The following is a 72,089-nucleotide window of genomic DNA, read 5'->3' on the forward strand; positions in this document are numbered from 1 at the left end:
TAATAAAGTCCTCTTAGTAATCATTGTAGAGGGTTTTAAGAATGTAATAGAAAATAACACCGATGCTGTTTCGGTGAAGCAGGAGGAAAGACAATTTTCGGTGCCTGTTGGAAATCACGACGTCTTTCACCATGTGAAGTCAGTCATCGCTTATGGATATTTGCCGAATATTTATTCAGATTGTTTGAAAATTTCATGAGCAGAATCTATTAGGTCATTTTAGAATATCACAACTTCCTACTTTGTCAATGACACTCGAAAGGAAATTAAACGCAGAACAAATATGGGAAATGCCCGTTATTATTCGGTTGAGAAACTTTTATCATCAAGTCTGTTTTCAAAAAAACTGAAAATTAGAATTTATAAAACAGTTATATTACCGGTTGTTTTGTATGGTTGTAAAACTTGGATTCTTACTTTGAGAGAGGAAGAGAGATTATGAGTGTTCGAAAATAAGGTGTTTAGGAAAATACTGTATTTCAGTTTAAGAGGGATGAACTTACAGGAGAATATAAAAATTACACAACATAGAACTGCACGCATTGTAATCTTCACCTAACATAATAATGAAATTAAATCCAGACGTTTGAAATGGGCAGGGCATGTAGCACGTATGGGTGAATCCAAAAGTGCATATAGAATATTAGTTGGAAGACCTGAGGGAAAAAGACCTTAGGGATGGCCGAGACGTCGATGGAAGGGTAATATTAAAATGTATTTGAGGGAGGTGGAATATGATGCTAGGGATTGAATTAATCTTGCTCAGGACAGGGACCAATGGTGGGCTTATGTGAGGACGGCAATGAAACTCCGGGTTCTTTAAAAGCCATTTGAAGTTATTTCCGACGTGACTCCTCCTCGTCTTTGCTTACGCCTTAGGAAGTGAAGGCTCTATAAAGTATAGGTAAGTAGTATCGTTCGCCATTTTTGTTCTTTGGTTGTCGATCTACCAGACGAGTAATCTATTTGCCGCACCGTTAAACATTATCATGTCGTAGCTCCTATGATGATTAATCAAACGCACTATAATTGAAGAAATAATTGAGCGGCAAATAACGGCCTCGTGTGCTTTCTGCGAACGCCAACGAAAGAACTAAAATGGCGGGAGATTATGTAATTAGACCTCGGATTTTTAGGCTCGAATAGGATAGGTTGCAATAATTTTATGTCGAAATCCTAAAATATATGCAACACGAGAAACTCTCGAGCGGTGATATTGCCTAAAACTAGATGTATTAAAGAAAGTATGTTTCAGTCTACGCTAAACAAGCCTAAAAATCCGAGGTCTAGTAATTATTTATCGAGCCTCAGGAAGTGCATAACGTCATCAGCAGCGAATGATAAGACGCACACGTTTAAATGTAGCTTACCTGCAACGTGATTGGCTGCCGGAAATAAGAGCGACGGGACTATACTTATTGTAGCTATTTCCTATTATAAATTACTATAGACAACATACACTTGATCAATAATATCAGTCTCTAATCAGTAAAAATAGGTTAATCAAATATGATGAAAGATTGATTTCTGATCAAATACTGGTTTTTCTTTCTGCAACGAAAACATAATGGCCAATCGAATCCTCTTTGATTGTCTATATCTGATCGTTTCTTTCTGTAACCGAGTCTTACAATTGCAATTTATGAATCAAAACAATTGTGTGTTAGAAAATAACAAACGATACGCTTCACCGATACCTGCACTAAGACGGAATACCGCTGTAGAAAGTGAGTTTCATCACACCTCACTTTCCGCGACATTGATCTTGGCTCTCATATTTACAACAGCGCAATAAAAGGGGAAAAGAGCTAGAACCATTATTATTATTATTACTGTGGGAGCTAACAAGCAAACATTTCGAAACTCTTTTACTGTTTGTGAAAGTAATGTACATATTTACAGCAACAAGCTTAAAACTGTTATCCGTGTAATTACAGTCTATCCTCATCCCCTCGAAAATCATTTATAATGATGAAGTTGGCAGGATTGATATCCTGAGCATCCATTGTCAATATAGCTTTAGTGACAATCACAGAGCTATCGCGGTCGCGTATTATGTAGGGCCCGTGATACGATGATATTGAATGCCAGCATAAAATTAGATTAGCTATTGTCGATGTAATGTTGGACATGCATAAGCACTACAACGTACCTACCACTAAATGAACATGCGATTTCACTCAACGCTAGAATGCGACAGATTAAATATAACTTCGTGATAGGTCACTAATAATTATCCCCTTCCCATCGTCTCCTAATTAACTGCAATTATTACAAGTTATTATTGCAAATATGTAATCTGCCGATTGCTAAATTATATTGTTTGTACAGGTAGTTACAGCTCTTTATTTGTGCCGGTAAGCCAATAAATAGAACAGGAACTGTTCCTTGTGTTCCAAATGATAACACTGAAATGCATACAATAAAATAATACATTTGAGGAAAACGCATTTCGTTAGTTTTAACGCTTTGTGTTAATTATACAGGACAAGAGCGTGTTGCTACATCTCCTGTTGCAATTGCAAGAGAAGAAGTCATTGTTTATAAATTCTCCCTTCCTAAGCGGAATTTTCACTTGATTGATTAAGTCATATACAGTAACATGATTTACAATTAGACCCACACATATATTGCATATAATAAAATTGTATGACCACATCATCAAAATTATCCACTCATTATGTTCAGATTTACATGCATATAAATATAGAGTGTAAACATGGTATTTTACAAATTAAAACTAAAACTAAATAAACTTTTTGGACCTGCATGTATGTATGCCACTTCTTGCCCAATTTGAATTACGGTTTGAGTAACGTTAATTTTTTCGAAGTATTGTAGAGTTTCTAAGCTACAATATTTTCTGAGGTCATTCCAACTACGGATCTATAAACTATATTAATTAAAAGCTTAAAAAAAAATCATATGTTTTAAAGGCAAAGGGTATAAGCTATAAATCTTATTTTTCTCATGGCAGAAACAATACTCGAGAACAAAACCTTAGGGTGGGTCTCTGGCGTTTCGTCAGCCCACGCGAGTTATGTGGATATAAAAAAAAGGGTAAAGTTGAGACGGTGTCGGGTGGAGTTCCCGGGTAGCTCAGTTGGCAGAGCGCTGGTACGTTCAACCAGAGGTCCCGGGATCGATACCCGGCCCCGGAACAATTTTTCCCTTAAAATTATTCAAAACCTTAGTAGTTTTTCAGTAAATAATATTATATGTTATGTTATTTAAAGCGAAAAATATATTTTAATAAAAGTAATAGGCCTAATTCACGACAAACGTTTCAAATGAATGTATACGTTATGTATTCATCACGAAAAAATTCGTTCGGAAAACAAATTGCTGTACATAGAGAAGGGCGTATGAAGCACGGTCTCTGTATGTGTGTGTAAAAATTCTTAAGTAGGCCTGTCTGGAATTTATTTTTTGAACATCATGAAAGATTCATTTTTAAATTCGTGTAGCCTATACTGAATAAGTAAAATCATTCAGCCTAATGCAATTTTTGAAAATATACTCTTATTAAATTCTTTAATGCGAATCACGTTAAAAGACTGCTCTTTTTCGGCACACAAAATTATAGAATGACTTCAAATAATCCTTGGATAGCCTATACCTATATGGAAGTAAGAACAGAAGGGGAAAAACAATTAACTAGTCAAAATAAACCAGAAAAGACTAATCTGCGACGATTCTAACGAAATGTTTGAAGGTCAGTGAAACTTCTTAATGTGATATACAGTAGAACCTCTATTATCCGTGGTAATGACGGGGGTGGAGTGAACGGTTAATCGAAAAAATCGGATAATCCGTACCATAAAAAGTTTTCATAACTAACTACATAATATTTTCCTAATTTCCTCTATGGTCTTTTCTTTTAATACGCTAGGTATTGGATCAGAAGTTCGATAATGTAAGTCTGTTTTGTTTTTTACAATTCATATTTGATTTTCCGATAGGTCAGTTATTAAAACATTATTTATTGTAGGTACTGGTTTTCTGGTTTTCAACGACGGGTTTTTAAAGGCCAACTAAACTCCTTATGACGACTGTCTGTGGAAAGATAGGAATAGTAAAGGTGTCATGTTGTAGATTTACAAATTTTATACAGTTTATATTTTATTTTTCATTAGCCTAAATCGCGTACAGTTATAATTCCTATCTCGCATTGTGATGTGAAATGAACCACATTTTCTCTTTTCCCAAACCACTCAATTACTTGCACTTTCTGCCGTAGTACAACATGTTTTCTTCTGGCGCTTGTAGAAGATATTTTGCATAGAAGTTAAACAGTACGGCCATAATGCGTAAGGGCAAAGATTTATAAAAAAAACACTCTGTAGGAAAAATTCGTACTAATATAATGTACAGTAGTTCATATTTTTTTTTTCTACGAGCGAGAAAGACAGTCGGATAATCCATCAATCGGTTAAAAGGGTGACGGATAATCGGGGTATTACTGTATTGTAAAATCACATTTGAATGAATCACATTAATATTCGGAATCTAAGGATTTCTGTGTATCATCTCTACTTGTCCCACGAGGCTGCAAGTTTAAGTATTACTGGAGATTTTAAATGGACTACGCGCCTGCATAAGCAAGTGAAGTACGTGGCTGCCTGCTCACGCGGCACTTATTTGGTCAAGTTGAGGAGAACAAAACTTAGACAGCTTTAACAATTACACTAATATTTATAATTCAAATTATTTACACTAGAATACGTTATTTTTACTATTTACACTATCATAAAGAATGTAGGCCTACATTGATCATACATTATTTATACTATTATGTACAGTGTTGTCTATTGTAATGCAAGGTATTTTATTTCATAATATTATAGGCTACTCATTTTGTAAATAGTGTATAAAAGTGTAAATAAGTTTGATCAATGTAAGGCTACATTCTTTATAATAATTTAAAATATAGTAAAAATAGCGCATTCTAGTACATATATTGTAAAAAGGCTCTCAGACATTGACTACTTTCAAAATAAGCTTGTCAAAAACACTGCTTTTCGTCTCTGTAATCTTTCTTCAAATATTATTTTTGTAGAATAGAATTTTTATTTTTAATATAACAATTTTCCTTCATTATGTTATCATTCCTTTGGTCCAAATTAGCTTAACTCTAAATTGTAATTGTTTCACGCTTAGAATTACATATAATTAAGTACATCTACATTTTTCTGCTGCTATTATTATTATTATTATTATTATTATTATTATTATTATTATATTGTTTTCTGTATTGCTGTTATTTATATTTGTTATGCATTTGTATATTGGTTTAGTGGAACAGTAGGCCTTATGGCCTTAACTGTGCCAGTAAAAGTAAATCAATTGAATAAATTAATATAGGCCTATAATTTAAATTGTAAAAAAAGTCATCGTAGTGTCGGTCTTTATCACTACAATGCATTATGAAGAGTCTGTGAGGTGCAGTTTTGAATCATGAATAGACGTCAATTGCAACAGAAACAACATGCAAACGTTCCCTGATAGTTTATACCTGACGTTATGCCAATACATTCAATGAACTAACCTTGTCTACGTACGCCGTGGACCAGAATACGGACCCTAATCATCTGTATTAATACCAAAAACATTTCTTAATTATCTGAACTTTTTAAGGAATGGCGAAACATGTTATTAACCTATTGTTGTTAATACACAAATCTGCACAGCTATTCCAGTAAATGATAAACTACTTTATCCTGGTAAAACAATTAATTAGCAAACCGTTGATATGCGAACTATGGAAACAAGTTGTTCATATTTGCAATGCTTCTATTAACCATAATGTGTTGAAGTGATACACTAATTACCATTTTTAGATTCATGTTACATTAAAGTAATATCAAATGACTATGTTTGCCATATAGCAAACTTACTGGGAACATACAAAAATATGTAATGACAAAATACAAATATTTTGTACTCAATTCCCTTCCTGGAGATCAATATGCTATGTTGGTAACAGCGAGTTCAATGCAACCATGTGACTGCTGTAAAATAAACGTGATTCTGTCTGCAACGCCTACGATGAAGTATGACAATATAGCACATGCAATTGGGACAGACAATTTTCGCTTCAGGTAGTTGTAGAGAGTGATAAAGTGCGTTAACGTGACGTGTACACATCACTTTTGCATTAGGTAACAATGGGACATCACATATTACGAGCACATAATTTTGACTCGAAGGACAATTTGTTTCATTATGGCATACATCAATAACTTCACTGGCTATCAATTTTGTCAAACGTTCTAACGTTACACAAACCAGAGAAAGCAGAAATTTACATATATTTTATAATATTGTAAACAGTAGATAATCATCTATTTTATTCATTTAGTCTAATATATCAACTTAAATTTAATGAAATAATTTCTTTTCTGTACCCTTTTCAATTAATTCACCCGTGTCGTTACTTATTTTTCTACATATCAATACTAATAATTCAGTCTTTAATTTAATTATCCCCGTACTATAACTTATTACACGGATTACTATTTAATAACATACCGTTATATCGAAGGTGCTGAAAACAACCTCGTATATAAAAAATGTACAAAATGAGATTACACTTTACTTCTATTGAAGAAGGCTTTCCGAATCTTTTACAAACAGATATTAGGTAAAGACATTCATACAACCATTACCAGAAGATATTTAAATATCCTCTTATGTCAGATACTTGTTCGTTATCAAAATATTAAAATGTTTTTTCACTCTTCTATAAAATTGTTGTTTTTTTTTTACATCCGAGGTTGCTGTTCAACACCACTGATATTTTCTAAATTAATTATTGGTCTGATTATTCATAAAATTACCCATGCAAATATAAATTTAAATTATGGTTTATTTAACGACGCTCACAACTGCAGAGGTTATATCAGCATCGCCGGTGTGCCGGAATTTTGTCCCGCAGGAATTTTTACAAATAAATAAATCTATTGACATGAGCCTGTCGCATTTAAACACACTTAAATGCCACCGACCTGGGCCGGGATCAAACTCGCAACCTCGAGCACAGAAAGCCAGCGCTATACTGACCACGCTACCGAGGTCGACCCATGCAAATATATGCACTCATTTATTTTACATTATACTGTATATATTTTTTTACCTATTCATTCGTTACAATGAAATGAAATGAAATGATTAGCCTAAAAGTGTCCCGTTAAGGGCAAAGGCCTCCTCCTGTTTCGTTACAATATGGTACCATAAGTTAATCCATTCATAATGTTATTCATATTGTACTCAATATTTCCGCACGAAAATTGAATAATATTTATTAAGGAGTTTAAGCCACATAAAAAATATAAGTCACACTGGTACGTAACATAATTAAATCATAACTCCGTACCTATTAAAGCTATACAAACAAAGCCAATACCTAAACTAAAGAGTAAATATATTTCTATATACATGCAATTTAATTTATTTCACAAAGAATGTTTTACACATTGAGACCGAATCCAAAAGATTTGATGCCAAAGTTGACATTTTCGTAAATGTTCTTGATTCAATAAAGAGTCTTTTAGGTTACACAGGATGTATTTTGGTGAACCAAAAATTCCAATTTTAAACAGGTGTGCTGCTAAACAGTCATAGCCAGTTAGCATCCGAAATTTAACTACTGCATCATATCTAGGAGAATCAGGTACATTATATGTTCTTTTTCAGTAAGCAATACTGACCAAAATTTATTATTACTGTTTTCTTGCAATTTCTTTAGAATTTCGATTTGAAATTGTGTTTGTATAAAGAATTTGGCACTGTGATAAGATATCTTTTTCAAGGGTACTTGTAATATTTTACTTCCTTTCTTTGCCAAAAAATCTGCAATCTCATTGCCCATAATACAGAGTGATTTATATAGAACTGACACATTTCTTTCTTTCTTTATTTCAAAACGAATGATGCTAGCCACAATTTGTTATAAGTCAAATGTACAGTATCTTTGGGAGATTACTAACCTCTATACCAAATGTTGAAAATTGTCATTTATTCTGCTGGAAATTCATTTAATGACCAGTTTTTAACGTCAAATTAAGCAGGAGTTTTGATTCCCTGTCACGAGATGCGCAGATGTTTATTCTTTATTCCTTATTGTTGGCAGCTGTTTTCGACATTTTGTTTTAGTCACTAGAAATGCAGTACACATTAAATGAACGGCTCTTCCTTGTGAAGCAATACTGGATTACGAATTCAATTACAGCTACTCAAAGGGCATACCAGAGAGAATTTGGTGTTCGTAATCCCCCCAAAGAAACACAATAGTGGGACTGGTAAACAAATAGGAAACAACTGGATCTCTAAAATAATAATTATTATTTTGATGACAATAAATATACAGAATAAAGAATAAACATCTGCGCATCTCGTGACAGGGAATCAAAACTCCTGCTTAATTTGACGTTAAATCTGGTCATTAAGTGAATTTCCAGCCGAATAAATAAAGAATTTTCATCATTTCCTATAGAGGTTAGTAATCTCCCAAAGATACTCTACATTTGAGGTATAACAAATTGTGGCTAACATCATTCGTTTTGAAATAAAGAAAGAAAGAAATGTGTCAGTTCTATATAGATCACTCTGTACCACAATGAGCAGGGATCCATTGGAGATACAGGTTTTTATTTTGTTTTGTCAGTATGTGTATAGATGATTGAATTTCTGCGATTTTGGAATTTGTTGATTGAAGCTACGGTTTGAATTGCAGAAATTCAGAAATTGAGTCGCTAAATATAACATAAATTTTGAACATATTAATTTGCAAAGCAAAATCAAAAGACATAAGCCGAAAGACAAAGAAATAGCATTTGTGGAGTTTTATCAAATTCTAAAATTTGGAATTCCTCGTTACATGTCTTTCCAATAATACCAAATTCAATAAAATGATCAAACCTTTGGTAAAGTTCTGTGACAACACAAAATTTTATTTTCAAGAGTGTAAACTCTATTTATTGTTTTGCGTTTTCTCTGTTTGGGCTTCAATTCGCCTCTTCACCTAGAGAAGGGTGATGACAAAAATTCTGTCGAACACTACTCCAGAACAGAGTGGATAAGGAAACATCTCTAACGAGAAATTCCAAATTGTAGAGTTTGATACACCTCCACAAATGCTATTGCTTTGTATTTTGACTTTGCTTTGTAAATGTTTTGAAGTAGTATCACCTACTGATCAAAATTGTCAATTGCTTTTGCTTTGTCTTTTGGCTTACGTCTTTTGACTTTGCTTTTGCAATATTTCTGACAAGATTACCGTTCCACGATTTCTTCGTCGTGCTGATGAGAACCGAATAATTCGAAACCGGAGATTCGCAAACTGGTTCAAAAATATCATCTCATTTTGTGTATCACAGGACAAAGCCTTTAGAAAATGCAAAGACTGCAAAAGATAATACCAAATGCAATCAAAGGATCAAACCTTTGGCAAGGATCTGTGAAAACACAAACTTTTGTGCGAGATCGTGCGTATTTGCTTGCTTTCCGCACAAAACCAATACGCGGTAATTGTGAAATACCACATTTAGTATTCCCAACGTAACACACATAACAATTTCCCTCTTCTTACCGCTTAAGAGACATATTCATTTTACTGTTTTAGGTTTTTAAAATATTATTTTTAGAGACGTTTAACATAGTAATAATTATAAATTGGAAACTTACCACTGCAATTTCACCTAAATTGCACTGTTAATTATTGTTTTTAAATATTTGCAAAAATTGAGTAAACTCTACTACTCCACTAAAGTTACTGCATTCGTGATGCAAGTAACATTAAGGAAGCCGTGAAAAAATCAACAACATTTCAGATGCCTATGTTATTACTGCAATATGTTATATAAATAATATTGTTAAAATATTAAAATGAAAAATAAATCATTACATAACCTTACCGTTTGTTTTAAGTTCGCATTTATAGACTGGGAAAAAAAAAGACAGACGTATATCACGGCCTGCTGCAATATAGTAAACACGGAAAACATTTTATAGCAACAGTGTTGAAGAGAGATATTTTTGTTTTCCAAAATCGCCGTCATTGAACAGAAACCAAGATGGAGATTTCATTGCAACTAATTAGAAATTCCTCTTTCAGGTATGTAATAAACGATTTCGCACAAAATAATGTACGATACACGAGCGGTATGTTTGTTTTCATGTTCTCGGAAAATAAAAAAGCTCAATCTTTTCCTCGAACATGAAAACATCAACATACCGCTCTTGTAACGTATTATTACTATTATTTCCAAGAGTGTAAACTCTATTTATTGGTTTGCGGTTTCTCTGTTTCGGCTTCATTTCGCCTCTTCAGCTAGAGAAGTGTGATAACAAAAATTCTGTCGATCACTACTCTAGGATAGAGTGGAGAAGGAAAGATCTCTAACGAGGAATTACAAAATGTAGAATATTAATTTGATAAATAAGTTGTATTAATGCCCAAGTATAAACATAGATCGATACAAATATTAAACTAGTAATGGGAAATGGAGGTACTCTGAATGAGCTTTGGTAATTATTTTGAGAGGGTATCAGATGAAGAATTACTCAACCCTTCCGTGTCCCTGGTTTAAATCAAGGACACACTACTTCACATGCTCCGACTATACCCACGTATCACTGCGATACATAAAGGAGATTATTTATAATCCACGCTTAAAACTATTTGATATTCCGCACGGTCTGCAGATCGCCCATGTATAAATCACTTGTCCATAAGCTTTTGCTACTCGTGAGGTCTCTATATATATTTATGACGGAGCCCGACTGTCAATAATGAAATGTTGTGCGTGCGCTGACAATAATTAAGCATCTGTCATCTGTATCCGACCCAGTGACACGAGCAAAAACGCCTGCAAATGCCCACCACCCCCTTTTAAATTACTTTGTAACAGCGGCAGTTTTATGACAAATATTTATTTCTAATTAGAAATTTTAGTGGTGTTTTCTTGTTTTATACATTGAAATGAGGCAAAAATTATTCTGATCATGTTATTTCTTTTATAAACAACGTACACAACAGCCTGTGTATTAGTATAGATATTCCATTTTGTGACTTTTAGAGATTAATAGATGAAAAACCGCTTGACAAAATAATAAAAATGTTATCTTCAATTCCATTAAAAAAATCACATCGTTATTTACTGTCAGAATTTTTAAATATATACGTAGTTCTTCTCAGACTAATAATGTTATTCTAATTAAAATTGTAACGTCCAAATTACTCTACCGCCGTGAATTAGCGATAAGCAGATCTGACCCTGAAACGAGTGGGTCCGGGTTCAAATCCTGACTGGAAAAAGTTACCTGGTTGGGTTTTCCCCCCTCAAACAATTTAGGCAGAACTTCTGTTTTCGATTTCAAATTTATTTATTAAATACATTACACTAGAAACACATTAGGCATTGCAGCCCAAAAGAGCAGAAGCTCGTGCTCGGGCGCATTTCAGATCAGTTATGCAAAATGTATCACAAAAGAGAGTTCATTGAGCACAATAACATTAATATATGCTAAAATACATACATCATGAAATAATATATATGTAGAACATAAAAAAATACATGAATATCAGAGTATCAATTTTTAACTTAATTAATTTTAAAGACATACAAAACAAAAACAATAATTAATCTAATTTGTTTCCTAAATCTATGTTTGTTAAGTGGTATAGGTAGAAAAATAATCCTCTCCAATTCTTCAATTCCGTCAAATGTCCTTTCTTTGGCAATTTTACTATCGATTATTCCCTTTTTACAATCTTTTAGCATTACAGAACAGGAGTGGAGGAGTAGTAAACACAATAAGCCTCAGGCTGAATTCCTAGACTTCGGGCCCTCCTCCGTAAAGATAAAATAAATAAATAAATGGTTGAATTCACTCGCAGATTCATGGAGCTTCTAGTAGCAGCAGTAGTATATGTAGTAGTAGTTGTAATAGCAGCAGAAATATAGCAGCAGTAATTTAGTAGTTTTTATTTGGTTATTTAAAGACGCTGTATCAACTACAAGGTTATTTAGCGTCGATGAAATTGGTGATAGTAAGATGATATTTGGCGAGATGAGCCCGATGATTCACCATAAATTACTTGACATTTGGCTTACGATTGGGGAAAACCTCGGAAAAAATCCCAACCAGGTAATCAGCCTAAGCAGGAATCGAACCCGCGCACGAGCGTAACTCCGGATCGGCAGGCAAGCGCCTTGGCCAACTGAGCTACGCCGGTGGTTTTAATTTAGTAGTTGTAGTAGTAATTTATTAGTAATTGTAGTATTAGCAGTAGTAATTTAGTAGTATTAGTTGTTTACTTTACTTTCTCCAATGCCACCAGGTTGTTATTTGAAATTTCTGGTCTTCTCTCCTGGCAATGGCTTATTTTTAATCCTCTTCTGAGGTTGGGCTGCCTGGAAGGCGGAGTTACATTACCCCGATGATGTGATAGGATGATTATGATGTGCCAGGGCAGGTCTTAAACTTAAGTCTAACCTAACTTCCAGACCATGGATGAACATAGGAACAGTCCCTTTTTAAGAAAAAATTCCTGTATTGTAACCGAGAATTGAACCCGGAACCTCATGAAGCTGTGACCACTAGCCCTGAGGCTGGTCGTAGTATTACTTTTAGTAGTAATAATTTAGTAATAGCAGTAATTTATCAGTTGTAGTAGTAGTAGTAGTAGTAGTAGTAGTAGTAGTAGTAGTAGTAGTAGTAGTAGTAGTAGTAGTAGTAGTAGTAGTAGTAGTAGTAGTAGTAGTAGTAGTAGTAGTAGCAGCAGCAGCAGCAGCAGTATTGTAGTAACAGTAGAATTGTAATAGTACTTCTTCTACCCCTCTGCATTCAATTTATAAAATGCTGAATTATCCTACAACCGTGTTACCCGTTCTACATCACGTAAAATATTTCATTCCTCACCTTTTGTAACAGTTTATATATTTTTTAATTGTTCCGTAGTGAAAACTTTCAAGAGCGTGATTTTTAATTCCTAAGTGTTGCAAACTATTTTAACTGATTACGTTTTAGTAATCATACGTTATATGAATAGTAAACGGTAACATTATACACAACTTTTCCATGAGGCGCTACAACAAAGAGAGATTCTAGTCTGTCTGTGAACTAACATTATACTCTCTCACATGGTGGCTCTCCCTGACTGTGTGGTCACCACAAAGCAGAACAACCGCAGAGACATCAAAGGACAAGTAACCTATAAGATAAGGGGCAAACACACGAAAGGTGTGGTAAGCGAAATACGCCCGGGGCTGAGGTGTAAGCCTACGGACACCTCTTCCGTAATAAAAAAAATCTGCAGTAGTTAATATACAAGATGGACCTAAGTAATGTCATTAATTCCAGGGGGTTATTCTTTGATATATTTCAAACAAAGTTCAATAACAATTTTGCTCGTTTCCGCTTCCTTTTCGAGATAAAAAATTTTATATGAAATATTTCATAGCGTGTTTTGGGATAGCCATTGATTTAATTTCCAATATGATCAGTCAATGTAAGAAAGTAGAGTATTATGATAATAAATAATTGAAAGAATTTTAGTTTTGTCCTTTAAATGTCCAGAAATTTGATCCGGACACATGTTACATTGTAAAATTCCTTTGCAGAACAAAAAGTTACATTTGTTCTTATCAAATTTGTGCACATTTAAAGGACAAAACTAAAATTCTTTAGTTATTTATCACAATAATAGGTTACGCTGCTCTCTTAAACTGTCATAGCATATTGGGGATTAAATTAATTACTGTTCCAAAACACGCTATGAAATTTTTCGTGTAAAACAATTTTTATCTCGAAAAGAATAAAAAACGAGAAAAATTGTATTAAACGTTTTTGTTTGAAATATCTCAAAGAATAACCCTCTCAAATTAATGACATTACTTAGGGTTCACCCTGTATTCAATCTCGAAGTAGCAGACCTAGATGACCGGATTCATCAACTGTATGTACAGTACATGCACGTCTTTAGAGGAAATGTTTGTACAGTTTTATTCGCATGACGACGTCAGTTACTTGAAGAGGCACTTGAACCAACCTCCTGTTTCTTGGAAAACCGGGAGTGTTTATGTCTACTAGCTCCCTTCTAATAACTCTAATGATTTTAATCAAACTGGAGCTACACCATTGTTATGATAGGGTATCACCATTAAAACATTTTATGACCAGCCGTTATTCCAAACAAAACTGGGTCAACGATACTCTTGGGTAGATTACATTATTCAAGAACTCCAGACGAATCTAATATAGGCTTTTATCACTATAAAGGCTCTGAATTTTTAAAGCATTAATTTGAATGTTAATGTATGTACAAAACTAATAGGCCAAGAATTAAAAAAAAAAAGTAATTATTGAAATTATTATTGCCATTTTACCCCAATTTTCAAGGTTTTGAATGAAGAAATTTCGTGTTTATATAAAAATTGTATGGTATTTTTAATAGAAGAAATGTCGTATTTTTTTAATTATTTACAATTAAGAATATACAGGGTGATTCACGAGCATTTACAGTCCTTTACGGAGCTTATTTCTGAAGACATTCTGAGCAAAAAAATGTCATATAAACATAGTTCCTATTCTCAATATTTTCAGAGTTACACTAATTTAAAGTTGTTTGTAAAATAGGTTTTTTCTTTAGTTTGAAGGTAAAAGAATAATACAAATAGAGAATGAACCATTGAGATGCATCATTTCCTTAACTGGCAATAATTATGAAGCTAAAAATGTTCTGTGAACTCCTTAGTTGCTTCGCACGGACATCTTTTTTCTTTTTTAAACTAGAAAATTACATTATTTTTACGCATTTATCACAACAATTATTACAAATCACACCACTTCCACCGACTTAATTATTTGCAGTTCAATTTTGCATCCTAATTTACAGTCTTGGACAGCTGTTTACAACACATTTTTAAAAATGTCGCCGTCCGTTTGCGTACACTTGGCCGCACGCTTGTGAACGGCACTCGTCGCTCTACGTAACTTCATACGGCTATCTTTGATTTCCGTAGCGCTCGCGCTGGCTGCTAACTGCACGCTGACCAAGATCACGCGTTCACAGCAATGCGTTCCAATAACGAAAAGTAACTCTGGGAATATTGAGAATAGGACCCATGTTTACTCAGAATGTCTTCGGAAATAAGCTTCGTAAAGGAAGTTAAATCCTCGTGAATCACCCTGTATATATGTGTATACATAGGCTACACAGAATATTGCAAACCGTACAACATTATTTTAGAAAATTAACTCTCAATAAATCACTCATTGCAATATAAAATTATGTGTCATTGGACAGAGTCACTCAAACCTAAGTTCGCAGTATTCTTACGAAGCCAAATCTTTATAGGCCTACTCATTTTCACATTACACGAAATTATTTAAGTGTTATTTTTTATGTCCTTGTTTCCCGCTAAAGGTAGTGTTACTGAACTCATTTGTTGGGGAGTAGCCAGATGTAACTAGTCCAATACAGTAGGTGACCCTTCTGGTCACACTAATTTGCCCTGATGATCGAACTGCAACTTTTGAAATATTAAGTTCCAGGACACGGTGGTAAATCGAGAAGTATATTTCTGGATATTTATATCTCAATTTTAACCTCCATATGGCTCTTTGGCCGCTCTGAATTTTTTAGCGAACTCGGGATATACTTTTGAAAACAATCCCGAAGCTTGGATCTGTTTGGGGTTCGCAGTTTCTTATCTTTTGGGATGACAGATTTAAAAACTATGACATCCTCGTCCTAAATTATTATAGGGACGTGCTTATTGTCCTTATTCTTTATTCTGGTAATTTATTTTTTGACTGGTTCAATTTTACCTTGCTCTCCAACATTGAGAATGAAGTGTTATTGGGAAAAAGTCTAACAAGAGCTAAAACTCTAATATGTTTTTGACTTAAAATTAATTGCACACATTGATAACACACTTCCAACACTTTATATCAATTAAAATTTAATTATAGAAACAACTTCTAGTTTTAAGTTGAATCTAAGCTGGTAATTTATCTCAGTTGACTAATTTCTATTGTACTATTTTTCATCTTCAAACTAATTAAATCCTTGCTTTTTCTGGTATCTTCTGGAGTTCGTTTGATTACACACGTTTAATACTTTATATTACTGAAATTTGATTATAAAAACAACTTCCTAATGTTAAATTGAGTCTAAGCTGGTAATTTACCTCAGTTGTCTAATTTCTATTGCACTGTTTTTCATCTTCAAACTAGTGAGATCCTTGCTTTTTTTCGGTTTCTTCTGGAGTTGTTTTGATTACACCCTTTCAATACTTTATATCACTTAAGATTCTACTACACACTTCTAACATGTTACATCATTGAAAAAACAGAAATTAAATTCACTATAATTATAAGAAATGTATAGAAAACACACCCATAACTTTACTTATCCTCAATAACAATTACATTTCAGAACACACCCTATTTGACTCCACAATACCACACAAAGCAACTCTTGAAGAAACCTGAAACAAGCAAGGACCTCACTAGTTCTGGAGATGACTAACAGTGCTGTCAAAACTAGTCACCTTAGGTAATTTACCAACATAGTTTTAATTTAACACTAGAAAATTGCTTGTATGACTAAACCTTAAGTAAAATTTTGCTTAACAAATGCAAGCATGATGAACGAACGAACGAACGAATGAATGAATGAATGAATGAATGAATGAATGAATGAATGAATGAATGAATGAATGAATGAATGAATGAATGAATGAATGAATGAATGAATGAATGAATTTAATTAATTAATTAACGAATGAATGATAAATAAATAAAAATAAATACGAAAGATAATAAGTAAATAAATAAATAAATAAATAATTAGACGAAGTATGATTTAAGGGCAAAGGTTACGAAAGCATACAAAAATTATGGCAAAACATGCAGTAACACTTTTGACAATATCTACCCACAAGATTTATGACAGATATATATATGTATATATATAATATATATACTTTACCACTGAATCTTGAAAGAATGCTGAATTGAATGGCTTATAGCTCACTTAATTTAGATTATTAATTTGTCATTTACAATTTGTACCAACAAATATACTTAAACTTAAGATCCATTTTCTTGGTAAATTAATGATGCCATTTGTCCCAAATTTGTACCAGATCTTACATATTGCCTTGTGATAGTGAAACGAAGTTTTTATTTTTATTACTTTAAAATTAAGTTAATTTTATATTTGCTGTGGAAATTATTTTCTACAAACACTAATGTTTTAAAATACTACAAAACCGACAGAGCTTTCTCAAATTAAGTAAAAAGTGAGTTTCTTATAGCTGTACAGTATGTAGCCTATACGTAACATCTTACAAAAGATAGAACCAATGAGATCATTAATTTACCAGGAATTTGTACCTATGTGATCTTATGCTTCATTTTATTTTCGATTTGTTGTGACAAATAAATTATTTAAAAGTATTATATTTCATTTAACGACGCTCGCAACTGTCGAGGTTATACTAGCGTCGCCTGTGTGCCGGAATTTTGTCCCGCAGGAGTTCTTTTACATGCCAGTAAATCTATGACATGAGCCTGTCGCATTTAAGCACACTCATATGCCATCGATCTCGCCCGAGATCGAACCCTCAACCTCGGCCATAGAAGGCCAGCGCTATACTAACTGCATAAATCAGGTCGACTTACTTACAAATGGTTTTTAAGGAACCCGAAGGTTCATTGCCTCCCTCACATAAGCCCGCCATCGGTCCCTATCCTGTGCAAGATTAATCCAGTCTCTATCATCATGTCCCACCTCCCTCAAATCAATTTTAATATTATCCTCCCATCTACGTCTCGGCCTCCCTAAAGGTATTTTTCCCTCCGGTCTCCCAACTAACACTCTATATGCATCTCTGGATTCGCCCATACGTGCTACATGCCCTGCCCATCTCAAACGCCTGGATTTAATGTTCCTAATTATGTCAGGTGAAGAATACAATGCGTGCAGTTCTGTGTTCTGTAACTTTCTCCATTCTCCTGTAGCTTCATCCCGCTTAGCCCCAAATATTTTCCTAAGCATCTTATTCTCAAACACCCTTAACCTATGTTCCTCTCTCAGAGTGAGAGTCCAAGTTTCACAACCATACAGAAGAACCGGTAATATAACTGTTTTATAAATTCTAACTTTCAGATTTTTTGACAGCAGGTCGACTATATAATAATAATAATAATAATAATAATAATAATAATAATAATAATAATAATAATAATTTACTTATGACAGATGAATAATCTAAATTATGTGAACTGTATGTCATTCAATTCAGCTTTCTTTAGAGATTCAGCGATAAAATTTATGTATGACCATCATATATATATATATATATATATATATATATATATATACACACACACCTATATTTTATCTGGTAGAGATAAGGCCATCAGGCCTTCTCAACCCTCTACCAGGGGTTTACAACTACAATATTAAGAATACAATTATAATTACAACTAATATTAAATTTACAATTACAATAAAAATGAAAGTACGAAAAAATATTGTGATAGATATTGTCAAAGTGTCAGTGCATGTTTTGCCATAATTTTTGTATGTGTTCTTAGCCCGGTCTAACAACACTCACTTCCTCAACGTACAGCTATTACAGTGTCTGGCGTTAAGAATGCATACCTAGCTGTATGAGGCCTAACATGAAACCTACGCATTTCCAGAAGTATTTTCTAAGATAACGGGAATGTAAACTAATGATACCCCTACACAAACTTAGAGAACTTTGCTCCAATTTGAAAGCATTATTTTTCCCATTATATAGTTTTCTATTGCTGAGACGTAGTAACAAAAGAAACTGTAGCATTTTATAGGAAAGTCCTCCGAATGTACTGTGCACAATACACAGAATTACTGCATGACCTTACGAAAGAGAACAATGGGAACCTTCCAGGTCTTTCCTCAGAATGTCTGCAGGTTCCCACACATCACCTCGGCCGTAATTGTAAAAGCATTTCAGAGCCTCCCGCCGCTCTCCGCGCAGTCCATGATGACGAAACTAATTGACGGGGAACTGCAAACGGAAGAGTAAGGGAAACTGGCGAAGAATGTACTGCAATGACGGGGGAAGGTGGGTGATGTTACATGAATCGATAAAAAAAGAGAAAGAAAGAAAAGAAGTCTCCAGCACAACACGCGTTTTCCTTTTCTACAGCGACCAGCTGTTCTCTGCCAGCGCCTAACTGTACATCAGACGCTTTCGGATTCCTGCCGTGTTGAATTACTTTTTAGTCTTAATTTTCCACACAACTTTAATTCCTGTCCTCGAGGTATTTGTCTCGAGAAAACGCGAAACCGTTTCTGGCTTATTGCTTTGCAGAACGGCAACGTAATATACTGTGGTTCCTATTTTGCATAAGAAGCAAGATGAAACTGGGGGCTAAGGCGTAAAGCGAAAATAAGGCATTTTCAGCACACCGCTATGACAAAGAGTGCTGCATCTATCTTTTAGTCAACAGAACCAGATTCATAACAAGGAAAAAAATATAAAATGTAATTTGTGATGAAGAAAGAATGAGCAGGTGTTTTCCAAAGTATACCAGTTTCCTCTTTTTCATAATAGGGCAAAGCAGAAAAGGGAAAGTGCTGTACTTATTTCTATAGACACCAAATTTATTAAATCCAGTAATGAAATACAGTAGAATATTTTTAATTTGAGCTTCACGATGAATTTCAAGAAACTCAAAATATCTTAATTTCGAACTCACTAGATTATTATTATTATTATTATTATTATTATTATTATTATTATTATTATTGTTGTCCAAAAATCTGAAAGTTAGAATTTATAAAACAGTTATATTACCGGTTGTTCTGTATGGTTGTGAAACTTGGAATCTCACTCTGAGAGAGGAACATAGGTTAAGTGTGTTTGAGAATAAGGTGCTTTGGAAAATATTTGGGGCTAAGCGGGATGAAGTTACAGGAGAATGGAGAAAGTTACACAACACAGAACTGCACGCATTGTATTCTTCACCTGACATAATTAGGAACTTAAAATCCAGACGTTTGAGATGGGCAGGGCATGTAGCACGTATGGGCGAATCCAGAAATGCATATAGAGTGTTAGTTGGGAGACCGGAGGGAAAAAGACCTTTAGGGAGGCCGAGACGTAGGTGGGAGGATAATATTAAAATGGATTTGAGGGAGGTGGGGTATGATGATAGAGACTGGCTTAATCTTGCACAGGATAGGGACCGATGGCGGGCTTATGTGAGGGCGGCAATGAACCTTCGGGTTCCTTAAAAGCCATTTGTAAGTAAGTAAGTAAGTAAGTATTATTCTTATTATTATTACCAAAAATGAGAGAATGGTTGAAACATCGGAAATGAAATTGTTACGTTATGTAACTAGATATACCCTAAGAGACCAAGTACGGAATGATGTTATACGAGATAAGCTGCATATATCTGACTTAAATAGTATGATTCGAGAAAATAAAAAAAATGGTTCCAATATACACATTACATTGACATTATAAAGGCCAGCTGGATGCCTTTACGAATATAAAGCGAAAGGAAAACGAAGGATTGGTCGACTACGACGGGAAGACGACCTCTGAGTCGGAACGTACCGGAATCGGTTCACCTTGAAGTAGATGATGAAGTTGAAGATGATGATGATGATGATGATGACGATGATTACTATTATTTTACTATTACTATTATTATATCATCGTTTATTATTATTATTATTATTATTATTATTATTATTATTATTATTATTATTATAAAATTAATATCAATAAATGAATTGTACACTCGTAAGCGTTCACAAAAGGAGACTGAAACCCATGCTCACGTTTTGGGATCATGTCTTCCATTGTGCATTATTCAGGAATACCCGCCACCATAACATCTGTTCCACAATCGCCATTGCCCTGATAGATTGAGATTTAAAGATTTTTTTTTTTTTTAGATGGTGCATAATTTGACAGAACACTACAGACATAAAATAAATCATTGCCTTTCAGACAAATGAGAAAGGGTTCATACTCGATCCGACCATCAGTTTCGAAAGTCGTAAGATTCTACCATTAGAAGTCATTTCAGTTAAACAAAATGCCTACAATCCATTATTGGGTAAGTTATTATGAAGAAAAATACAAACAGAATGAATTTGGTGGTAGGTTTGGTGATTGGGGCGCTTGGAGCAATAAATTCCCAGCTTCCTGGTACAGTCTTGGCAGAAATTTGTAAACGCCAACATCAATTTTTAAAGAGATAGGAAATATATTATTACTCTTAGGGGGTGTATTCAACTGTACACAAACCACTGTAAAAATATTTTTAATAGAATCAATTTGAACTTTCGTAATTGGTATAATTTGAACATTCTGCTAACACGAATATTCTTTTTTTATGTTATGATGATATGATTTGTCTTAGGACAACGTCCGTTTAGAGGAGACAAAAGTAAAAAATAAATAAGAATGAATAAAAAATAAACAAATAATTAACAAATAGACAAAAAAAAACAAATAAATAATAGATATGCAATGTACTTTACCATAAAATATGACTAGACACTTGCAATGGTCAAAAGTGTAAAATGTTTGTCATTGTTTAAATTTAATGTCTTTTGTACTCTAATTCTTATGTTTATGATAGTGTTTGCTTCATGAAAATCTGATAAATACTTTTCGACAAACAAACATTTTAGAGCAATGCTGAATATTTAGAGAACCGAATTAGACTCAAATTTTATCCACGAAGTACTGATTCCACGATATTTTGCTAAATTTAAACACTGATAGCTTTATAACTATTTAATCTATTGATGTGATTCTTTTTTAAGTTAAAACTTATTTATCAGACTAGTGCTTCAACTTCTCAGAACATAATATTCACTACTATGAAATTAATCGGCGAGTATTAATAATAAAACACACAACATTGAATGATCTGTGTGTTAAAGTGTTCAAAATTAAACGGGTGGAACTTCAAAGAGTGATTCTTAAGCGCCAAGTCATACCTTAACGGCTGCTGCTATATTTTATCCATATCCATAAAGAAATTAGGGTATTCATAGAAGAAAACATTCAACTTTCTTTGCTCTACGTTTCGATATTTTGAATATAGAAGAGCTAGTAATGCAATAATTATTTCTGTACATAACCTCGTACAATAATAAATGTTTTCATAAATTTGTTCTGTTCAAAAAGTTATTGACTGGTGAACAAGGGAAGAGGAACGCATACATTTAAACAATACCGGTACCGCTGGACATAACACCCATTGCTCTTACCTGCGGTTGGTCCCCATTCTCACATCCTCCTCCTTAGCCTCATCCCCACATCCTCCTCCTCAGTCCCATTCCCACATTCTCCTCATCCCCATATCCTCAAATCCACCCCAATATCCTCCTCCTTATCCGCACATTCTCTTCCCCATTCTCATCATCACAATCTCCTCATCCCCATATCCTCCTAATCCTCATTACCATACCCTCTTCCTTATTCTCATCACCACACCCTCCTCATCTCCTCATCCCCATATTCTCATTCTCATCTCCACATCCTCCAACTCATACTCATTCCCATATTCTCTTCCCCATATTCTCATCCTCATCATCACAATCTTCCCCTCATTCTCAACCCCGTTCCCTTTCCTCATCCTTATCCTCATCCCCGCTCCCTCTTCCTCATCCCTATACACTCCTCGTCATCCTAATCTCCATGCACTCTTCTTTCTTATCCCCATATCCTCCTCCTCATCCTCATATCCTCCTCATCCTGATATTCTCCACCTCATATTCATATTCTCCTCTTCATTCTCGTTCCCATATCCTTCTCTTCCTCATATCCTCCTCATCCTCTTTCCGTAATCCTCCTCAAATAGACTTTCTCATCTTCATATTTCCCACCTTATCCTCTTGTCCTCTTCCTCATAACTTAACATAACTTCTCTTCGTACAATTCTGATATTCTGATTCTCATAACCTCATCTTCATCATTATTGTTGTTAGTAGTTCACTCGCAATATAATTCTGAACGGAACGAATGTAGTGAATGATGTAGTTATTGGCTCTCTTGGCATAAAATGTGGGAACGTGTGTATACCAGCACAAGAGCGTTATGAAGCATTGGTATTATAAAGATACAGAAAGTCATGTTGCAATATATCACGCACGTTGAGGAAATAAATCTGCAATCATTTCGCAGATATAAGGCAGGCAGGCTTCCAGTTCAGTGGCGGTATAAATCAGCCCACTCTGAGCGCGCGATGGCTTTGATTTATAATGCGCGTGCTCTCTCCTTTCCGTATTATTGACCTACCCACCGTCCTAAAAATTTGAAAGGTCATTCCAGTGTCGGAGTCAAAAGTTTACCATAATTAGCGATAAATTACATTTTCATTCCCTCAGAGCTACGACAAAATCATGTCCGTTAGGAACCAAAATTTATCGAAGATGTAATACAGAATTTCGTCACGTGCTTTTAAAATGTTTAAAAACGAAACATTTTTCGTGCACGTCATGGATATTTATAAGAATTTCAAAAAGTTAAAAAACAAGTGTTTTTAAATCCCAGCGACTGTCAAACAGACTTTCAGTTTTGTAACTAGTTGTTAAACAGGCCGTCTATCATTTTGCTTCAAAGGCAAAGTTATTACGTCTTTAGATATCAAAGTAATAAATTTGTCAACTACTGTACACTACAAACTTTGATACAATTCTGTTGATGGCTATGAAATTGTTTTGGAACTTTTTAATAGGTTATTTTACGACGCTGTATCAACATCTCAGGTTATTTTGCGTCTGAATGAAATTAAGATTATAATGTCGGTGAAATGAGTCCGGGGCCCAGCACCGATAGTAACCCAACATTTGCTCATAATGAGTTGAGGGAAAACCGGGGAAAATCCTCAACTAGGTAACTTGCCCCGACCGGGATTCGAACCCGGGCAGTCTAAATACTTATTTCAATTACATTTAACTTAAACAAAAATGAAGTCAATTTAGATATTGAGGAGGAAGTATAAAACCAGTGTTAATTTGCATTTTACGTTTCACTCTCTCATTTCCCACACCCGTTGAAATTTCAAATTACACCTCTACATTATGAAACTTAAATATGAAAGAGTACTCAATTCTTTACACATCTTATTCATTTCTCACACTTTTTTTTTCTTTTATATCGTCTTACTTTACTTTATGTAGAAGGATGGAACGTGTGAAGTGGACAAACTGAAAAAGAAAGGAAGCTTTATTGGAAAGAGTGGGCGAAGAAAGAATGACACTGAAACTGATCAGGAAGAGGAAAAAGAATTGGTTGGGTCACTGGCTGAGAAGAAACTGCCTACTGAAGGATGCACTGGAAGGAATGGTGAACGGGAGAAGAGTTCGGGGTAGAAGAATATATCAGATTATAGACGATATTAATATAATATATGGATCGTATCAGGAGACAAAGAGGAAGGCAGAAAATTGGAGAGATTGAAGAAAGCTGGATTTGCAGTGAAAGACTTGCCTTTAGGCAGAACACTGAATGAATGAATGAAAATGACATAAAAGAACTTCACAGTAGCTACAGACAAAACACAAATACTGAAACAGTAACAAGTGACTGATAAACAAATAAAATCAATAAAATTATTTTATTAGTGTTTAAAAATCTTCATGAAACAGAATTTTGTCAACTAATTAATTATTCTAAGAATTCTCATATTATTAACAAATATCATTAGTCAATTTTATGCCTTGTTACGAATCTTTAAGGGGAAAGGATGGTACAATTTAAATTTTTTTCCCCCAAATGATGCATATTTTCCATTTCTTTTATGTAGGAGTATCATTGCAAGAGCTTCATCTCGAGATTAGTTCTGAAAGAAAATTGGGGTAAAATTTTTAATAATAACTAACATACAGTAATTCACCAAAATTGGTAAGTTACAGTATATCTCACGATGAAATGAAAATCCCTTTTACATTTTACTCGTAGAAACACATTCTTAAAAAAATGCGTGCAGCATAATGTTGATGTTGACTTTCCAGTTTTTTAAGACAAATAATTACATTTAAAGAATGAATGTAAGAGAAAAGAATGAATGTAAGAGGTGGTTTTATAGAAATACATAGTGATATTTTTCAAATACAACAAAATAGGGCATTTTCAATATAGAGAAAATTTTCGTAATAAATTAAAGAATGTAAGCATCAAATATCATGCTTATGGCATTCATTAACATGTTCGAAGATATGAAAATTTCTGTATGTCATATAGCAAACATTGAAGTTAGAGGAAGTTGCAATCAATGCTTAGTGTCATTCAAAAACCCTGTGCACCAGAGTTTTAAAAATGTCGTTACAGCAGCAGTAAGGCCATAAATACCCATTAAATTTAACTTAATTTATTTTTCACCCATCAAAGATTATTTAATTTTTTTTTAAGTTCACTGAATGTCCACCATATATAATATCCTTCTACTTTGGAAACCCCGTTCACAAGATCTTTATAATAGCGTCGCGACAGCAGACAAAGACTAAGTGTACATTAAATTAGGCTAATATGCAATATATTTTTCACATATTGAAATGTCCCGGTATTTTAAAGCACAGAACACAATTAAAGAAAGATAAATAAATACTTACTTACCTACTGGCTTTTAAGGAACCCGGAGGTTCATTGCCGTCCTCACATAAGCCCGCCATTGGTCCCTATCCTGAGCAAGATTAATCCAGTCTCTATCATCATATCCCACCTCCCTCAAATCCATTTTAATATTATCTTCCCATCTACGTCTCGGCCTCCCAACTAACACTCTATATGCATTTCTGGATTCGCCCATAAGTGCTGCATGTTCTGCCCATCTCAAACGTCTGGATTTAATGTTCCTAATTATGTCAGGTGAAGAATACAATGCGTGCAGTCCTGTGTTGTGTAACTTTCTCCTTTCTCCTGTAACTTCATCCCTCTTACGCCCAAATATTTTTCTAAGCACCTTATTCTCAAACACCCTTAACCTATGTTCCTCTCTCAAAGTGAGAGTCCAAGTTTCACAACCATAAAGAACAACCGGCAATATAATTATTTTATAAAGTCTAATTTTCAGATTTTTGACAGCAGACTGGGTGACAAAAATTTCTCCACCGAATAATAACAGGCATTTCCCAAATTTATTCTGCGTTTAATTTCCTGCCGAGTATCATTTATATTTGTTACTGTTGCTCCCAGGTATTTGAATTTTTCCACCTCTTCAAAGGATAAATTTCCAGTTTTTATATTTCCATTTCGCACAATATTCTCGTCACGAGACATAATCATATATTTCGTCTTTTCGGGATTTACTTCCAAACCTATCTCTTTACTTGCTTCAAGAAAAATTCCCGTGCTTTCTTTAATCGTTTGTGGATTTTCTCCCAACATATTCACGCCATCCGCATAGACAAGCAGCTGATGTAACCCGTTCAATTCCTAATCCTTTCTGTTATCCTGGACTTTCCTAATGGCATACTCTAGAGCAAAGTTAAGAAGTAAAGGTGGAAGTGCATCTCTTTGGTTTAGCCCGCAGTGAATTGGAAAAGCATCAGATAGAAATTGGCGTATACGGACTCTGCTGTAAGTTTCATTGAGACACATTTTAATTAATCGAACTAGTTTCTTGGGAATACCAAATTCAATAAGAATATTATATAAAACTTCTCTCTTAACCGAGTCATAGGCCTTTTTGAAATCTATGAATAACTGATGCACTGTACCCTTGTTTGAAAATTCACTAGTTTTCCAACATATAATAACCATTCTCTTCTCTTAAAAAAGTAAGAGAAAGTATATCTCTTCTTTACAACACTCATTGTTAGATAAAGTGTAGTCCACCGCTGTTGACTGACGGTTAGCATATCTGACCGTAAAACTAGGGGGCCCGGGTTTGAATTCTGGTTGAGATAAGTTACATTGTTTAGGCTTTTCCGAAGTTTTCCCTCAACCCATTAAAGCAAATGCTGGGTAATTTTCGGGGCTACACCCTGGACTCATCTCGCTAGCATTATCGTCTTCACTTCATTCAGACGCTAGTTAACCATAGCGTCGTAAAATAACCACCAAGAACAAGTACGGAAATAATGTGAGGCAGGGGAAATTTATGTGGAGGTGAAGGACAAAGAAAATACGAGTATATTAAATTCATTGCACTATAACATAATGCTTAATTGACTAGACAGATGAATGGAGACCAAAACGCGCAGGCCAACAATGCGGAAAGCTTCCGATTTCAATACGTGAACAGAATTCCCCACTGAGTATCTACGTAATTAGGCTCCACAGTTTCTGGGAATGTAAACCACTTGATGCGCCAGTCGCCCATGTGTTAAGTCCCAGTTATCAAGCAATATCTAGTATGTCATTTCGACAGATGGTTTAAACAGGAATTGGTCAGAGTTGAGTGAACTATGAAAGGGTTGCTATGCGTTCGCATTGGTTAACATCGCTCTCAAGGACACTACCTTGGCAGCGTTGTGACGACAGGTGGTGGGTGAAGGAATATTCGTTGTGGAGTAGTGAAGTAACAGACCATAAACCGGACGTACAGCCAGCACCACACAAACTGACTTACTTCCCAAATGTCATACAGTTATGCAATTTTTTGTTAACTTTTTTCCATACAAAAATGTAACAGTAGCATTTCCTGATGACTTGAGCGAAATGTTACATATAAACGTGTGGTTTACTAACTTTTAGGTGCAAGGCTTGCTTAACCTCCACATACAGTAAATACCGCTACTGTTCCATGATGCAGTAATTGTACGCCTATAAATCTATACTAATAATAAATCTGTAGACAACATTTTTCTGGTAATTTTCGGTTTTCCAAAAGTAATTGGTGTTAACATGTATAATTAACCATCCTGAAACCGAGAATCGCTTTTTTGAAATTTTTGTTTGTATGTCTGTCTGTCTGGATGTTTGTTACCTTTTCACGCGATAATCGCTGAACCGATTTATATGAAAATTGGAATATAAATTAAGTTCGTTGTAACTTAGATTTTAGGCTATATGGCATGCAAAATACTTTATTTAGAAGGGAGGTTATAAGGGGGCCTGAATTAAATAAATCGAAATATCTCGCTTATTATTGATTTTCGTGAAAAATATTACATAACAAACGTTTCTTTAAAAATAATTTCCGATGAGTTTTATTCTATACAAAATTTTTATAGGACTGATATTTAATGAGATGAATGAGTTTTAAAATTACAATAACAACGCCATCTAAGGCGCTGTACTGAAATAAAAACAAATGACTTCGTCTATAAGGGGCCTTGGACAACAACAACCGAAAGCTATTAAACATAGCCTAAGAGAATGTTTCTGTGTTTGTATGAAGTAAATATCTGAAGCTAATTAATTGTTTAATTATTATTTCACCAATGGAAAGTGTAGTTTCTCTAGATGTACATAATTTACAATGTTATTACAGTAACTTCAGAAACATATAGCAAGTAATATAAAGCATACACATTAAAAATAAAAGATATGTCAATCTTCATTAAACTATGGTTGCATGTAATAACAAATAAGAAACATGTTAAAGGAATATTGTCATTGCACCAAATGAGTGCTCTCTGGACCAAAATGACCGCATTTTAATTATTTAAATACAATTTAAATTAAGTAACATATTAAACGATTTATCCTTCTATAAAACACGAATGTTCCCTGGATCAAACGTCCTATTTTAATTATGTAATTACTTTATATTTATGTCTAACAGGTGCAGCGGAGCGCACGGGTATGGATAATGTTTAATAAGAGATCAGGGATTGATATTAATCTTCAATTAAGATGAACTTACATTGTTTTTATTTAGCTAGCAAAGTGAGTACAAATTAAATTTATAAAACAAAAATGTTTCTAGCAACTCGTGTACGGTGTGGTCTTAGCCAATAATATAACATAAAATTTACAAAGACAGTTTAGTAAATACAGTAATTAACTTAATTGAAACCGTTAAATAACACACAAGAGCAAAAATGAAGAAAGAGGCAAAAAGAAAAAAAACACATTTAATATATATATATATTGATAATTAATCAGACAGGACCAGTGATATTCAATAAAAATATTAATATAGTTGACAGAAATAAAAAGGTAAAACATGGACACATTTGTTAGTATTATATATAATAAATAATTTTATAAATTTCTTTTTTAAAAGTTCCTATTTTTAAATATTTCGAATTTGGAAAATGGTTTGTAGTTTTATTATAAAGTCTTGGGCCGAAACTAGCACCATGTTTAAGAGCTGCACTTCTATGACAGTTAGGCTCAATTAATGGGAAAGTAGAATTTTCTCTTCGAGTACGATATTCATGTCGATTAGATTTATTTGATTTCTGTGGTAGTTAGTAAACTATATTTATAAATTTCTTCAATAGCTAATACTTTAAAATCTGTATAAATTAAATTTGTTGAGTAATCCGTATTTTTGGTTAGACAAATTTTTATTAATTTTCTATGTAATAAAATTAATGGATTAAGTACAGATGATGCTACTCCACCCCAATTTATTAAAAAATATTATATTAATGATTGTACTAAGGCTAAAAATATTATTCTCATTGCCTCCTTAGTGATAAAATTTCGAAGTATTATGAATTTATAAATCGTCTTTCTTATACTTTTACACATAAAATCAATTTGTTTATCCCAACGTAAATGCTGGCTTGTAATAATTCCTAAATATTTGACTTGTGTGGAAGGTGTTAGATGTGGGCAGTTACAATAATTATTTGTTAATTCATTACATGATATATTATGTATTGCTAAGTGATTATCATTCATACGTAGAGTAAACCTTTCGTTGTTAATGAAAATGGAATATAGGTTATTGAAGAAAAGGAGATTAGAGCCAAGCCAATACTTGTCAATGGTTGTATGTCATTTCGCCTTGATCTAATAAACTAATCTGACTACGATTTTTTTTCTTTTCATTTTAAGCTAATTAAGCTTACTTTACTAGAAGTTTCTTCCAAACTTAATTCTAAAATTCCAGCCTGTTAGAAAAGGAATTATATATTTTCCGGGCTCTTCCCAGCTACTTCTTGCCAGACAAACTATTATTTCGTACAACTTTTGATAATCTCTCTCTACCTCTTCTTGTTATACGAGGTCGGACAATAAAGTAATGACACGGTTTTTTTAAAACACTATCACTTACATTTTTAACCAACTACAATTTGATCTTCAAAGTAGTTCCCTTGAGATTGCACACACTTATTCCAACGTTGCTGTCACTGTTGGTAGCAGCTGTGAAACTCAACTTTGAAGACACTGTTTAATGCCTCAGGTACGGCCTTTTTTGACGTCTTAGTGTTTTAAAATAGCCTTCTTTCACAAAAAGAAATAAGAAGAAGTCGCATGGAGCAAGGTAGGGTGAATATGGAGGCTGCGGCAGTGGTGAAACAGATGAGCATTTCTTCGTTTGTCTCGCTGTTGCCCGGTAAGATTTTTTGGAACGATTTTTGCACACATTATTCTCATGCCCATGTCTTCAGTTAGAATGAGACAAACAGTTTCCCGATTCATGTTCAATTCTTGTGCTATCATTCTGGCTGTTAATCGCCTATCAGTTCGTACAACTTCACGTATCATGGCAATGTTGTCATCTTTCCGTGTAGTTGTTGTTCATCTTCAACGTTGTTTCTGCCCTAGGCAAACATTTTATGTCATCGGAAATCTTGTGCTCTTGACATCACCTAATTTCTAAAAGCCTGCTGAAGGTTTTCATACGTTGTCGTGGAATTTTCACAGAGTTTCACCTAAGCGCGATATTACGCGAGTTAATTGTATTGACATGGAGCAAACGCACAATTCCACTAATCAGGCAGTTACTCCACACTTAGGGCTTGCAGGGTGGTGCCAGTTGAAATTCGGATGGAGGAAGGACCAAGGTCAAACATATTTCTGGTAGGAGGCTGTAGGGTTGCCTCAACAGTTGGGAAAAAATCTGTTTCATTACTTTATTATGTAAATTATGATTTGACCTATGACAATATTTTCTCAGTAACTCTGTTATTTTAAACTTTTGTGTATTTGTCGGTTTTGAATTTTTATTTCCTTTTATAATTTTATTATGTAGGTGATGACTCGAATTTTTTTTTTTACTATAACACCCCTTGTCGTCTGAATTCACGAACGTTTGATCGAAAAGCTGGTACAGTAACCATTTGTCCACGAAGAAAGATCTGAAATAACAGAAGACTAACTGTATGCTTATTAACGTGAGAAATAATAATAGGTAGTCTAGTTACGATCGAAAGTGTAGATTTAAATATAGATGTAGGTTAGTGTACTGAGATGTGGTAGACAGATCTGGACATTAAGCTGTCTCCCATACCGAGTTTGAAACAAATCAGTTCATGAAGCCAGAGGGAGGAAATGGTAGTTTCACGAATTTCGCGTTAATTCAAATCAACGAGAACATAAATAACCGAAGCTGAGTTTCACAGAAGTAAAGTTTTAAGTGATAAGCAAACTACCCTTTTATAAAACCGTCCGTGTGGGTTTCATGAAACGTTAATTCTCTGTACTGAAATAAACATGTACTTCTGCGCCTGCGCACTTGTGATTGATCGAATGATAGCATTTGTTCGTTTCGTCATATGAGTATCAAGTTAACATTCATAAAATTTACCAGAGACAATCTTTAATAATATATTCGTGAGGGCAACGCAAAAATTTATTTTTCTTTACAATATTATAATTTAAAGAAATGTACTGACAGTGCTTACTGAGCATGCGCAGTTTGTTTTAACTGGAACTTGGAAAATTCAGGTGGGTTGGATCTGCTGGAGATGATTATGTGATGAGTAAGGTTCGGATAAAGTAGCTGTTATCAGGATAGGCATCCTTGGTCCATGTGTTTTGTTTACAAACATTAACTAGTTGTCGCGTGTCCCCCACAGTCCATTCACTGATGTTTTAGCTAGGGAATTGGGAGCGCTCTTTCCAACAGGCAGTTTTAGCTAGTAGAAGAGGGTAGTGTTTATCTAGTGTGAAGGAAGTTAAGACCTTAACCTATAGAGCTCTACAGCCTATCCCAGGGATACAGAACTGGCGAGAGAGGTGTGGAAAGCATGAGGAAAGCTTTAGTTCCCCGTCCACAGTCCACTGACGTTGAATGACGTCACTGTGCCCCGTACGCAATCACATAACACATACACTGAATACAAATCCTCTCCCCTACCAAGTCAATGACGCGGGGGTAGAAGGAAGGGATGAGTGATGTTTTCGATGAGTGACGGAACGCCACAATTGTCGCCCTGTTCTGCAATCCTGGCCTATCCTGATACAGCTACTATCCGAACCTTACTGATGAGCTTTCCACGTGAGAGATCTTTCCAACTGTAAGGTTAATATCAGGTAAACTCATGGCGATCTATCAGCTCATCTTACTTAAATAATATTTCTCTATCACCAAATTTCATGGACGCTAGACAACTAGTAGTTCATACATAGTTGTTAAACAGTAGATTAAAGGAAACGTAGAAGTACTTCAACTGACAAACTTGTCCGCTTGTGATGACATTAAAGCGATATCAAGCAACTATGAGTAATTTATTCAAAGCTGTTTTGTAGGCCTAAGGTGGGACATTGCTGTGTGTGTTATGAGCTGAATGGGCGTCATTTTCACATTCTTCTCAAAACCACACAATTCTTAACAACAGTAATCTAAGGTGTGACAGTTCATGAAGGATGAAGTCCGACATGTCAACTGCTGACCTAACGTCCATATGCCTCAGCAGAGATGAACGATTATCCAACCCGAACGGGGGTGTCGTATGGTCAGTACGATGATTCCCTCAGCCGTTACAGCTGGTTTCCGGAGCCGGACTTCGCTGTCATTGCTCCACAAATTCATCACGATACTGGACTGGGTACAGCTCCCATATGTAAGGAGAACAAGGGGAAGACAAAGAGGACAAAGGGATCACAAAGAGGACAAAGGGAACACAAAGAGGACAAGAGGAACACAAAGACGACCAGGGGAACACAAAGAGGACAAAGGTAACACAATGAGGACAAGAGGAACACAAAGAGGACAAGGGGAACACAAAGAGGACAAAGGGAGCACAAAAGGACAAAGGGAACACAAAAGGACAAAGGGAACAAAAAAGGACAAAGGAGATCAGAACGAGGACAAGGGGAACACAAAGAGGACAAAGGGAACACAAAAGGACAAAGGGAACACAAAAGGACAAAGGGAACACAAAGAGGACAAAGGGAACACAAAGAGGACAAAGGAACACAAAGAGGACAAAGGGAACACAAAGAGGACAAGGAGAACACAAAGAGGACAAAGGGAACACAAAGAGGACAAGGAGAACACAAAGAGGACAAAGGGAACACAAAGAGGACAAGGAGAACACAAAGAGGACAAAGGGAGCACAAAGAGGACAAAGAGGACAAAGGTAACACAAAAGGACAAAGGGAACACTAAGAGGAAAATTGAGATCAAAAAGAGGATAAGGGGGACACAAAGAGTACAAGGAGGACACAAAGAGTACAAGGAGAACACAAAGAGGACAAGGAGACACAAAGAGGACAAGGGGAACACAAAGTGGACAATGGGATCACAAAGAGGACAAGGGGAACACAAAGAGGACAAGGGGAACACAAAGAAGACAAGGGGAACACAAAGAGGACAAGGGGAACAAAGAGGACAAGAGGAACACAAAAGGGACGAGGAAAATATAAAAGGAACCAGGAGCATACAAGAACAAGGGACTACATGGAGGACAAGGGACATACAAAGAAAATAAAGAGAACAACGTGCATACAAGAAGTGCAAGAGGAATACAAAGAAAACGAGTGGATTACAAGGAGAATACAAGAAGTACTAGGAGAATACAAGGAGAACACAAGAAGAACATGGAGGACAAGGGGAAAACAAGGAGAGCAATGGAAAACAAAGAAAAGAAGGAGGAAGTTGAATTTTTAGTGACTGTTAATTCCCAAGTAAACCCCACATACCTAGTAAGGAGAAAGAGCTACGTCAAATCTCTCGAATAATCACAACGAGATATTTAATCCAGTTGGAAGTCGAACCCACGTCCGAGAGGTATTCCAATTCTCATTTAAAGTTTCTATTAATGCACGCTTACAACATTTGTACTTTAATGTGGAACTAGAATAACTTTTCTTATGACTGTACTGTGCAATATAAAACACTGGAGTGTTTTGACGAGTGCTAGGATGTCGATGGGAAGATTTTATAACTGTTCGTGTATTGTTTATCCCCTCTCCCCTTCTTTCCTTCTACCTGCTACACTCGTTTGGTGTAATCGTGCTGAAATGACGGCTCCAATATCCGGAAATAGGTTAATCGTTCAGACGGAGAAGGATGAAGACACTCGAGCGAAAGAAAGCGAGTGGAATCAAGACACAGCTTTATTCCTGCCAGTACACTTCCGTCAAAATTACACTTCTTCTGCTCCAAGTAGTTGAAACGTGGCAAGGAATCACCTCAACTGTTCGTTCAACGGCAGGAGATGTCGTTCCTTCCTACCGCCTAAAAAACCACGTGAAGTTTCCGTCTGTATAAATATTCAAACATTGTTTTATCCTCAGGTAAATGATATGGACAAATTAAATGCATTAGAAACATTACATAGTCATCTTCGTAAAAAAAAGTGACTTATTTTCAAAGGGTTACTTATTTTAAAATCCAATCAACATGTTACTAAAACTAATTTTCCTAAGGCGACTAAGTGATTATAGCTACGCAAGGAACGATTACCGAAAAGCAATAGTGGCGTTGCTGTCTGTTTTGACGTGTGTATGTAGGCATGTTGAGAGAGCGAGAGGTGCCGGCCGATGGAAGTAATGTCTCTTTCAAGAAGATGAACAGATGAGGAAATCGCTGTGGAAATAAAGAACGTAGCAAGACAAAATTAAAACAAACGCGCAATGTATGTTCACGAATGAAATAACAATGCCGTGCGGTACAAAAGACGTATTCACATGCAACGAAACAAACTAAAGTATTATAGTAAAGTAAGTATCACAACGCAAGACTGATTCTATCGATGTCATTTCTCTTCCGACTGTACTCTTGAATATCATTCAAGCTGCAGTATCTCGTGACCTTTCCTGTCGCCCTTTCTTGCTTATCGCATTGTTTCATTCGCAGTCCTTCCGTCTGTATTCCCTGCTCGCGAGACCTGTATTTACATTAACAATATAGACTCATTCTATGAAAGCAAGCACATGAGAAGAGAAGAGAGAGAAGAGAAAAGGAAATGGGAGAGAAAAAGAGAAGAAAAAGGGAGGGTAGTTTTGGGGAGGAGACGAGAAGAAAGGAGAGGAGTGAGGAGAAGAATAGGTAGGAGGAGAGGAGAGGAGAGGAGAGGAGAGGAGAGGAGAGGAGAGGAGAGGAGAGGAGAGGAGAGGAGAGGACGAAAGAAAGTGGCGAAGAGATAACGCAAGGAGATGGCAAAGAGATAACGAAAGAGATGAGAAAGAGATAACGGAAGAATATGGCAAAGAGATAATGGCATGAGATGGCAAAGAGAACAGTATAAGATGGCAGTATGGATGGAAAACCAAGGACGGGAAAGATGACGAAGGGAAGACGGAAGAAGATGGTAAAGCAAAGATGGCATAACGAATACGGAAGAAGATGAAAAAGCGAGGACGGAAGAAGATGACAAAGCGAAGACGAAAAAAGATGGCAAATCGAATAGGGAAGACGAAGGCAAAATGGAGACGGAAGAAGATGCAACGTTGAGACGCAAGATAAAGGCAAAGTGGAAACGGAAGATAGTGGCAAAGCGAAGACGAAGAGGAAAAATTGCGGTTGGGAGAAGGAAAATAAAGGGTGTCGAACTATGGCTAAGAATCCTGGTTGAGGTTTTTTTCTGGGGTTTTCCCTCAACCAATTGAAGCAGAATTGCTTGGTCATTTCGGCGTTGGATCTCGGACTCATTTCGTAATCATTAATTCTCATATTATCATCCATACAATAGCCCGAGTTAAGTTCACGGTGCGGCGTGTTGTACTTGTACAACAGCGCGGCCGTTGGTCTACCCAATCATTCACAAGGATAGGAGTGGTAAGCACAATAAGCCTCAGGCTGCAGTGTAAGCCTTCGAGTCCCTCCTCCGTACAAGAGAGAGAGAGAGAGAGAGAGAGAGAGAGAGAGAGAGAAAGACTAAGAAGTAAATTGAGAAAGGAAGTTTGAACGAAAATTGGACCAGGAGATAAAGACCCTATTCCTGCTTTTGTGTTGGAGGGACAGCAATTTCAAACAGACTTCGTTAAAACAGAAATTATGTCCACATTCCGGAATATATTTTCTTAATGGCTGGTATTCGTGTCTTTCCTCCATCTGACCCTCGAGTGAAATACAAATAAATCGCGACATTGTGCGGCAGTGTAGGCTAATCACTATGTTCAGCCTCATAATAATCGCATCGCCAGTCTAATTAATAGCCAGTCCAAACTTGGCGATGTTCATGTTTTGACTTCGAACCACGAATTATACCTGCCTTATGAACACCAAGTGTGGACCAAATTGAGCTAACGATAGGGTATGTTAAACCGACTTTGATATGCAAATGCATGTAGAAACTATGCCATTTAGCTGTTATCGCTCTGTTATAGTGTAAAGGAAGGATTATGCAGTGTTGCTAGAACTCGGCATGTTGCCCTAAGGTTCTCCAAGACGGATTACAGAAGATAATGCAAACAGTTATACCAACTGACCTCATCCATTTTATAATCGGCACGTTCTGTATTACTTCTTACATTTATCCCACACATTTACACTTCTGTATTTGTGTGACGTCTCTAAATTATATTTATATAATTCTCGCAGCCGTAGATAGATCAGTTCTTCCTATTCAAAAAGAGGCATGGGTTCAAAACCCCAAATATTATTGGTCGATTTATGTTACGCAAAGACGCTGTGGAATATACTATTTACATTATTACTGCTCTGATATATAAGCTTTAACTGTATTCTAAATGATTGAGTTTGATCACGGAATTATAAATACTTTGTGGAATTACAATGATCAAAGGAAATACATTATATAAATATAAATACTTTTGTCAATTATTTCCGAGTAAACGTACTTTTCCTTTGTACGGAATCATTTACAGTTCTTTTTTAAGACTTGTTATACCTAACATTTAAACAGCTGTATCTCCACACCCATTGAAAGTTGGATACATGTTTATATAAATTTTGTGACACAGAATAGTTTACAGTACCACCTCCTAAAATATTTATTATTCCTTCTTAATTCCCCTGTAAATACACACACATACGTTTTATATTACTTATACAATATTATAACAGAGTGTGAATAAATGCCCAGCAATAGGGCGTTATATTAATGTATAATTCTACAATTAATAGTATATTATGCAACGAGCATAATGGTAGTAACTTAGACGCGAGTATGTTCATGAAACTAGCGTAAGCACAATAAACGGTAACCATGAGTGTATTTTCAGCGTGTTCTCGACTATTGAAACAGATGGTAGGCACGGAGCACTTTTGCGTTGATGCAGTATTTATTGATTTTTTGCAGGGCTTTGGTTTGGAGATTTTAACCTCAAAGCAACACATATTAAAACACAAGAAATTAACTCAAATTACTAGAATATTATCATATTATCTCGCCTGCCATTTTGGATTGCTGTTTTCAAGGCTTACGGGTTGTTGCGCGTACAATATTAAATATCGCATAGCTATGCTTAGTTGGAAATCGATAGTTGGAATAACATAAAAATAGCTGTACTTTAATGTATGTTGTTAAGGTACAGTTATTTCACATGTAATTAGCAGGGAACGGATTTATATGGACTAAAAATATATTAAATATGTAAATATATATGTAGTTATTTTTACCAAAATATGGAATTAAATATGGATTTTTACCAAAATATGGAATTAAATATGGACTTAAAATTATAAAAAAATGACTATGTACGTTAAATATTGGTACATTTTAATCAAACTAAACAAAAATATAATGGACGTACCTTATCTTCCAATGTAGTTTCAACAAAACACAATTTTTATTGTCTGTTACCATAACAATAGGTTACAAACATTTCTTTCAAGTGCTGAAAAGTGAATCTTCTTCTATTGTCTCTGAGGATAGATTTATACTGACTAAAAGAGCGTTCGACGTCACAAGAAGTAACTGGTACATAATTCAATTTCACAATGTCTGCTGGGGATAAGTCCAAGTTAATCTTCACTGTTGATTCACCACTCATCACAGCAACAACCTTTTGTAGTTCTTCATATCCAGGGTTTTTTGAAAGTACAGTGTCCACCTTAGCTCTTACTGCATCTGCAACTTTACCTCTACCACGATTCAGTTGTTCCACAGTACTATTTATAATTTCAAAACTTTCAGATAGTGAAAGGTGCCTATTTTGGAGACTTTTGAGCGTTTTTATGATGCATGAAAATGTATGCTGAATGTGAGCTAAGTCATTCTTCACACTTATGTCACAGGTAACTGTTTTCGCAGTATCAATTGAGACTGCATCTTCAGAGTCCAATGCAAGGAGAACATTGTTAATAGAGTCTATATGTTCGGCATAATATTCAACTGCTTCTAGCCATGTACCCCATCTAGTTAAAATTGGCTTTGGTGGCAATGGAATTTCAGGGTACATTTCTTTCAACACGTTAACTCTACTGGGAGCTTTGAGAAATACTTTTTTCACTGATGAAATCAACAAATCTACTTTAGGGAAATTGTCTCTGACCACTTCTGCCACACGATGAAATGCATGCGCCACACAAGTAAAATGAGTCAATTTAGGATATACAACAGATAATGCTTGTCCAGCTTTGACCATATAAGGGGCAGCATCGCTAATAAAGAATAACACATTATCGTACATAATACCCTTTGGCCACAGGATACCCATAGCTTCGTTGAACAGTTTAACTATAGTTTTGTTATTGCACTTTTCTAGAACATCACAATGTAAAAGAATTCGTTCAGAATATTGTTCACTTAACAAACCGATAACTACATTACCAACAAGTCTACCTTCTTTGTCGGGAGTCTCATCAATGGAAACCCAAATTGAACTATCTTTAATTTCATCTCTTATCTTCTGTATTGTCTCATCGTAGATGGATGGAGCATACGTCTTCCTAAGTGTTGACTCATCCGGGATTGTATGTTGAGTATATTTTTCAAGGAATTCCCTGAAGACCTTATTCTTTAGTTTGTAGAGAGGAATATCAGCAGAGATGAGAGAACGGCACAGGTCGATGTTAAACTCAGATCTTACATTCGATGTTGTTGGTTGTGTTAAAAACAATTGTCTCTGCTTGGAATTTAGTTGTTTGTTGGCCTGATGTTTACTAGTTGTAATGTGTTGTTGCACCAGGAACTTTTGTGTAGATGATACTGCACACTGACACAAATTACAAAATAATATTTTATTGTCAGTTGATAAACCATCTTCTTTAAATTCTGAAATGTAACTTGTTAGTTTTGATTTTAAATTGACTGAATGACGTACTTTTGGCATATTTACCGTCTTTATAGTATGATTTACAAAACTGAACCTATGTGTACTCTGACTGGCATTTAACTGTTGAGCTGCACAACTGAAGTCTGTTAAAAATTTTAAATTAAATTAATACAGTTTTGTAACTTACTTTCCCATTGTTGATAGGACTGCTAATTTTCAAATAACTCTGATGTTAAAGGGATTACTGAACATGTGTTTAAATCTCTATTGTTGAAATGTATTTTTAAAAGTTAATGGAATTTTGTTTTGTTTTATTGTTAAACCTAATATAATATGGACTGTTTTATATGAAATATGGAAAATATATGGAAATTAACGAAAATATGTACTAAACTCTAAAATATGGAAAAATATGGAAAATAAAAGTAGGATTTTTCAACCCTACACATTGTGAAACATAAAGATAATGCAAAATATAAATTATATTAGCTTTATAAGTAAATATGTATTTACATATAAATCCTTTCCCTGGTAATTAGCATATTATAGTATAGTTTAATAAAACATGAATTATATATAATGCAAACTTAAATAAAATAACAACAAGAACGACGGAGTCACATAATCATAGGAATTTAGTAGGCCTAATTCCCTGTTACATTGTTTTTTAGTAACAGGAACAGTGTGTGTACGCAGTAACGTTGCTGTTAAAATTTTGCACTGCAAGTAGGAAGGTCGTCTATTCGATTACCAGTAAGGTGTTGTATTTTCTCTAGTGATCTGATCATTCTGGCCTGGCCAGACGCGCTAACCGTTACTCCATAGTTGTGGACAGAAATCCTTTATGTGCTAGAAATTTACGGCATTTCCCTCCCGGATGAAGCAATGTTTTTTTTAAGTCGTATATATAGAATGTCTAAAATATATACTCACAAATTGTAATAATAGCTACAGAGTAAACAGTTACGCCATTGAAAATCCCATAGTCCGATTTTAAGTATTTTCAACTTATCATTCTCTGAATTAGTTAAAACCCAGTCCCAATAATGAAAGACAATGTCGAAAATTCCTGAAGAAGGGAAAAGTTATGTGTTATTTGCAGGAAAGACATTCCCGATGTTTTCTTTCTTTTCACTCAGATTATTTATATTCTTTAATGGGTAAAATTATGAAAAAATAACCTAATTCAAAGTGATTAGATAGTTTATGCACAGTTGTTCTCCGATTCCGCGGCAAGTTAAAAATTGAGCAGTTCGGTGCCAGGTGGTAAACAAATGTCCAATGCGTATGATGTATTCCAACGCACTACCTAATCAAAAATTATGTTTAATTGATATCTCAAGAATTATTTCAGTTAGAAGTCTGGAATCTTTTGTGTGTGTGTTTCTTTATAAAAGAACATATCAGAATTGATTTTTTTTTTATTTTTAAAGTGGAAGTGAAATAACCTTGCAGAATTGAAACGAACGATAGGGTACACTGAAATGAATAGAAAACATATATTACGTTTTGTGATTAAATGCACGGTTAATTAGAAAATTAAGTTTGAAGTTTCAGCAGTCCTACAACTTCGCCGCTAACACACTGTTCTCGTGATACAGATGCAAGAAGTGAACGAACTTAGTGTCTCTCGCTAGATGAGCTGTTCTCTGGCGCTGTTTTGCAACAAACTCGTATCGAGCAGTTGCTTAAAATTAAAGGTTTTTAAAATTAAATTTACACGGAAATAGTCTATACTATTGAAATACGCAGAGAGATAAATTATTCTTGATTAGTTTCCCCATCTATATGGACAAAAATCCTATATATATGTTAAATCTATTTATCAATAATTAATTATTTAAAATGGGACCTTATATATATATATATATATATATATATATATATATACACTGATAAAAATAATGAATGGTACATAAATATTATTTTTAGTAATATTAAACCCCGATCCTACTCGCAATAGTTACCGAATAAAAGATTGTTAAACATTTGAGAAAAGAAAACTTTCTAAAAAATGTATTAACTTTCCATCAATATGATATTATAGTTCATGTTACGTACATGAGCTATTCTGAAAATCTGCAAGGCTATTTCAATTCCACTCTGTATATTCCATATATAATTCGGTTACTTCAATATCGCCATATTTCTATATAAATACACCTTAATATAATGACTGGTCCTAGTAGAGGGTTAATAACATTTACATACTCAAGAATAGTGCATGGAATGCAGCACTAGCCACCACTGAAATGGCCAGTTTCTTCAGCTGCCTTTTGTTAATGGACAAGACAATGCACAAGGTGGTAGTCGGAACATTTGCCTGTGAAAATTCCACGTAGACCGGACGTTCTCGAGGCAGTAATTGCAGACAGCAAATGGGAGCCAGAGGATACCTTAATGCGAGATAACGTCAAACGAACATGAAGCATGTTACAGCGATTCCGCCTATTTGAATCGAACTACACGATTTTTAATGCAGATTACGTCTAGCGATTCCATACATCCTCAGCATGGGTTCGGGTAATTTCCTGATTCCGGCCTCAGCTGAATACGAATGTCTAATTCACCTCCTTGTTCCACTTAACAAAGATCTTACTCTAATGCATCTCTGGGTAAGAATTCACCTGGTGCATTGATTAATATCGGGAGTATAAACTGTGAATGTATCCAGGCTCATTATAGTTGCAGCCTGTCAGATTATAAATCCAACCGAAAGGAGATCCACTCGCTACAAAATACTGAAGAATTTCTTGGCTTTCATATGCAATACGAATGTATCTTTCATTCTTTACCTTTACTGTATTTTGTTAAATATTAGCTGTGCGTCATGTTGACCAAAGGAGTATCATTAACAGGCTTAGGATCCGGAACATTTTAGCAACCAATGTACGCACAACTTGACTATAGAGTTCCTTGAACATAGCAGGCAGACATACTGTGAATGTAAACAACGACGTCAATGAGCTTCGTTATATTCTACTGTTAACAGTACAATCTAGTGACGATGGAAAATGAAGTAGGATACATACCTCACAAGTTTTCATGTCCCTCGGCGACAATGAAGTCGTTAGCGTTACAATGAACAAACCATGTAGTACATACTTGCAACTAGTTCGAAAAAACTGTTCACTATGGAATTGATATGTTAAGTTTATTGCTGTCGTTTTTAGCTTAACTTAATACACTGAGCAGTTCACAATGCATCTTAACTGAACCACATTACAAGTAGGCCTAATGGTCACGGGAAATTTCTTCCTCATCCACAACCAATCAAATCCTTCCTAATTTATATCTACTGAATTTTGACGTGGTAGAAAACCATTATCACTAACGAATATAATGAATGCTGATGTGACGCTGACATACCTACTATACGTTTAGTCTGAATCTACAGAAAAAATAATGTAACGTTGCTGATTCGTGCGTTGATATTCCGTATAGTGTGAATACAGCTTTAAGGGGAGAGGATGGTATTTTTTGGTGAAAAATGAGTAAATTAAAAAAAAAATCTTTAAAATATTCTGTGATATGTGTGGATTGCATAGCATAATATTTTGTGGGTATCTGTGCCCTTATCAGATTGAAACGCCATTTTTAAACTTCCTGCGTTATGGATTTTTAAATCACTCGCCCCTTTTTATTGTTGTTTCCGGTAAATTGAATTTTCAAAACAAAAAAAAAATTCTTTAAAATACCCTTTGATATGTGTGGAATGCATTGCATAACATTTCGTAGGTATTTGTGTCCTTATCGGATGTTGAGACGTCATTTTTAAACTTCCTGAGCTATGGATTTTTAAATCACTCGTTCCCTTTTATCGGTTTACGGTAACTTCATTTTTTTTTTGCTACATTGCCAGACAAAAATGGATATAATTTCTGAACTATTAAAGATACATGCATGAAATTTAGAAAACACATTCTTTAGACTATTAGGAAACTTTTCTCTGTAACAGAATTTTGTTAATTGATTTCATTTTAAAACTACGTCCGTTTGTTTGCAAGAAAGGAATTCAGAAAAGTGTTATTAAATTTTAATTGTTTGTTTTACAAACGTAGGGACTAGTATCAAAATTCTGTTACAGACAGTTCCTAGAGCATGCTTTTGCAAGTACACTGCAAAAAACTGGATGAATCTACATTTAAAAATGGTTTAGATATATCGGTTTTAGTAAAATCCTGCATTGGCTATATTTTTTTTTAAATCTGGGCCCCCAAATAATTTTTTTTTTTCAAAATATTTATTTTTGGTTGAGTTGCTACAGCTATGAGCTCTCTACATACAAAAAATTAATATTTTACACCAAATAGGAAAAAATTAAAAAAAAATACCATCAGAATGTTCAAAATAGTATCCTCTGTTTCCTGTTTAATTTTTTGCTCGCTTATGAATCAGCTGATATAATGCAGCTGGGTGGTAACTGAAAGAAATAGTACGTTTAATTGTTTATCTGATTTTATTTTATATCCCAAGCATAAAGCCTGCATTTCAGTTTGACATTTTCTCTAAATTTTCATAACTGAAATACGAAAGTTGATGCGCTTACTAAACAATCAACTCTGAAACATATTCTGAAAATACTCGTATCATTACAATTGGTGGAAGAGAGGAAAGTTTCATAAACCTCACCGTGTCCTCTTAATAAAAACATGTCCTAGAGATTAGCTTCAGGAAACATTGTTATAGATGAGCAGCATTCACGGGCACAAATGAGCTTCGGTTCTTGGGCTAGTTCAACAAAGGAGTCAGTCGGGTTAAGAGAGCGTCGTGCCATAACAACGGACATTGCAGTCATGCCAACACACTAGGCAATATTTGGTTAGGTTACGACGCTACGTGACTCCGGCCATCTTGGAGCACTGCTTCTTCCGTTATGAAGCTGTATAATAATGAGGTTGCAGCACATTTAACAGAATGGAGAGCTTGCTGTTATAGTGTTACGGCTCTCGTCCACCATCATCCACCCCCTTTACCAGCACTTTAATTCTCTCTCTCGGTACAAACCACTTACTTTCTCTTTGGTAGTGAGAGAAGTTCAGAGCGTTTGCCCTTGTCAAATGTCATGGTACGTTTCCTCTAGTATTTTAGTCCACAAAACAACCCTCTCCCACCCTCACCACACTGAACTTCAACTTTCCTCGTAATAAGGCGCTTTAAGTGGAAATAACATAAGCAGGTTAAATGGACATGACCAGTTCTGTAATGAAACTTGCCATTGTCTTCTCGGACTTCATTAGCATCATCATCATCATCATCATCATCATCATCATCATCATCATCATCATCACGAAATACGAAACATCATCGCTTTCGCCATCAAATAAAATCTTATAATATTCTTTATGAAACATCAACCATCAATATCATCTTCACTACCATCAAACATCAAGCCATCGACAATCGTCCTCGCCATCATACCTCAAAATTTATCAACGTTATTGCCATCAAGCATCAAACCTTATCACCGACATCGCCGTAAACATCAAACCTTATCACCGTCATCGAACTTTGTCATCGTTATCAAAAATCGAATTTATCATTGTCATCGCCATTAAGCATTAAACCGTATCACCGTCATCAGCTTCAAGTAGGAAACATTATCATCATCATCGTTATGAAGCATCAAACATTGTTATCACCACTGCCATCAAATATCAAACCTTATTATTGTCATCACCATCAAACATCAAAGCTTATTATCGTGATCACCATCAAACCTGTTATAGTCATCTTCATGAAATCTTATGATTGCCATCACGCATCAAACATCATCATTGTCAACGCCATCAAATATCAAACCTTATGATCGTCATCGCTAAGAAACATCAAACTTTACAACTGTCATGAAACGTCATAACTATCATTGTCATGAAATGTCAAACCCATCATCGTCATGAATTGTTAAATCCCATCATCATTATCAAACTCTACCTTCGTTATCAAACGTCAAACTCTACTATTGTTATCAAACTTCAAATTTTACCATCGTTATGAAACATCAAACCCTACCATCATTATCAGACATAAAACCCTACCATCGTTATTAAATGTCAATCGTTATAAACATTAGACTCTACCATAGTTATCACACGACAAACTCTACCATCGTTATCAAACGTCGAAACTTATCATCGCCATCAAACGTCGAATCATATAATTTTCATCGCCATCAGTCATCAAATCTTATCATTATCATCGTCATTAAATAACAAACACACCATATCATCAAATGTTATCGTAATCATCACCAAACATTATCTTAAACGCCATCAAATTTTAACACCATCAAATACCAAATCTGATCATTGTCTTAGCTATCAAATATCGAACCTTGTCATCGTCATCGCCATCAAACCTTTTCCTTAACTATTAAGCATCAAATATTATCATCGTCATTGCTGTCAAACCTTACCATCGACATACCGCATAACGTCAAGACATCAACTATAAGCATCTTTATGAAACATCAACCTAATCTTCAAACACACGCCATAATTCATAGTTGTTACAGAGCATAATCTTACACTATACAACATCCAAAAACATAAGACCAAACAATAACATATATCATCAATTAACAAAATACCAATGTTCATCAAACATGAACAATAGACTATTCGAATTCACGCCTCATTATCATTGGGCTATTTCTGCACTAGACTCACATTCTTCGGATAATTTCTCCACTGTATGTAGTAAGCACACAGTTTAAACTCATGAGCTTTACCCAAACAGAATGTAATTTTGTTTTATTTGTATGTTATCACCCCATTCAATATATCCACATTGCAAATTACAAGAGGGAGTTAACTAAATAAGCTTGTTTATCTTTGAAATTACAATTTTAAATTCATTTTACGAGAGGATTAATTATTTTATTTAATATTCGGGCAATTGTAATTCGTTTACATTAAGTTTCAATCGGTATCAATATGGTGGGTATCAATGAACAACCAGAAATCGACTAAATTAACAAGTTTACCGAATCCTGTTTCCTACTGCTAACTATATGATTATGTGTGACAGCTCTCCATTATGAGTGTTCCTACGTCATTCCGTAATACACCACTGAATTTCTGAATATAACTGCACGGTTTTCCCCCAAAATTACTCAACAGCTTGATTAGTTACGTTGTGAAATTATACAGCATACTGAAGCATGAGGGCGGACACAAAGTCTCGATGCATTTTTGAGTAAACGTCAGAATTCTTTTTATTGATTCAGACTAATGTAATGATATGCTGAATATGGAAGAATGGGTGGCTACTGTCGGTGCTCGATTACGCGTTTTAACATCTACAGAGGTATAATAAGAGTTTACACGCAAATTCCGAAAATTGGAGCAAACACCGACGAATAACAGACTCCTTGTCAATACATTTAACAGGACAGGAATTGTTTCCGATTGTCAACGTCCTGGTAGAACTTCTGTACCCCAACATACTATGGAAAATATTGGAGAAGACATCGAGGGGAGCCCTTAACATCGAGTCGTCGTTTAAGTAACCAGTTACATGTACCAAGATAAACTACTTTGAAAATTTTGAAGTTTGCACTAAAAAAAGCTAGCTTATCATATTAAGATGTTGCACAAACTAGACGACGAAGATTGTACATCTTGTACGGCAGTGTATGATGATTTGATTGAGGCCGTAAACAATGAAAACCTCTTGGATCGGATTCTGTTTAGTGGCAATGCCACATGCCACAATTGTGGTAGAGTTAACAAACACAATTCTCGCATATGGGGTAGCGAGCCACTACACTATACCTTTGAATAGCAAAGGCACTCGCCAAAAGGTGCTCGGCTTAGGTTTACAAAAACCACTGCTTATTGTACTTGCATGTCCTCACAGCTACCATTACAGACAACCAACACAATTTCAGGAAGCTATAACTTGGCTGATTCTACACATTCTTCTCACATTTCACTATCGAAATGCTGATTTAATTCTCTTATGGCTGAAAGTGACTTATCCCCTTTTGTCCACCTAATCACGATTTATTGCGTGGAAATTTTAGAGAAGAGGATTGAAAGAGAAATTGTGGTCATCAACGGAAATACTGTACAAATACAAGACACAAAATACCATTTTTACATAATAGTGAGCTCATAGAATAATGAAACACCTTCAAATAATTTTGGTCACCATTCAGGGACAAATACCATTGTGCGTTGTCACAATCTTCAGGATCAACATAATTTTCGTAATCATCGTCACAGTAACATTATCAACTTCGTTGCCATAATAGCTACGATAAACTCAATTTCGTTTTCTCAGTAATAATTTGAGGAGCTCGGGCTTAAACATGGTAACTAATATTTTTTGTTAGAAATCAGATATGTAGAGTACAACAATATCTTACATTCAGCGTCTAATACAGTAATTAGTCTTCAAACATCTAAACATATTGCAGAAGTATAGAGATTTTGCTTTCTTGGTAACTATACAAACTCCTGGATGTACAAATATATTTACCTTACTTACACTACTTATTTATAGCTTTTAAGGAACACGGAGGTTCATTGTCGCTATCACATAAGCCCGCCATAGGTCCCTATCATGAGCAAGATTAATCCAGTCTCTATAATCACATCTCACCTCCTCAAATCCATTATTATATTATCTTCCCACCTACGTCTCGGCCTCCCTAAAGCTCGTCTTCTCTCCAGCCTCCCAACTAACATTCTACATGCATTTCTGGATTCGCCCATACGTGCCACATGCCTTTTCATCTCAAACGTCTGGATTTAATATTCCTAATTATGTCAGGAGAAGAATACGATGTGTGCAGTTCTGTGTTGTGTAACTTTCTTCATTCTCCTGTAACTTCATCCCTCTTAGCCCCAAATATTTTCCTAAGCACTTTATTCTCGAACACCCTTAGCCTCTGTTCCTCTCTCAAAGTGAGAGTTCAAGTTTCACAACCATACATAACAACCCGTAATATAACTGTTTTACAAGTTCTAACTTTGAGCTTTTTTGAGAGCAGACTAGATTACAAAAGCTTTTGAACCGAATTATGACAGGTATTTCCCATATTTATTCTGCGCTTCATTTCCTCCGGAGTGTCATTTACATTTGTTACTGTTACTCCAAGATATTTGAACTTTTCCACCTTTTCAAAGCAGAAATGTCCAATCTTTATATTTCCATTTCGCACAATATTCTGGTCACGATACGTAACCATATACTTTGTCTTTTCGGGATTAACTTCCAAACCTATCTCTTTACTTGCTTCAATTAAAATTCCCGTGTTTTCCCTAATCGTTTTTGGATTTTCTCCTAACATATTCATGTCATCCCTTTAGACAAGCAGCTAATGTAATCAGTTCAATTCCAAACCTTGCCTGTTATCTTGGACTTTCCTAATGGCATATTCTATAGCAAAGTTAAAAAGTAAAGGTGATAATGCACTCCTTATAAATGCTTACGTAACTATCAAAACACCAAAACCTCACTTACCATGTTTTACTCCCGAACCTCTCAATTTATTCTTCGTCTTTTCTTATATTGTTTATTTTTATGAAATGGGTTTTAGTTATTTCTTTTTTCTTTATATTTCTGCAGAGAATGTGCTATGTTACAAAATTACTGAAGCTAAGGAAAGAGACATATGTTTAAATTCAAATAATCTTCAGTTATTTTAACGAGAATCGAAGGTCGGACTGTTTGGCTCGTAGCCAAGCACATTAGCAATGCATCAAGAAAGTAATATGTTAGTAGTTCGAAGACGTTTAATTCCGTACTAAATCATTATTTAAAGGAAAACCCAACATAGTGAATAGTAAAACATGTTACAATAAAATTGACAGATAATGTAAGTGTGCTATTCACTGTTTCACTATGATTCAATGCAGACAAGAGGAAAACAATTTACAGCCCGACGTTTTTATTTTATGGCCAGTTTTAATGTAGGTTCAATGGTGAAATCCGCAACTAATTGTGGTTAACAGTATAGTATATATTGCGCTTTCAAATAGAATTTCCATGCAATTTACACACTTCTGTCACGAATTGAATAGGACAAATAACGGAAACAAAATGTTGCGCTGTCCAGAATATAGAGGTACAATATTACACCAAGCTATATAAACAAATTCCAATTAATATTAGATCATTGACAAATATAGTTGTATCCTGAAATAATATATAAACAAAACCGACATACGATATGACCCTTATGGTGTCAGTGATCTCCGTCGAGTAGCAAAATTGCATTTCAGTTAAAACAGCTAAATTCATTTTTTTTTCCAGCAAGTTTAGGATAGCATATAGGTGTAATGGAAAAGTTCAAGAATGACAGGAGGTAGGGATTTAAGAATGCTTGTCGCTCTAAGTTTGTAGATCAAACTATTTTATACATTCTAACTTTCAGTTTTTTGATAGCAGACTGGATGACAAAGCTTTCTCAACAGAATAATAGTAGGTATTTCCCATATTTATTCTGCGTTTAATTTCCTCTAGTGTGTCATTTAAATCTGTTACTGTTGCTCCAAGATATTTGAATTTTTTAACCTCTACAAATAATAAATTTCCGATTTTTATATTTTCCTTTTGAACAATGTTCTGGTCACGAGACATAATCCTATACTTTGTATTTTCGGGATTTACTTCCAAACCTATCTCTTTATTTCCTTCAAATAAAATTCCTATGTTTTCCTTAACTGTTTGTGGATTTTCTCCTAACATATTCAAGTCATCCACATAAACAAGCAGCTGATGTAACCTGTTCAATTCCAAACCGTCTGTGTTATCCTGGACGTTCCTAATGGCATATTCTAGAGCCAAGTTTGAAAGTAAAGACGACAATGCATTTCCTTACTTAGCCCGCATTGATTTGGTGAAGCATGCGACAGAAACTGGCTTATACGAACTCTGCTGTACGTTTCACTAAGACACATTTTAATTAATGGAACTAGTTTCTTCAGAATCCCAAATTAAATAGGAATATTATATAAAAATCTTTCTTAACCAAGTCATATGTCTTTTTGAAATGTCTGAATCACTGATATACTTTGCTCATATACTCCAAATTTTTCTCCACAATCTGTCGGATACAAGTCAGCTTTGTCCCGTTATAAAACCGCAAGTATCGATTATTCTCGGATATGCAATCGAAAGAGAGTTAGTGAAAAGTCACGGAGGCTGGAAATCCAATACTGTCGCAGAAGGTTATGTTCTGTTACTATAATAATTAGCGTTAATTGTAAATAATATTCAAATAAATTCAATTTTTCATCTCGTTTTTCAATGTCGAATTTAATAATCAAGGTTATACCAAGTTTAACGGGATTACATCAAGGTCAATGACATTATTGTTCCTCGGAAAAAATCAATACTTTCGCGTCTACGCACATCTCACAATTCACGACCTAGAACAAGGTCACTTCCGATCTTCTCAGATACAAATAAAATGTATACACCTGAATAATTTCAAGTTAGAAATATGGTCGAGCATAAAAAGTCGTATGAAACTCGCCTATAATGGTAATTAAGAAGCTTGTATGAAAATTGTGAAACTCGCTTGCGCTCGTTTCATAAACATCCATACTCGCTTCTTAATTACTATCATTATAGGCTCGTTGCATAATGTACTATTATGATATTAGCTAGAAGGATACGTAATAAATATACTTTAAATGAAAGGAAAACATATGTGATATTGGAGAGAAAAACTGCAACCGCATATCCATGTCGTTTTAAATACAACATTGAAGAGGCGTCGAAAATAATTAAGCTTGTTGTAAATACAGACTACTATATGCATGCAATATACAGCAGCAGCATCAACAGCGGTACCACCCGCAACAAGCCGTAACACCGGAAATGAAAGAACGCCATATCCAAGTTAAAATATATGTGAGAACGAAAATTCACCTTCATTCCATAAATCTAAACCGCGAAGGGCTCAGTACTATTGGGCTCCATATATTTTGCACAAGTAACGTTATAGCCCTGTATATATAACATCAATAGCGGGATGAGGAACGGGAAAAAGGGTTGGGCACAGGCCTTTAAACCGCGGCCTGGATAACACTGGTAGACTACGATCATTTATTTCCTCAGAATCCAATTTTCTTCTAGGCCTCAATAACGAGGAAATCTCACATCTAAAAGGGGGATGAGGTATTACTATAAAGTGTCTCCCACATAAATTTAAATTGATTTGTCCTCTTCGGAATAATCACGAACGCGATCATATAAAAAAAATCTGGAAAATATATAACGTAATAAACGACGCCATTACAATGTTAGATAAGTTCAACTCTCTTATGCTTCCAGTTTTACTAGAAGCACGTACTTCGTAACTCATGATAATTGCTCTCCCTTCGCTGTTGTGGTTAGTGATAAAATGGGAAACCCTAATAATATTATCATCCACGTGTCTGAATTGGGAGCGTATAGGCTATGAGAAGAAAGAAATTCGACTTTCAAAAAGAAAAAAAAATAATAGGTAAAATACAGATATCCATAAGTAATTAATACTATTATTGTAATGTAGCCTTCATGAAATTAAGGCACTTTTTGACTTCCACCAGTCTCATTTTTCCACAAGTCGTTTATAGTTCTTCATTGTCTTCTTCTTCTTCTTCTTCTTCTTCTTTTCGCATATATATACTATCCCTATTATAAATTCGAATAGTCTTTTCTTTCATTTTGTCCATATATGTTCAAAACATTTCGTTTTATAATTTTCAGTACTTTATAATGCTAGAATTATTATTATATATCTTGATTACACAACTTTTAACTCTATATCACTTAGGAATAATAATAATAATAATAATAATAATAATAATAATAATAATAATAATAATAATAATAATAATAATAATATATGAAGACTCCACTGCAAGAATGATGGGTATCATTGGAATACATTTTGCAGGAGAAGCAATTGAAAGTTTGAAATGCTTAGCGCTCAAAGCTTAACTGCGATTTTCCGATAATTACTGGACAATGACTATCAGTGTTAATGCCATATAAGTCTGTATGTACATTCTATATGTCATAACCCACGCATTGACAGTCTTTGTTCATTTTCGACAAGAAAGTGACATCCATCATTCTTGCAGTGGACTCCTCATATGACTTTCACTTCTTAACTTGAACTATGGTGGCTTTCAAGCCAAAACTAGTAAGCTAAGATATTAATTTGTGTATTTATTTATTTATTTATTTATTTAACTAGCTAGCTAATGTGTACAAATTAAATTTATAAAACAAAAATTTTTCTAGCCACTACCGTAAGAGCCAGGCTCGTGTATTGTGTGATCTTAGCCAACAATCTAACGTAAAATTTACAAGGACTGTGTACTAAATACAGTAAGTAACTTAATTCAAATCAGTAAGTAATACACACGAGCAAAAAAAGAAGAAAGGGAAAAAGAGAGAAAAAACACATTTAATATAAATTGACAATCAGACATAATGGGACACATTGAAATTGAAAGGGAAAAATGTCATTATTATTATTATTATTATTATTATTATTATTATTATTATTATTATTATTATTATTACTGATTTATTTTACAACTTTTTATCAGTTGTGATGCTATCTAGCGTTTCAGTGAAATAAGGTGATAATGCAGGCGAAATGAGTCCAGGATCGAGCGCCATAAGTTACCCCAGCATTTGCTCTTAATGAATTGAGGAAAACGCCGGAAGAAACGTCAACCAGGTAACATGTCCCAACCAGGATTAGAGTCCGGCTCCGTTTCTTTCACGGCCAGGTATGCTAACCGTTACTTCACAGCGGTGGACAGGAAAAGATGATGATGGTATGATGATGATGATGATGGTAATGATTATGATGATAAAAAAATTATCACTGATATTTCAAATGCTTGCAAGTTCACTTACAAAGATATTTTAAGGGGGGGGGGGAAGGCAAAGTACATGGTTGTATCACAGTCTAGTATATACAGCCACGAAGCTTGAGTTTATGAGAGTACTGGAAACAATAGACTGTGCAGGTAGACCTATTTCGCATTGTCTGTAATGAGGCGATAGTAGCAATCCTAGTGGTTAGCAACTAAACGACATTTAATACAAGTTGAGAGGATGCGAAGGCATTTCTTTCTCCTTCTACTTGCCCTGAGTCCGTAAGTAAGAGACCGGTAGCTGTTAGCTCTTACACCTGCACCCCCCGAAGTTGAACACACAAGAAAATAAAATATTAAATAAGTACATGAGTGGATATAAAATACAGTGATACAGATGTTTGACAATTACATGGTTGGATATAATTTAGCATCGTTCTTACAATATTTTCAACTAATAATTATAATAAGGAATGTTAGTTGTATTATAAAGTCAGGGGGGAGCGACAAAGTGCAGGTTGTCCCGTTGTGCATGCTTAGAGTAGCAACTAGCGGTGGAGAAAACATTTATGTTCTGCTGTCAGTAGCTTTTTAATGTGCCAGTTGATATAAACAATAATAAAATGAAATACAAACGCTTAGTATAAACTTTCGAAATATAAATTACCGGTAAAAATTTTCAATAATAAGACTTTTCACTGTGTTCAAAGTAAATTAGTCGAATGTTAGTAAGATGAATAGTAGCATCTTCCCCTTCACTGTTGGTAAAGAGTGTGAGTAGAGGGGAAAGCTTATCAACAAAACTGAAATGGGGATTATCTATGGATGCATATTTACTACGTATTGAGCTTCGCGACTGTATATACTAGACTGTGATTGTATCTCAATTATATAAGGAGCAAAAGGTGCCCTTTTTATACCAACAAATACGGTGATTCCTTTCTGCTTCCCATTTATTAATGGATATCCGAATAATTATAATAGATTCTCGCAGGCGCTTAGTACACTCTTGTTACAAATTAAACTCGACATGGTAGACAAATAGTTGTGTATATTACATTTTCCTTCATAAATTGTCTTCTAAATGAACTGCATACACGCCAAAGAAAACAACTTTATTAGTGAGAGTATCCTTTTGTGCGAGATTTTAAACGCGAAGCATCACAGAACATCAGTCATGTAGTATCAGAAGCTAAGAGCGGTTATAGAGCCAGAATTATGCAGAGAATCCAACAAAAGCGCAGCACACAAAGTGTCTTAAAAGAACAGAACCCACACAAAGGCCAAGTTGTGCATAGCTAATAGCATTATCCAGCAACGAGATCTTCCTGAGTGCGTCATTTCAGTTGCCGCTGCTGCAGCTAGTTAAGCCAGGCATTACTGTGGATGGAGGATTTGACCATGACCTATATCAGCCTTGTTGCGGTTGTGTTGGCGGGAACTGTACAAAAAGAAGCGTTTCCAGAAGAAGAAGGAACGAGTAGAATGACTTTGCGCCGAAGCGGAACCAGTTTAAAAATGCTTGCGCCGGAAGTATGGGATCGGAGACAGGTGCCTAGGATCGGTCTTCGAAATGTCCGCACCACCTGGTGACTTAACTATATTAGGCTTCTCCTTCGCTTCCTTTCTTTTAGCTTCGGTCATGCACTGAAATCAGGCAAGGAAACTGTTATCTTAAGATGCAACAACTTCAAATATTTTCCTTTAAAATGAAAGTAAAGTTACTGAGTTAACAAGTAAATTAAATTTTGGCAGGTATGCATTTTCTAGATTCGCCGATAATAACATTTTTTGACTTGGTTAGAAACTACTCAACTATATTTTTATTTATAAATTTAATAGTGTTGATACACTATCACCTTTACTTTTTAACTTTGCTCTAGAGTATGCCATTAGGAAAGTCCAGGATAACAGAGAGGGTTTGGAATTGAACGGGTTACATCAGCTGCTTGTCTATGGGGATGACGTGAATATATTAGGAGAAAATCCACAAACGATTAGGGAAAAACACGCGAATTTTACTTGAAACAGGTATAGAGATAGGTTTGGAAGTAAATCCCGAAAAAACAAAGTATATGATAATGTCTCGTGACGAGAATATTGTACGAAATGGAAATATAAAAATTGGAAATTTATCTTTTGAAGAGGTGGAAAAATTCAAATATCTGGGAGAAACAGTAACAAATATAAATGATACTTGGGAGGAAATTAAACACAGAATAAATATGGGAAATGCCTGTTATTATTCGGTTGAGAAGTTTTTATCATCCAGTCTGCTGTCAAAAAATCTGAAAGTTAGAATTTATAAAACAGTTATATTACCGGTTATTTTTATGGTTATGAAACTTGCACTCTCACTTTGAGAGAGAAACATAGGTTAAGAGTGTTTGAGAATAAGGTGCTTAGAAAAATATTTGGGGCTAAGAGGGATGAAGTTACAGGAGAATGGAGAAAGTTACACAACACAGAACTGCACGCATTGTATTCTTCACCTGACATAATTAGGAATATTAAATCCAGACGTTTGAGATGGGCAGGGCATGTAGCACGTATGGGCGAATCCAGAAATACATATAGAGTGTTAGTTGAGAGGCCGGAGGGAAAAAGAACGTTGGGGAGACCGAGACGTAGATGGGAAGATAATATTAAAATGGGTTTGAGGGAAGTGGGATATGATGAGAAACTTTATTAATCTTGCTTAGGATAGGGACCAATGGCGGGCTTATGTGAAGGTGGCAATGAACCTCCGGGTTCCTTAAAAGCCAGTAAGTAAGTAGGTACGACAAAAGAAAATTATGAAATAAAATGAAGAAATGAAGGCTTATCAACGAGAACGAGAGCTTCTACGAACTACTGTATATAAGTATTTCTGTAACGAAAGAGTAATTCAAGATATTAGAATAAAGGAAGATTTAGCCTATATATGCTAGCTGCACATTGAAGATTGAAACGAAGTACAACTTAGGCATGTGAACAATGACTAATTGTAAGAACATATTAAAATGAGTTGAGAGTTGCACAAAACTAGACGTAAGTGCAAAATAAAACAAAAAACATCTTAAATAAGATATTTAAATTATAGAAATTGTATAAAAATGGTATATCTATGTGTAAAACTATAAAGTGTGTAATGTAAGGTTTTAAATTATTATATGAATGTACTTTTTTCTGTGAACTATAATATAATAAATACCAAATTCTAGCTATCAATGTCGGAAATATTTTCCTTCGCTTCTTTTCACTTTTCTCTTATCTCCATTTTATTTTTATTTACTTCCTTCTTCTTACATTATTAGTTTCCTACATTTTCTATTTTCTCTCTATCCATACTTTGTTTCAGATTTCAGATTGTTATTATATATTCATTAATTCTCCACTCAGTTAATTTCAATCTCTCTTCTGTAACTCTTCCTTTTGTATCACTGTTCTTCATTTTTCCTTCTTCTGCAATTAATTTTCATTACTGTTTCCAATTTGTCTTCTTTCAGTCATCCAGTTTATTGTGTGAAACCATTTTTACCATTTTTTTTTTCGTTTTTTTTTCATTCTCTTTTATTATGTTCTCTTTCCTTTCTTCTTTCTCGTCACATTTCACTCAGTCTCTTATATTTTTCTTTCTCTCTTCAATTCCTATTTTTTTACTATTCCTTTTGTCTTCCTTTCTTTCAATCTTTCTTTTTAGCCATTACTCCTATTCCTTCATTTAATATCTTGTTGTCCACACCTGTGGAGTAACGGTCAGCGCGTCTGGCCGCGAAACCAGGTGGCCCGGGTTCGAATCTCGGTCGGGGCAAGTTACCTGGTTGAGGTTTTTTCCGGGGTTTTCCCTCAACCCAATACGAGCAAATGCTGGGTAACTTTCGGTGCTGGACCCCGGACTCATTTCACCGGCATTATCACCTTCATTTCATTCAGACGCTAAATAACCTAGATGTTGATACAGCGTCGTAAAATAACCCAATAAAATAAACATAAAAATATCTTGTTGTCCGTTTATTAGCGCTGAATTTATATTTTGTAGTATTTTTCGTGATCTCTTTTCTCGAATTCCATTCTTCTTTTTTTCTGTGTGTGAAACAGGAAATTTCAAATAAAATTCTATAATTTTACATGATGATAAAACAGCCTTCCCAAAGTGTGTTCCGTCGAACCGCAGGTTTGTACGAGCGAATCCTAGGGGTTTCGCGAATTATAAAAGGTTTATACATTTTATTTTATACTTAGTGTTAAAATGTACGAAAAATCATGAAAATATTAATAAGTAATAACAAAAACATCATCAATAAACAAGTTATAATATGTTAAATAATATTATTATTATTATTATTATTATTATTATTAATTACAGTTTATTTAACGACGCTCGCAACTGCAGAGGTTATATCAGCGTCGTCGGTGTGCCGAGATTTTGTTCTGAAGTTCTTTTACATGTAAGTAAATCTACTGACATGAGCCTGTTGCATTTAAACACACTTAAATGCCATCGACCTGGGCCGGGATTGAACCCGCAACCTCGAGTACAGAAGGTCAGCGCTAAACTGACTACGCCGCCCATGCCGACTTCTTCTTCTTCTTCTTCTTCTTCTTCTTATTATTATTATTATTATTATTATTTACCATTTGTCACTTTTACCACTGAATTGTCTGCATATCTGTCCACAAAAACCAAACACCAGAACAAATTAAATGCAGAAGGGGAAATAAGGCTAAACTTTTCCCTACAAAACCATATAAAACAAGATATAGACTATTTTTTTAACTTTACAGCAGCTAAACCAAAAACAACACGTTTGCGTAAGTACAATTTTCAATACACATTTCTTGACTTGAAGAAAAACACAATAACATTACCTATTAGGCTTACCGAGAATTTCAACAGGGATGGGGACTGGCTCCTCTATTATTCATAATCCACATGAGCATCATAATAGAAGACAGGACATAATAATTATCTCATGGTAATATAGCCCTAACAACAACAAGTAAACCGAATTTACATACTAGTATTTTATATGCTGATGAGCAGTTATTAAGAAAAGACCGACTCAAAAAAACTATATTGGATATTGAGGTATGTCTAATTGTCGGTGGAACTACAGTTGGTATCGGAAGGGGAAAGAAACTGTTTACATTGCCTTCTTTCTTTTGAGTTTGCAGTTTATTATTTTTGCATTGTTTCACTCCAGCAAATGGTGTGAATTTTTATTTCAATCTAAATTAACAACTGGCAGGAAGATGGACTACGCGCGCTGGAGACCAAGACAATGTATTATGCCAATCCCAATGTAAAAAAATCAATGAATATATGCAGTAAAACTGTTGAAATAGGCCTATGCGCTAAAAATTAAAATATAAGCCATGCAGTAAAAGTGCACTTTAGAGGATTATTTGTTTTAATACTGTAATATCATATAAATTAAAATAATAATTTAAAATAATAATTTTCATCAAGCCATTATCATTTTTAATTATATTTTTTTCTAGAAATGTATTAGGCCTACTTTCTCGTTTTACGTATATTTGAATTGGTATATTTTTAACTTTATAACTTCATAATTTTTTTAACTTTCTTTATCATTCACGTACTTATGGCAATAAACAACCAACGATGTCCTATGTTCTCTACTGTGAAACTTCTCCTCTTATCTGTCAAAATTAGTTTAAATGCTTAGAACGATCCCTCGACATCACATGATGTACTAGTGCATGCTTTTAAGCTTGGTTGTACAGTAAAACTTGTTGAAATTAAAATTTACATACCACTTGACTCAATTGTCTCAGGTGTTTAAATACAGTTTTGTTTCTATGAAATCAAAGGGCACTGGCAGCATTGTCGTCGCAGCAATTTCATGACATCAACAATACGTGATTTTATTGTCGCAGTAATCTAAGCCTAATGTTAATGTGGAAAACGATCTAACTTAACACCAAGACGAAATATCATTGTAGTCGCACCAATTTCATTTCTGAACAGTAATTTTATTAACTAATTATTTTTTTTACTTCTTACTTATTTTTATATATCCTGAAAATAATTCCCATATTTATCGGGGAGAAATTTTGAAATTAGATAATAAATCGAGGAAAACATAAAAAGACGTTAATGGATGCATTTACTTACTTACTTACAAATGGCTTTTAAGGAACCCGTAGGTTCATTGCCGCCCTCACATAAGCCCGCCATCCGTTCCTATCCAGTGCAAGATTAATCAAGTTTCCATCATCATATTCCTCAAATACATTTTAAAATTATCCTCCCATCTACGTCTCGGCCTACCCAAAGGTCTTTTTTCCTCCGTCCTCCCAACTAACACTCTATATGCATTTCTGGATTCCCCCATACGTGCTACATGCTCTGTCCATCTCAAACGTCTGGATTTAATGTTCCTAATTATGTCAGGTGATGGTTGTGAAACTAGGACTCTCACTTTGAGAGAGGAACATAGGTTAAGGGTGTTTGAGAATAAGGTGCTTAGGAAAATATTTGGGGCTAAGAGGGATGAAGTTACAGGAGAATGGAGAAAGTTACACAACACAGACACGCATTGTATTCTTCACCTGACGTAATTAGGAACATTAAATCCAGACGTTTGAGATGGGCAGGGCATGTAGCATGTATGGGCGAATCCAAAAATGCATATAGAGTGTTAGTTGGGAGACTGGAGGGAAAAAGATCTTTAGGGCGGCCGAGACGTAGATGGGAGGATAATATTAAAATGGATTTGAGGGAGGTGGGATATGATGATAGAGAATGGATTAATCTTGCTCAGGATAGGGACGGATGGCGGGCTTATGTGAGGGCGGCAATGAATCTCCGGGTTCCTTAAAAGCCAGTAAGTGGTACCTAAGAGGTTACGTCCATTTTCGATTTTTTCCCCTTCAAAATTTTCTAGAACTCCTCCTGTGGAGCAGCGTAACCCGGAGTGAGACTAGTGGCCAACAGGCTTGGAGCTCACATATTTAGTTTCTTATAGCCCCGAACCCCTGGCAAGGAAGCTTTTCGAGTACCTTTTAAATTTGTTCTCCAAATTTTGCTCTTTCAATTCAATTCAAGTAAGTAAGTAAATATTTATGTCAGGTGAAGAATACAAGGTATGCAGTTCTGCGTTGTGTAACTTTCTCCATTCTTCTGTAACTTCATCCCTTTTAGTCCCAAATATTTTCAATGGATGCATTTAAATATGTAAAATAAAAATATATATTTCAGAACACACACACACAAACGCATCCCCAACAGAGGCAAAGGCACCGGAAGATACACGCACGGAGCGTGCAGTTCTGAAGATGGCCCCCAAGCCGAAACTAGTTAATTAAAGTATTTTTAAACTTCGTTAATTAACACGTGAAAGTAAAATATATTACTACAGTATATATTTTATCTTTTAATGGACTATATACATTTGAAAGGGAATACCTCCGAAATATGCATTTTATGTAAAATAAAGGTGACTTCATTCGAACACAAAAATCTTGATCGGAAAAGATCCACTTGTACTTTTCAATATTCCGAATCAATAAAAATATGCAATTGCATGAAATTCTGCGAATTATGGTTTTTACCATACTCTAATATTTAAGGTGTAAGTGCATGAAAGTTGGTGTTCTGAAGTATTGTTACAGAAGTTCAATTTCAGAACTAAGTTCGATGGATGGTAGTCGAATAATGTGTGGTCACCAGGGCATTTCCAGAAGGCGATAGGTCCCAGAGTTTAAAATAAGAAAACCTTATCTAGAGGCTTTTACTTTGGAAATAAACATTAAATGGGAAGGAAAAGTAATAATGGCATGTAATCGACTTGGAGAAAAGAAGAAGAAAGGAACTTTTTGTGAGGTTAGAAAGTGTGCTACATCATAGTTCTGATAGGTTAGCTATAATGGGAAGCAGGATTTGGTCGGCAAGAAGAAGGGAGATGGAGAAATGAGGGAAAAAAGCAATGCAGAATGAAAAGAACGAAAAGAAAAGAAACCCTGCTACCAAATTTATTGCAACTTCGCAAAACCGCAAATGAATTCTCTCCCCTTTTCAAATCCTTTATTTCTCTCTGGAGACATCTTTTCTTCTACTTCCTCGGTTCAATCTCTGTGCGCACCAATATCTCAGAACACGAGAGGTGCTGCTTCTCCGTCCACCCACACCCACCACCGCCATTACATCTTACAATACCTCGGTGCAGCTTTAATCCAAATGACACGTCTTGTAGGACGTGTGTCCCCCCCTCCTACTCTTGACACCAACCAGAAGTCTATCTCTACTTTATCTTCATATATTCAACTATTTTTTTTCATCCCTCTTTCGGACAAAAAGAATGGTGATATGTCCATGTGTCACTCCACCTTATCGATAGGTTTCACGGGAGTGATCAAAACCATTCGTAATGCAAGACCCTCACAAAGAACTTTACGCAGCAAAATTACACTAGACCCAAGCTGTAGCCATCACCTCTACCACTCAGTCTACATTCAAAGGGCCGTGTAATGTGGGGTTGCATTCACCAAATGTCAAGTCTTCAATGCAGTGTTTTATGAAAGGCTGTGTGGCTGACTATGTGAACTGAGAAGACAGCAATCGAATATCTGACAGATTTTTGTATGATTTTGCAGAACGAGATGAAGACTGAGAATTACAATTACTGGGTCAAATCTAATCCCTCTGGAAGTGTTTTAAATATGTCAGAAAAAATAACTAGGCCTATACATGGCACAAAATAGAAGGATCGCATAAGGGCGATTTTATAATTATATTTCTTAAAAACATAAAATTACTTAGTCATACGTTAAAAAGTGTTAACATTTTAAAAAAAGGTATATAACTTCGACAGACCGTTCGTTTCGACGTTATGTCACGTCTTCTTCAGTGTCTCCTGAACTACTGGTGATCTTGAATTCTGCGATGTGCATTTGGCGATAGTAGGGGTGGGGTGTGTTGCTCTTATGGTGGGGGCTGGTTGTTTGTGTGTTATGACGTATCATGACGTCGAATAATGTGTGGGTATTGAACTGTAATGTCCCGCGCCGTGGCGTCGTGGTCTAAGGCATCTGCCTAGTACTCGCGTTACGGAATGCGCACTGGTTCGAATCCTCATGGAGGAAGACATTTTCTCATGAAATTTCGGCCAGTGTATGGGACCGGTGCCCACCCAGCATCGTGATGCACTTGGGTAGCTACGATATGTAGCGAAATCCGGTTGCAAATGCCAGCTATAACGGCTGGGGGGATCATCGTGCTAACCACACGATACCTCCATTCTGGTTGAATGATCGTCCATCTCTACTTCGGCATGTGGGCGTGAGGCCAGCAGCCGGCTGGTCGGTCTAGGCCCTTCACGGGCTGTAGCGCCACGGATTATTATTATTGAACTGTAATTGTGTGTTAAGTATATGTTGTGGGTATGTTATTGTATGTTTATATATTTCGTATTGTTCTAACGTATGACTAAGTAATTTTATGTTTTTAACAAACAAAGTGTTAACGTGAACTCTAACCAATGAATTATATTTCATTTTATGCCAGAGATTAAGCTAGAAAATAAATAATTCTCGCAAAAATGCATATATGAAAAATTATATTTCTGCAAATTGCGAAAAACTTGTGCATTAATCTGAATAATTGCACAAAGAAGACAAAATTAATAAGGTTTGCTCTACAAGTACTGAACTTTCCACTGAGTCTATAAAATAATTAAAGATTGGAGATTGCTGGGTTTGCAGTGAAAGACCTGCCCTTGGGCAGAACTCTATGAATCAATGAACCCATTCTCACTAATATTACAACTTCTTATCTGCAGAAAGCCGCATGAAATTTCTATATCACACATGACTAATGAATGACTGCGAGCCTGTAGTTAATTAGGAATTGAGACACTGCGCGGTGCCACCAGTACGATTTTGAGACCCATGCACGGTGCCTATAACGGGAAAGTACGGTGCACCTCGTGGCTTGCCTTTCTTCATTAGCTGTGACAACGAGTTTATTTGTTGCCAAAGTCACCAAACACCCAGTTGGCATCAGGTCTGTTCCTTTTCTCAACCTCCTTAAGGGCGGGAATTAGCAGACAAATGGGATATGTTCCTATTTCGATGCAGTTCTTTGAAATAAAATGCCGTTCTTCATAATTTTATATCATTTTTTTTATTTCCTCACGTAATTTATAAATTTCTGGTTATTCCTTCCCTATAGGCAATTTATCCTGTCAGAATTTGGACCTTTTCATCTGTTTAGAAAAATGTTAACCTTACAAGCTAGATACACGAGGCTGGACTACAGTAACTCATATCAGTGCCATATGAAAAGTTAAGTAAATTATTTCTCTGAAATTTAGTAATTACTTTTAATAATATATGTAGGCCTACTTTGTTTCAGAGAACTGCTGGAATTTACACCATACGCATGAACAATTATTATACAGGGATATCATTTTATTTTTACTTCAATTTTTATTGTACCTGAGTTTTTCAATATACGTACTTCACCCCCACTCCCTTTACTAGTAAACTTCCAATCGTCCTCCACACACAACCAAGGCCGCTTATGCAGTCAAAGTCGCCTTACGGTCATAGTAAACAGTACTGAGTTAGTGAGTAGGCTATAGTACGTGCCAGAAATATGTTCGCGTTTCCAGTGACGAAAAAGCGTACAATATTGAATCATATTTTCGCACAGGTACTGTCGTCCGTTTGCCCACGTCACATTCCGATTTCCCCCACTCGCTTCTACTCGCCCCTCTGTAAAGACTTGTGGCTGGGCTGTCTTAGCTCTTTTCTGAAAACATTAATTTCTGTTAGGAATTGGACGTCTGCGTAATATTATACAACTGTTTAAAATAACTTAAATAAAAGGGCCTCGTTAAGTAATTAACTGTCACGTGATTTCCCCCCTTTCTAGGACCCTACGACAAAAAAACCACTTGGACGGAAAGTAGATAGCATGTCTGAGTAATTTTATCTTTTCGGGTCCGGCAGATATGAAGAGTGAATTTACAGTACGTAAGGTACTCTTTGATAGAGTAGGTACAGAATTATTTTAACATGAGTTACTAGTACGAAGGACGAAACTGGTAATTGGAATTAGGTACAATAGTCTATAGTGCGATAATATGTACAAAACAACTGAAGCCTGTATCGAAATGAACGGCCACCTTTTTCAAAAATGTGTTTAAATATCCATATTACGATTATTTTTCAATTTAACTTCATTCTATAAATTGCACGCTAATGTGCTGTAGATAGTATAATATACATTGCATAATGAATACGTCCGAATGAATAACTCAGTTCGTGAGTAAAAACACTTATTGTTAATACAGTACTGTATTTTGATTAAACAAAAACGTAATGAAAATTATCAAAATAAAAATCGCAATACTTCCTAGTTTACGTAAATGGATGAACTACTTTTCTTCCCTCCTATACCTAGTAAAGCGTTTGTTCGTAGTTTACGCCAGTACCGTCGAACTCCAGTCGTGGAAGGGGGTAGCAAACGGTGTTTCCGGTTCTCAGCCGTTAATCCAAAGGTATAGGCAGGTTAATATTAGAAATGTTAGTAAAAATACAATGATGTCCCTGTACAATAAACAAACATGACAAGATAGATTATTGTAGACCTATATCTTCTAACATTTGTCTCTGTACAGAAGTACATTCAATATGTCATTCGTATTTTTTACTGTTGGGAGTTCTGAAATTTATTCATTTCTATCGTTGATAATAGAATTTCATTTTATTAGTATATTTTCCCGTAAAATGATAATATCATAGACAGTATCGCTGAATTCTAGCGTATGAAATTCATTTTACCTGCCAGCCATTATGAAATAACATCGAAAATTTGATAGGAGTTTCTGTGAGCCACAATTCAATTATTTAATCCATTCATAAAACTATTTTTGGCCTGGAAACAAACCAATTCGCACAGGTTTCGTATTTTAACTTGTTAGCATTACACATTTCAACCGGCATCCTCCTAAACGATGCGTCCCGATTCAGCTAAATTGGACAGCTAACTGATTCTACGTGTCAAATTTCGCTGAATCAGAAAGTTAAATCTGAAATGTGGTTGATTTCCCTTTGGAAAATAGTATGTAGCTCATCCTTTTCAATGATCATTATATGAGCGTGGCTCTTCTAAATTTCAATGCGGCAGTACACAATTTTCTGTTTGCGGAAGGCAATGAAAAAAGCAATAATCCAATAAGCAATATAGGAATTACAGCAAAACACTGAAACGCAGTGGTATAACTTAAACACTGATCGTCATACTTCATTCCCATGCCTGAAACTCGGGTATTGGCGACAATTTCATTACGTTCTTGTCATTTCCTCCTTGAAGCGTTCTCCGTATAGACATAATTATTGTCTAATGAAAAAGTGAAACGGAGCAGTGTTATCACATAGATTTCTTTAGTTTACAAACACATTAATAAATTGTAAAGGATTTTGGCAGTAAAAGCTGGAGTAGTAGAAAATTTGCCCATGTACATTCCTTTCCCATTAAAAATCAGACTTGGCCACCGGCGTAGCTCAGTCGGCTGATGCGCTTGCCTGCTGATTCGGAGTTCTGCTCGGGAGTGAGTTCGATTCCCGCTTGGGATGATTACATGGTTGAATTTTTTCCGAGGTTTTCTCCAACCGTTAGGCAAATGTCAGGTAATCTATGACGAATCCTCGGCCTCATCTCGCCAAATATCATCTCGCTATCATCAATCCTATCAACACAAAATAACTTAGTAGTTGATACAGCGTCGTTAAATAGCCAACTAATAAAAATAATCAGATTTAACTTCAACGAGATCTCTTGCGTGAAAAATAGACGGCGTGATCATATGATTCATAGTCTGAAGATGGTGTTACGAATGTTATACACAAATCAGTTTTATTTCATTATTTAAGAAATTATATAAAACAATTACTTAGAAGAGATAAAAGACATACACTCGGGAAAGTTTGTCTGCCAGTACAATTAAAGTAATAATAATAATAATAATAATAATAATAATAATAATAATATTTTCATTGTTATTATATTATTACTAGTGGCTTGTGCAGCAAATGCTGCAAACTAAGTTCATTAGACGTTCAAATAAACATTTTTCAGATTTATTTTCAATGAAGAATACCAGATATTCTGAAAGTTATTTGCTTCCATAATAATGAAAGATACTCTCTCTCGAGCCAATACTGAAGAGAACCACGCATATAAATATCTACATCACACCGCCATTAAATATATGAAAAAGACCTAACCCCACTTGTTTAATAACTATAAAATATTTGATTTTTAATAATATTATTATCTTACATAAGTTTTATAGCTTTCAGTAACACATACTATATAGCCACCACTCAGTAAAATATAGAAATCAAAATCTAATTTAAGTTATTCTCTACATCTACTTATATAACCCCAAAACGTTTCACTTTCACATCATCAATATAGCATTAATATGTATAATTAATGAAAAATAGTCAAATCATGGCATTAACTACAATAATATTTCATTTCTAATGAAAATAATGTCATCAAACCACCTCAAGTTTTGTAGTTTTTAATATCCAATACACAGCTGGACCCAGAAAATTACACACCACCGAATCGAACCTGTAAATTATTTTTAGTAAGTTAAGTTTTTAATAACCAATTTAATTTGAGCTCTAAATATGTCATCATTCTTGCAGATCATGGCCTTCGTGTAATATCGTTTACTGTAGTATGTATTTTGTTTTATTCTGAAATGCAACAGGGCCGACTTGATGCTCGCTTCGCTTCTCCTTTACAAAAAAGCGAAGGTAATATCAAGTCGGCCGTGAATGTCATTAGCTAGTTCTCAAAACTGACGACAGATGGATTTTGGAAAATAGGAAAATTATGTTTAAAAATTGACATTTCACTGAAAACTACTATTTTTCCGAAAAACTTTGAGTTCCAAGCTTCGAAATGAGGGGTCATTTATTAAAATCCGTCCAGCCGTTTTTCCGTAATTTCCATTACCAGTTCAAATTACATATTAGATTATTAATAATAGTAAAATCTATTCTGGAATCATGAAGTTACAGTATGCCCTAGATTCATTAATAGTTATTTATGCAACAAGTGGATAATCTTGATGTTTGTGGCATGAGTGAATGTTTGTCGCACGAACTAGGACTGAGTGCGACAATTTTCACGAGTGTCATAATAAGATTTTGCACAAGTTGGATACAACATTTTATGGCCTCTTAGCATTATAAATTGTATGAAATAAATTATAAATCATCCATAGCTGACAGTCTCCATATGTTCGTATCGATTAGTTGCGCCAGGCATTGGCATTTGAATAAAGAGAAATGGATAACCTTGCAAGTATTACAAACTCTAGTTATAGGTTAGGTATCAAATTTTATGTCACAAATGTTCATTTATTTTGTCAATATAGTTTCTCTGAACCACAGAACTGTTTTATGTAACATTACAAAAGCGATAAAAAATTGTTACAGATTGGAAATAAATGATATGTTACCTTTTCATCTGCATTTAATTTCTTCTTACACGGCGCGCAGAAGCGGTAAGCAATATAGTCAGACGAGTTGAATGCATCTCGACCCAAGCGTTCCCATATTATGTCATAGCGAATCAATTTGGAAAACCGAAAAAACCAAAGAAGATAATCAAGAAGTTTCTAGATAAGATTGAACTAGCAGTTTCTATCCGAACTCTACAGAGACGAGTCAAGAAAATGAGGATACAATGTTGCAGACATCTAAAGAGAGCAAATTTCACTGAAGCAATGAAACACAAACGACTGCAATGTGCCAAAAATATAAAGATTGGACAGAGAAAGGTATGCAATCATGTGCAATTTTTACTAGAGCAATACCAACTTAAACATTCTCCCAATGAAATAAGTAGCTGTGAAGTCAAACAGAAGTGACTCAAAACAATTCTCATAATTTTCATTATCAATTAGGTGATCTCAAGTAAACAAAATTGTTGCTCAAATATATTGCGCCCGGTGGCTATCAGTTGTTATGATATAACAGAAATAAAGAAGAATAATATATTAATAATAGGCCTGGTACTGATAAAAGAAAATACTAATAAGATTCATAATAAATAACTGTAATTATAACAACAATAATAACGATAATCCCAACATGAACAATCTGTTGAGCATGCTTTGCGACAGCAGTTTTTCCCAAAAAGCTTTGGACAGAGTTCTTAGTAAAAACATCACATCACAAATACGCAAGTCAGCAATAATAAAGTTCCTTTCTGTCTTCTTTTCTGCTTGTTATCACATATACAGAAAATAAAGTAAGTTTCGATTAAGGAATTAACGTAGTAGCTCGTCCATTATAACTACTATGGTAACAAATGAAGGGTTCAGAACCATAGTGGGCCAAGCACCATTTACTAAAACCGTAGAAAACAAGGGTTAAAATCAAGTTATTACTATAATTCAATGTAACATATAGCAATGATATGTCAATCTTCATTAAAATACGGTATTCACTTAACTTTAATCATTGCTTTCTCCGTTTTTAATAAATGGCGCTTGGACCACTATTGCTCTGAACCCTTCAAATGCTATCGTATTATTAAAAATGATTACTGATATTCTTCAAAATTAGGCAATATCAGCCTCACGGCTGAATACATCAGTTTACCTCATTTTCATCCATTCTAGGTATACCTTCAAAGAATCTGTAATGTGAACTGTGGAATTTACACACGATTAATGTAATATTCTTTCTGACGTGAGACGACAGATCTATGTCGCCGAAGGAAAGGGCGTCGTAAAAATTAAATTATCGTTTCTCTTCAATGTACATGGGCTATTCTAGCCTATATGAAATCGATCAGTAAAAAACCTCGCATTTTTTAATACTCTAATTTTTTCCCTATTTATACAAGGTGCTGAGGACAGTGCATTTTCAAAAATATACTATCGAAAGTCAAACGGTTTTCGTATTGTTTAGCGACAAATTTAGCATATTTTATAAAAACATGCCTCTTTCAGCGTTCAGAACTCTGGAACCATTTACTGCAGAAAATTGAACGGGAGCTTATTTTGAAGCTGACATTTGGTAGGTTATGATAAGAAGTAATCCTTATTTTTATTGTATACAGAGAGACAGATAATCTGATTTTACTTAGGCCTACTTTTAGGCTTTTTACCCATTTGTAAAAATGTATAAAATATTGAGAAAAAACCTCGCATTATTAAGAGGGATTCGGCATTGTTTGCTTAGTGGCTCGGCAATAAGTTTCGAGGGTATTAAATAAATTATTTTCACACGCCTGGATTTGAACGGCCCAGTACAGAAAGCACTGGTCGAGAGCTGAAGATAAGCGAGCGTTGGGCGTCATTTTACTTATGTATTTATGAAAACTTGTGATAAAGCTAGCCCAGCTATGCGCTACTAGATGAAACATCACATGTTTGTCTCCTGGCCTTGCTTGTCTGGGCTAAATCCCGCCTCACAGTCAGCTGGTTACTTCACGCGCGTTCTATTTATTTTCTTTATTTGATATTTTCAAGAAAAAGTTTCATTGTATTTAAAAATTGCAAGGTCAATTTGCTCTGTATTTCGGTCGATTTGAGATGGAATAGCCCATATGTATGTATGTATTTCTTAACACTGCAATTGGCAATGATATACAGGGACATCATTTTATTTTTACTTCAATTTTTATTGTACCTGAGTTTTTGAATGTACTTCACTCCCACCCCTTCTACTAATGAAGTTCAAACTGTCCACACAGAACCAAGGCCGCATATAGTAAGCAGTACTGAGTTAGTGAGTAGCCTATAGTACGTTCCAGAAATATGTTCGCGTTTTCCAGTGACGAAAGAGCTTTCAATATTGAATCATATTTTCGCACAGGTACTGTCCGTTTGCCTACGTCGCATCCCGATTTCCCTCACCTGTTTCTGTTCGCCCCTCTGCAAAAGCTGGGCTGTCTTAGCTCTTTTCTAAAAACATTAATTTCTCTTAGGAATTGGACGTTTACGTAATATTATACAACTGTTTAAAATAATATAAATAATGACCTCGTTAATTAATTAACTGTCACGTGATTTCCACCCTTTCTAAGGTCCTGCGGCATAACTACTTGGACGGACAGTAGATAGCATGTCTGAGTAATTTTATCTGTGCGGATCGGGCAGAAGTGAAGTTTGAATTTATAGTACGTAAGGTACTCTTTTATAGAGTAGGTACAGAATTATTTCAACATGAGTTACTAGTACGAAGGACGAAACTGGCAATTGGAATTAGATGGAATAGTCTATAGTGCGATAATATGCACAAAAGAACTGAAGCCTGTATCGAAATGAACGGCCACCATTTTCAAAAATGTGTTTAAATATTCATATTATGATTATTTTTCAATTTATTTTTTTTTCACTACATTGTACGCTAATGTGCTGTAGACAGTATAATATACACTGCCTAATGAATACCCTTTCATGGATAACTCAGTTCGTGAGTAAAAACACTTATTCTTAATACAGTACTGTATTTTGATTAAACAAAAACCTAATGAAAATGATCGAACTCAAAATCGCGATATTTCCTAGTTTACGTAAATGAATGAACTACTTTTCTTCGCTCCTATACCTAGTAGAATGATCTGTTTGTGTTTTACGCCAGTATCATCGAACTACAGTCGTGGAAGGGGATAGCAAACTGTGTTTCCGGTTCTCTAAAGGTATAGCCAGGTTAATGTTAAAAATGTTAGTAAAAATAAAATGATGTCCCTGTATAATCTTTAAATTTCATAATTTACTTTCGTCAAAGCTATGTCCTCTGATATCTTACATTGGTTGAGATGTGGTAAGATGGTTATGCTATATGTGGAACCTTAAAGATTATTCAGTGTTTAGAGTAAGACCGAGGCTTACAAAGAGACTAACGAGAAACTGACAGATTTTTTTCCTCGTTCTTATATGCATAAAACAAATTGATGATTCAATATTTAAAGAATGTACTCTATTTCAAGACTGTCATTAAAAACTACATTATTTATCTTAATATTGAAATATTTCGTAGCGTACCTTCTCTAATGGAATATCGATCATGACTCAATATCAAAAATAAAACAATAAAAGGCACCTAGCAGTCACGGAATGATTCCAACTATTCAGATGAGGGTATGGAGTCCTATCATAAAGAAGGGGTATTTTTTTTTCATTCTTTTCTCTCACGGGTTCTCTCTATTCCCGTATATATGCAACCCAGCGCCTCTGCGTTCATTTATCAACACTCCACTGACGTATGACATGCACGAATGGCTGACACAGAGCTTCAACTCGGGATCTTAAAAGAATGACGCATAGAGCTCCATCCACAGCATCAAACATGTAGATACCAGCTCGCTAATTCATATTTGCACGACGAGTTATAAAACTTACATGTTTACTAAGATTACATTTTACAATCATAACAGATAGAAAAATATAAAGGATATGCCGGCAATTCTGAAAGTATGAGTTCTCTTGAGAATTAAACTGAAAATTGCCCAATAAGAAAGCACTTTACGCTTTAAGTTATCTGAACTGCTGATGTACTAATTCAAAATACAAATATCTTTAAAATTACGTTAGTGTTGGCAGATGTTTTCCAATTAGTTTTTAACGATTTTCTATCAACAGGCGCTTATATGGCGTCGTACCGAGATGAAATTCGACAAAATGGGTCTCGTGTATCGCCAGTTATCAGCTCAAAATTTCATTACGGATGAATAAAACTACGCAAAAAAGATGGT

Source organism: Periplaneta americana, chromosome 12 (genome assembly GCF_040183065.1).
Source record: "Periplaneta americana isolate PAMFEO1 chromosome 12, P.americana_PAMFEO1_priV1, whole genome shotgun sequence".
NCBI classification, from domain to species: Eukaryota; Metazoa; Arthropoda; class Insecta; order Blattodea; family Blattidae; genus Periplaneta; species Periplaneta americana.